Consider the following 72,089-nt stretch of genomic DNA (forward strand, 5'->3'; position numbering starts at 1 on the left):
ACCGACTGACCAACCAACCAACTGATCAACCAACTAACTAACAAACCAAGAGATGAACCAATCATCAAACAGAGGAATCAAGGAATCAACCGAAAGAGCAACCAACCAGGTGATTGGACAACCAATAACCAACCAACCAAGAGACTGGCAAACTTAATGACCAACCAGCCAAAAAACAGGTTGACCGATTGAGCAACCAACAGACCGACAAAAGATGACCCGTATTTGTACCTCTGGTGTAGCGAAACCAGGATCCTGAGCCCAACTCTTGAACAAGACGTCTGTCTGCGGGTTCAGCACCAAACCACAACCAACTCCGCCAAGACTGGATCGACTGAGGGAATCTGGAAGCTTGGACGCTTGTGGTGCCAGCAGGAAGTAGATAGCATCAGAGGGTGTGGGGGTTGGGTTTGGTGGCAAGACTCCAACAACGCCGAAGAGAGTCCTGTGGGTTTGTTCGGATGAAGGTACATCGCTTCTTCTGATTGGTTTAGCCTTCATTTGAGGCAGTTTACGGTCACCCCCTGGTTTCATAACTCGACATTTCCCATTCCTGAATACTTTAACAGGGGGGGGGTCACTGTTCCCAGAAGTAGACTGTCCATCACCGTGGCGTCTAGCCTCACACCTGCCGTCTGAGACCAGGCGTGAAGCGGTGCTCCGCCGGCCCAGTGACATCCGATCCAGGGGTGACCAACAGCTGCACTCCGTTTCAGGCGCGGCGACGCCTTGGGGATCCCCCCGCTGGTTGGGAATGAGCGAATGAACTTTTACCTCGATGTGCTCGACTCCCATCGGAGGAGGAAGCTGCAGACTGAGAACACGATAATCATTTCGGAGGGAAGAAATGTGTTGAATTTAACGGGAAAAAAAAAATAAAATTCCACGATGAGCTACAGCTGCAGCTCCCATCCCCCGACGACACCCTGATTTATCTCGGAGAAGCTTCCCTCAACACCTCCAGGAGGAGGAACTTTCTAGCATTAATGAACATCGTGCGAGATTGGGGTGAACGCCCCTCCCGCAGGGCGTGAGGCGGGCCAGTTGTCGTGGCGATGAGTGATTTCTCACCCGTAGCATAAATAATCGGCTGGCGGCGCTCCGGCGAGGCCAAATTGAAAAACTTGAGTAATTTGGCCTCTGATGAGAAAACGATCTCCAGACAGCCGAGCGGCTGCAGGGAGGTCGTTTCTCACGTGTTTCGTCTTCCTGAAACACCGATGCTGAACAAACTGTACGCCGCGCGAGGCGCTTGGCTGATTTGTGGCGCGAGCAGCATCGGAAAACATTCTTTCCTGGAAATGGGGGTGCATGGCTAAAGCTAACAGTTAGCAACATAGCAGGAAGTGAGGTCGAATAAGAGAATAAACTCACGCCATTCAGTTTCAATACTCGAAAAAATACACTGTATATAGTATATATGTATATATACTATATCTATGCTAATATCTTTTTGATGTGTATATATAAATACACACTATACTAAAATACATAGCATATATTCACTATATACTAATACGCAGTAATCCCTCGTTATTTGCGGTTAATGTGTTCCAGCACCCACAAAAAACAAAATTCCACGATAAAGCGACAATTTATTATTTACGGTAATTTAAACGTTAATGAACCCCCCCTCCCCCCATACTGATATTAAACCACCTTCTATCTGTATTACCTTTTCCAACACGCTGACAGACTGCTTAAAGCACTTTTATGTTAAAGAGAAGTGTTTAATACACAGAAATACGCTGCGTAATGCGAGTCTTGGAACGCAGCACACACACGGATGCTGTCAGCCAATAGAATGCCTGTATGGTATCACATGACTACCTACTAAAAATCTGCGATATAGTGAAGTTATGCATTTTGAAGCGCGAATGAGATTAATGTATACGATATATACACTCTTATATACACAACTTTTATCCAATATACATATATTTATACTATATACTTTTATACATGTATAGCATAAAAATAAGTTTGAGTTAGCTAGCTTATTTTTCTACCTTTCTGCTAGCCAGTTAGCTTGTTTTAGGCTAAGTAGTCTAAAGTAACAAACACTGATCTTAAGTTCTCGCCAACTCTTTTCTTGCTTGTTGTGGGTTCGAGTCCCAGCATCCTGACGGACTGACGGGGACTCTGATTTGGATCAACGTTTAAACACTGAACACTTTTGGATGCGTACCGTCGTTTTACCTCAGAGACGTTAAACACCTTCAGACAAACACAAAAAGGAGTCCAAACGTTTCACATTTAATGCCCTGGGCTTTATTGTCTTATTTTAGTGAGAGTTCTGTCACATTTTTTTAGTCTTTTCAGCCTCCAGGTGGGACAAGTAAACCTCAAGGATAAATCCTGCCATTGGACTGGGCATTCAGATCCGACAAAGACGAGTAGCACTACTAAGTAACGCTGCCTTTGTGCCTAACTCTTCACAGAAGAGAGTACATAAATTTCCCCAAAGGAAGGCACCCAATACTTGTGGTTTTTGGCCTTGCAGCCGTCTGGAGATTCTTTTTTCAAAGAAAAAAAGGAAAATAAAGAAAAGAGGAGGGGACAGCGAGGAATCCTCCCTCGCCAACCCCCCCCTCATTAGCATTTTTTTGTTATTAAAAACTGGAATGATGAAACACGTACAGCGATCACTGCCCATTCACCTCCCTTATCACCTAATGCAAGTAACAAATGAACCAAAGAATGAAGTCTTTCAATGAACCAAAAAGCTCACCGTCGAGTTTTAACCACAAGGAAAGAAAATACAAAAATAACTGAATTTGTCTTTACAATAAAAAAAAAAGTGATAAAACAAATAAAAAAAACTGAGGGGAACTGGGTATGAAAATGACAACCAGCCCCCCCACCTTTAAAAACAAACTGAAATACAAAAGCAGCATTGATATTTATCAAAAAACCATGAACAGAAAACATCACAAAAAAATAGTGCTTTAATCAGAAGCAGCAAAGGCTTCTGGGAAGAGACTTCATCCCCGTTTTGTTACTTGTGTTTTGGGACAATGTTGATGGAAGCTCCCAGGAAGAGAAGAGCGCCCCCCCCTCGCCGCCTCCTTGTGAACCGCAGCCACCCGCCAACACACCACCTCCTCTTCCTCCTCCTGGCCTGTATGTATGTCACCATTGATTTTTTTTCCACACGATCCACAGAGAAGCACAGGGACCCGAAAATAAACGTGGGTGGGTAGGGTGGGGGCCTGCTGTGTGTTCACAATATACAAAAATACCCAGGAGTCCGTAGCTACCTAACATTTACTACAGCACAGGAACCAACGAAGGTACAGTGTACAAAGAAAAAGAACAAACAAACCCAAAACAAACAGAAACCTGTAAACACGGCACAATAAATAGATAAAACCAGCAGGCGCCGCCCCCCCGGCCCCCCATGCACAGGATGTGAGAAACTATACAACTCCCACGGCTAGCACACTCGCCACGCCCCCCAATCAGCTTGGTTTTGATTTTTTTTCCTTTAAACGTTTGACTCCCAAGTGCAAAACATCACAAATGGACATTTCTGTATTCAAGTAGTATTTACAAAGGGGGTGTTTACAAATATGTAGTTATTGTACACATACTAACTTTGTCATATTTCATAATTTACACGTCAATCTTTGTACTTTTAACAAAACAAAAACCAAAACTGAAATAAAAAAAAAAACAAGTTTTTTTTTTTTAAAAAAGTATGAGAGATGAGAATTGCAAAGCGAGCGGCCGTCGCCGTTCATCGGCCGTCGCCGTCAGGAGTCCTGCTGTCCCTTTTTGCATTCCCGATGCTACGATGCACAGCACCTTTAAAGTGTGGACTCCCACCGCCCCCCAGCGCGGCGCGGCGCCGCTACGTCACCTCCATGGCCACTGTGTTGTCTGCTATACTGCTCAGCGCTGGCTTGTCTTCGTCGTGATTATCCCTGTGGACGAGAACAGAGGGTTAGCGCCTCCAGGGAACACCCCGCCGCTGGCGCCGGCGAGTTTTCTGTCGGCGTGGATTCATCAGTTTTCTCCGGTGGACGCTGCCTCAGATGTTTATTCGCTGACAAAGTCTTTATTCTTCATCGGTGTGTTTAATGTGCCGTCTGAGAACAAGGGGGGAGGGGGAGGTGTTTGAGACGCCGCCATGTGATCGTTCACACCTGTGTGTGTGTGTGTGTGTGTGTGGGGAGGCTTCAGACACTAGCGGCAGCCTCCGAGTGAACGTCTGCTGACACCGCATCAGGATGCAGTCGATCAACAAACGTCTGCTGGCGACGCCTCGACCTCAGCTGGGAGGTCAGGGACTCGCCGCTATCGCTAGTTAGCGAGCTAGTGGGACGTCGTTAATCCCACAGATTAAACTGACTGGACTCAGAAGCGGAGATGAAGAGGAGTCGTTCATTAGAACTGTTCAGTTTGAGTCCAATGGGAGACGTCATAAAGCTGTTAGTGATGTTTACGTGTCTGAAACCATTGATTAATGTTTACTTGTTAGCATTAGCTAAAATACAATTAAACAATAATTTGCCCATTTTAAACTTTTTTGTTAAACTACAATCATTTTCTCATGTCTGTCTTGAGCTTTTTTGTCAATCATGTCACGCAAAATATCAAATAAATCTGCAAAATGCAGAACACTTCCTGTCAGTGATGCCACTAACAGGAAGTGACATCATTTAAGAGTTTGGGGAAGAAAAGTTCAAACAATGGTGAGTGTTGGTTTTACTTTCAAGAACATTTTTGCTAGATTTTTCTTTCACTTTAGATTTTCCAACTCGTCACATTTAACTCAGTAAAAAAAAATAAAAAAAGATAAAGACAGACTTTTCTGGATGTAATGTTAAAATAATGCTAATGCTAATGCTAGTGCCTGAGGTTGAACCATCCTTTTACATTCCACATGGAATAATATTAAAATATTCCCAGGTCCCGAGCCGACGGTCCCTATGACCCCGCCTCACCTTGACCCCAGGTCGATGGGCGGAGCTCCAGACACTTTGGGCATCTGCAGGTTGTTGGCGGCGGACAGCTTTAAGGCGGAGGCCGGCACGCTGCCGAGGGTCCGGGGGATGTGGCGTCCTGCCAGGCTGGCGGCGGACGGGACGCTCAGACAGATGTTGTTCCCGATGAGGACCTGAGTGGTGGCGGGGGTGGCGTTGGGGGCGCCGCATCCCAGGATGCCCAGCGCGGTGGCGGCGTGGGCACCCGGGGTGGAGGCGAGGGAGGTGGGGATGGCGTTGGCGGGAGAAGCGGCGGTGGGATTGGAGGAGGGCTGGAGGAACGCGGGGGCGGCGTTGGCGGTGGGGTGTGTCAGCTGGTTCGTCGGGTGGAGGGGGGCGGCACCGGAGAGGTGGAGGCCTTTGAACACACCTGGAGCAGAAGAAAAGCGCTCAGTCTAACGCAATCAGAAGCAACCCGCTGCTCTGGAGCTGCTGGCGGCGCAGCCAGACGTTGATGCAACACGACGGTAACCTTCACGCTACGACGCTTGGCCCCGCCCCTTTGCTACGAGGGGGAAAACCGTTCCTTTTCTTTCTAAATGTGAAGCCGCGGCGATGTGAAACCAATCGCTGGAACGGCTCCAGGCGTGGCGTCGTTGTCTCACCTGCTCCCGTCAGGACGCCGTTCACGCCGCTCGCCAGCACCAACTCCTCTTTGGACTTGAAGGTCAGCAGCTGGTCCGTGGTGACGAGGGCCGAGGCGGCGAACTGGGCGCTGGCCTGGTCCAGCGTCTTGGACGCGAGCGCCTGGGCGGGGGGAAAACCAGAGGGGAAACGTTTGGAAACGAAACCAGCCAAACTGCACGTGTCAGCGTTCCTGCTGCCAAACAAGAAGTTGGCCGGGATGCATTGTGGGAATGAGGAAACCACCTCCCCGCTGGCTGAAACCAGCGCTAGCGTATGCTAAAGGCTGGGTTGTGCGTCCGCCGTCACTCACCTGTGCGTTGTTAGCGGTACCGGCGTTGCTAGCTTGCTGCTGCTGGCTCTGCTCCAGCTGCTGCTTCTGCATGAGGACCAGCTGCTCCTGGTGCTGCTGGTACTGCTCCGCTGTGAACACTGAGGACAGAACAGGACTGTTCAGACGTTCCCTCTCCTAGGTAACAACAACCATTTAGATACTGCCCTAAATTGTGGACTATAAGCTGCTCCTTTTTTCACTGCGGTTAAAACAATTAATAAATTTTTACAAGCTCTGGCAGGAAAAGCAAGAGCGATATAGACAGGTGGATGAGATAACATAACCAGGAACATGCTGCCGTTTGATCGTTTTTAGCAGACTTTTTGTACATCATGCACACACCTTAGGAATGAAAAACAGTAAGTAAGCCACAGATTTTAAGTTAAAGCCAATCAATCTGGCTGTCGCAGTACAAAACAGAGCTGCTGCACGTTAGCTTAGCATTAACGATTCGATGGATTTACTGCCGTAATTACAAACTTGAGAAATCTTTACGTAAATATCACGTTACATCACCTCGACACCTGCACATAAAGCTTTACTTTGTTTAAAATTCAGCTGGTGCGGCTTATATTCAGGTGTGCTCAATAATCTGGAAATTATGATAAACAACAACACAAAACCACAACATGACACCACTTCAGCTACAAGAACGAGACACATGACAGGAAGTGCAATCAATCTCAAGCAGCAAACATTTGAAGGTGCGACGGTACAGGGAAGGTAAACATGGATCGCACACAGCAGCAGCTGTATTTAGAAATCTTTCACTGTAACGCCCCCCCCCCCTCTAATCCAAGACAGGCGCTGCCCCACCGGTGAATTGGAAGTCTGTGTTAAACTCACTATTTCACAGAAGTGTTTCCACCGAGGCGTTTAGCAGTAACACGGAGGAAACGCTTTGTTCAGCGGCAGAATTTTGAATGTCTGAATACCAGAATAAAAAACTGAATACGGAGCAAAAGAAAACTGATGATCCTGAACACCATGTTAAGATCTCAGCAGCCTTGGGTTCAAAATCTCTTTGAATCACATTACTAGTTTTATAATTATTAAATACACTCGACTTCTAAACCTGTGAAACTGGAAAGTTTTCCGATCGGAAAGATCTGAACAAAACTTTGCCGTCTGTAGTCAGATCATCACCATTAAAGCATCAAAACACACTGTTATGATTTCACAGTGAGGCTAACCTTTGACCCTGAGGGATAATAAATATTACTAATGGACTGACACATGACAGGAACTTAATTCCAGCAGTGTTTTGTTTATTCCTCGCTGACCTTTATCAGCCAGAACTCCCACGAGGCTTTGGTGTGACGGACGGAAGCAGAACGGTTTTAGAACATTCAAAATAATACGTCTTAAAAAAATATCCAGACTCGACAGATATTTAAGCTCCGCCTGAACCCGTCTCTGTTATGATGCCGCTCCAGCCTGCCCCCCTCCCTCTCTGAATCCACCATCCACATAACACGCTTCTAATGGAGTCCCAGGATGCTTTGGGGTGGAGGGAATGCGTCACACCAACGCACAAAGTTCGTGTGATTAAGCGGCAGCATGGGAGTCCGGGCCTCATTAAAACGTTGTTGTGCAAGAACAGCTGCAATCTCATCGAGACGCCGCCGCCGTGCTGCCCCCCGGGCCCGACGCCGCGCTGCCCCCAGGCCCTGATGCCGCTTTCCCAGCCGATAAATATTCACGTGCACCTCGATTCATTCTATTCATGGGAAAACAACGTTCCCTCCTGCACAACTGGATTTAGACGCGTCCAACAGGAAGCATCGTTTGTCACTGGCCGAGCTCCAAGCCGACGATTCAGTCGCCGCTCGCAGGAAGTTATTTATTCATCGGGCCGTTTGGTTATGTCAGACAGACACCCCGCCGTAACGGTTACACCGCAACACCCCGAGGAGCGCTGGGCCGCGAGCCCAGCAGGAATTAGTTTACAATACACACATACCAAGACACACAATCAAACAGGTGTTTTCTGACAAAGGAAACACCAGCATCAGGAACAACTTCAGGGTTGTTAGTCTGGTTCAACTAAAGAGGCATAAATCTAGCTTTACAAATATTCCTTCACAGAGTTGATGCTTATTATTTATCAGACGCTGTGACACAAAAAAAACATCTAGAGCTTTAAATCCGCATTCAATTTGCAGGAGAGACGCAGAAACAACCACCCAAACTGTTCAGCGTCACACAGGAAACACACAGCAGCGTCACAAGAAGCCGACTCACCATTTACGGGTGGGGGTGCGGGGCCGGTGCGGTTCTGGGCTCCTCCAGACGGGGTCCGGGTTAGTCCCGATGCGGTGCGGCTAAAATCCCTAAATCCTCTGCGAAACGCGTCTCCTCCGCCCGGGAGGTGATGGGATAGCGTCCGTGGTCTGAAGTGCCTCCAGCGGCATGACTTAATGTTCAAAAGAATCTGGCTGAGGTCCGTGGGGGTGCGTGAAGATGGCGACCGGGACGACGGCGAGGAGGAAGAGGGGTGGTGGTGGGAGGAGCTGGTCAAGTCCGAGGTATTGGTTTCTGAGGTACTGGTGTTGGCGTTGCAGAGTGGAAGCGGCAAGGCGAGCGGTTCGGGCTCCGGGTCGGAGTCCAGGTCCGTGTGCGCCCGGTCCAACAGGAACCTGAAAGCAGAGCCACGCCCACCGCGGTTAGACTCATGGCTGTGCGCGTGTGTGTGTGTGTGTGTGTCTATAAGTCCCTCCTGGTGCCGGAGCAAAGGTCACATCATAACCTTGAGGACAGGATCAAGCGTGTTTTTTTATCAGAACCGCTCTGCTGCGTCGTCATGGTAACGGGACACGAGCCACAGGACGTGTTGCCCCCAGCGGAGGGCTCTGAGCATCGTGGGTAGACTCTCACCTGCCCCCTCTCCCCACGCGGCGCCGGGCCAAGCCTACGCAGCAGCGCGGCGCGTTCAGCGACGTCAGGCAGTAGCGGAAGCGCGGGTCGCCTGGCCCCCCCTCCAGCGGGCTCGCCCACGGCCAGTCACCCCCCTGGTCCGGACGAGACTGATAGGGAGACACAAACAGAGAGGATGTGGAGCGGCCCAACTGATTGGATGACGGTGGGGGGGGGCGGGACTCACAGCGTAGTAGTGACAGCCGGCCTTCCTCCTGAACCCATAGCCCCCGTCGGGGTCGTTCTCCTCCTCCGCCTCCGAGGAGCCTGAATGGATCTGAAGGATGGAACAGGTTAGGAAAGAACGACAACCCCCCCACCACACACCCCCAACCCCGCCAGCGTTACCTGTGAGAAGGGCTCGTCGTCGGAGCTGGGGAAGTCGTACTGGTTGAGGTCCTTGGGGTTGAACGCGGAGGGTCCTGAATGCGGCGCCGCTGACAGGGGGGGGATCTTGGGCTTCTTCTCGTATTTCCGTTTGGTGCGCACCGCCTCCGTCTTCTCCGGCTGCGGGGGGGAATGCTCCGTGTTTATACAGCGGTATCAGAAAAGGCGTTCCGTGATGCGTGGCGGCGGCGGCCGATGGGCAGTAAGAGAGGGAGGGGGGCATTGATATGCAGATAGAGGCGTGTGCCAGATGCTGCTGCTGAGACAGATGGCTGGACTTCCTCCTCCTCCTCCTCCTCCCTCTACAACTCGTGCCACTGCTCACCCCCCCACCCCCTCCCTCTCAGCGGGATGACCCCCCCCCGTCTGAGCAGACTCCACTAGGATTAGTGTTTCCTATTCAGGCCCATTCACACACGGGACAAAGCAAACAGAGGCAGGAGCTCCATAGTGAGGAACTGCTGTGTCAGATCAATGGATTGGGGGGGGGGGGGTGTAACAGCCACGAGGAGCAGGGGGGGAGGGCAAACGACTGTAAACAAAAGGGAAACAGCCGACAAGCCGGTCCCGGGTGAACAGGAGAAGGCAGGGCTACGGGGCCGATGGAGTTTTGATCAGGTTACCCAGAGTTCACAGCGCCGCCTTACTGAAGGGCGTGGCAATGGGAGGGCGTGTCAGCCTCATCATCACAATCAGTGTCATGTAAATACTGACGGACTGAACCTCGCCTGATTGGCTGCTCAGGCCCCACCCGGCGCCGCCTGCTCCCTGGTAACCAATCACACACCAGGACGGAACCGGTGAGCCACTGAACAAAATCTAAACAGACGTCGGCTCCGCCTTTTCAACCACGATGGAGGTCAGAACGGCGTTCTGCACCATCGCCGTGTGAATCGGCTCCGCTGAAGGACGAATGTGAACTCAGTAACGTTTACAGACATTGTGTTCCACCGCCCACACACACACACACACACACACACACACACACACACACACAGCAGCTAGAAACGAAAACTCTTCTCCACTCTCTTGACATTATTGGGAGAATGCCAGCGTGTGTGTGTGTGTGTGTGTGTGTGTGTGTGTGTGTGTGTGTGTGTGTGTGAGAACGAGCAGAGGACTCCTACCTTCTTGTAGTCCTTCATGTCCAGGTGGTCCTGGTGTCGGTACTGGCTGCTGTTGGACAGGGGGATGATGGGGATGGTGTAGACGGGCTTCATCAGGGCCCTCTGGGCGAGGGCCTCGGCCATCACCTCGCTGCCGAAATCCGGCATGGTGTTTCTAGGGGGTGGAGGGGGGGGGTGTTTGAGTTAATCCACTACAGCTGATGGTCATAAACGCCTCCTCCTCGTCCCAGACGCAGCACCTGATCCCTCGACAGCAGCTGGAGACGCTCAGCGGCGGACAGCGCGGTCCGATCCGGTTTGATGTGCGGGGCAGAAACCCGGGGACCCCGCATAACGAGAGGAAATTGAAATGTCGCTACGAATCAGAAGCACTTCGAGGGGAAGGGTCCAACCGCGGCCCCGCTGACGGCTGCTCTCAGAGCGAATTCATTCCGTTCAGATGGGCCACAAAGCCCCCGCCGAGGGCGAAACGCAACGACTCGACGACCGGAGGAGACAAATGGAAAAAATACAACGCAACATAATCAAACCAAATCGTTCAGCGGAGATGGGGGGGGGGGATTGTCGCCCGTGAGCTAATCTGCATGACATCGCTAAATAAACACGATGAACGCTAAATTGATTCGGCGTGCAAAACAGTGTGGCCCCAATTAACACGAGCAGCGAAGCCTGACGGGCGACGCCGTTCCATCAATCTCCCAACCGGCGACGCCAGACCGATCGAACGCGCGTTAACCCCGTAATGCACCTGGGAGGCAACACCCAGATGTTGGCCCTGGCGGCGGTCACGTGACCCCCTCGTTCTTCACCTCTTCTCCACGATCTCCAGCGTGAGGTGCAGCAGCTCCCTCTTGCTCTTCTCCCTCCTCTTGATCATCTCCAGGATGGTGACGGCTCGGCTCAGGTCGCGGCGCAGCTTCAGCATCTTCTCGTACGACGCCTCGTCGTTTTTGCGGTTCTGAAACGGGAAGCCCAAATCGGTGACCTCGGCCGGTTTTCGGGTTCTCTTTTTCCGTTCCGGTGCCGCCTCGGGGTTCCTACCTTCCGGGTCTGCATCTTCTCGGTCCGCCGGCGGAAGGCCACGTAGGGGTCGCTGGTGCTGGAGCCGTCTCTCTTCTCCTGCTTGACGTTGGGGATGAGCGAGCCGCCCTTGCAAGTTTTCCTCTTGCGGCTCCAGTAGTCGAACACCTCCTTGATCAGCTCGTCATCCTCCTTCAGCAGCAGCTTGGCCTCCTGCAGGCTGACCAGCTGGGGGGGGGGGGGGCACAGATTTAACAAGTAGTTTGAAACAAACTGCAGCCAAACATGTGACCACCAAAGCGCGGCAGTTCGACACCTACCTGCTGCCCGCTGCCTTTCTCCAGCCGGTCTATCATTTCTTCAAACTGCAGCGCCGTAATTTCCATTTTTTTCTTCAGCTTGTTCACAAACGTGTCGTCCTCCGAGTCCAGGTCGTAGTCCGGCTGCTCCGTGTCCAAACTGAAAGCTGTGAGGGGGAAGAAGAGGGTCAGACGGCTGCACAAACGCAACAACACGTCAGGTTAAGGACGACGGGTTTGAGAAACGTGTCATTAACAAGTTTCTCGGATCCGTTGCTGTGATTCTGTCATTCTATGAACCAGACAAACAGCGAGCACAGAACCGCTCCTTTTAAGGATTGTGACATCAGGCCGGAGCAGCCGATCGCTGATTCACATGTCGTAAACATGATCAACGGCACGCAGATGAAGAGTGAGATTACGTCACTCTTGTAAAGTCAGGGCAAAAACTAAACAACAACGTTAGCTTAGCTGCAGCTAGTGCTGCTGGACTCAGGTCTTTTATTATGATTAACCGACACTGACTACTAAAGCAGCTAATGCTCCGTACACCACTCTTAATCGAACGACAGTGAAAGGGGACTCTGATGATTAGTTCAGGAGAACGTGCCCCACCCCTCTGACCCTGGGAATCGTACATCGGGTGTGTGACACATTCACGCCGCCGTGCTAGCGACGGCAGGAAGCTGCGGCGGCTCAACGCTCCAAACTCTGGCGCCGTCGGAGCGCTTCACATCTCGTCTCTGTTATCGTCCCGCTGACCTCTAATCGGTTTCGCTCCGACACTTTCAGAACCCCCCCCAGACGCTTCCTTTTATCACATCGGAGCCTCCAGGGGACGGGAGCTGTGTGCAGGAAGTGTGTCAGACACACACACACGTCTCCGTTTACTGCTTCTACGTGACACAAATAAACCCCGCTAACGTTCAGCCGCCCATCACAGCTGGCGAGCCCCCTCCCTACCCCCCCTCATCGCCACGTGACACTCACGCTGTATGTGAATGAGCTGCTTTGGCATCTTGAACTCCCCGGGGTAGAGGGACTCGTAGTGCGTGATGTTGCGCTCCGCCTCGGGGACGGGGATGACCATGTTGTCGCGCTTCTCGCCGTAGACCTGCTGCGCTGAGATGGCCCGCTGGAGGTGGTGCTCCTGGGGGAGACAGGAAACAGCTGATCAGGACAGGAAACAGCTGACCAGGACAGACCAGAACCGATTCCGTGGATACACGTTACAAATATGAACCCACGCTGAAAACAAACGTCGCTTCAAGAGGCGTTTCAATCGTTTCACATTCGTTTCCAGATGTGGGAACAAAACAGGCCTCATTTTACGACACGAGAGCCTCAGAACGATTACCAAGAAAATTATCCTCTTATCACGAGATCAAAACGACAAATCTTTACACCAGGAAGTAGACATCATGAGCACCATATGTTGTAGAAGCGACACGCAAAACATTTGAGAATTCGAACCCTAAAATAAGAACATTTGCATGTTTTCCCGTCTCTGCGTCCGCCCTGAAGCTCGTGAGTGGAATTATGAGCAATCCATCAAAATGAGGGCGAAACACGACGGCAGTTAACAAATATAAAGCAGTGATGTTCCCTAAATGTGTTGGCGGATGGATACAACATCAGTGAGACCGGATCTCATTCTTGTTGGTGGAGTTAAGACGTAGCTCGTGTGTTCTTGTGCCTTTTTTGTTTTTTATCATTGTTTACGTAATATATAATTAAACACAGGTAAAATCTGCGTGTCTATTGGTTGAAAAAAATGTTTTTTCATAATTTAGGGGGTGTGGTTCTATTTAACTGACTGGAATGGATTAAAATGATTTTAGTTAATGTAAATGGGGACATGTTGTCCCGCATTAAACTGGTATTGAGGTTCTATTTTATCTGCAGCGGCACACACCACACCTGCACAGGTATCACTACTATCACTGCTAACAGCTGCAGTGAACTCCTGATAAAAACACGGGTAAATTCCCGCTCACGTGGGAGAACTGGGGGGGAGGTCCACATTGGAATGCGTGGAATCCGTGACCCGGCAACGAGTTCACGAAGCGAGAGAAGAAAAATCTGTCCTACGAGTTTAGAAGAACGTCGCCGCAGACGGAGCCACACAGGAAACACCTGCAGGAGTTCTCCAGCTGAACATCTGCTTTACTGCTCCAGCAGGTCGACTCCTGGACTCCAATGTTTTCACGTTACGTAATCGGGGGCCGACGGATGACGTTAGCGTTAGCCGCCGATGCGACGAACTCAGGGTCAACATCTGGATTAGCGACGGCGCCACCGATTAGAAAAGAACACTGGATCTGTGCTTTAGCTAACGGTTGATGCAACAGACGGCCAATCCGGTCCGTCCACAGGAACTCCAACAGAACTCCTACGCATTCACACTTTTCTTTTTACAGCCTTTGTTTTTTGTGGATTTCCAGAACTGGGTCAGCGTTTAAAGACGAATCCAAGTAGCATCAACAGAAACACGTCCACCGCGTACTAGCTAGCACCCGTCAAACCAACGAACGACTGTCGTGACCCGAGTGAGTTTCACACCAGCTGGACGTCAATGTACACAAACAAACAAACAAGCTCCCGCTCACAAATCACTCGCTCGCCCTCGTCCGACTGAAACTGGTAAGTTTTGGACCAATCACACGTTGTCTCACTTTGAGGCTAGAAGCATGATGCTAACCAGATAAGCTAGCTGCATCCACGTGTCAAGGATTGAGAACATAGAACCATCAAAGAGTGACTCAACGGGTTCAACATGAACTGAAGACACGCCATCAGAGAAATCACCCACTATCAAACCAAATGTCAGACCGTGGGAGGAAATGCATGATGGGACATTTCCTGTGGAGACTCAAACACCAGGAACGACAGCCAACAAACACGACGACGACTAAACGTTCACGTCTCCATCTGATCCCGACTGATCTGGTCACATGACAACATGACCTCAAACGCGACCTTGGGTGAACCCCGCCTCCTGCCTTACGTTGGGGGATAACACCTGTGCATTCAGACGGAGCGTGAACAGCCAATTAGACGGGAGACCCGCCTCCAGTCTGGCAGACGGCCGTCGTGATCCGACTACGGCCCCCAGGGATCAGATGTGTGATCCTTGCCTCCACGGGTCACAGCCGGGGATTTCCTCTGCTGGGGGGGATCAAGAGATTTTCTGAATGGAGCTCAGGAAGGAGGAAGAAGGGTTTCTACAACCATAACCTCAGACCAGAACCAGACCCGGTGGTTCTCTCCGGATGAAACCCTTCTAGACGCCGAGGCTTCGACAGAAGAGCACAAAACGAAAATCAATCTTTTCTCTGCACTGCGTGTTGCTTTCATTAAATGTTCCCAAGAAAAACAGATGCGTGAAACAAAAGTTGCCACAGCAACAAAGCCGTGGGCTCCAGCAGGTGTTTTCAGAGCAGAAACCTTGAGAAGGCCGATCGAGAACGCGACGCGAACGCCGTTTATTTAAAACACGTCTGACAAAAGTCCAATTCAAGCAGTTCTATCCTTCCTTCCTACGCTGCAGACTTTTTTATTCGCGCCGGCGGAACAAAATGTTCCTGCTTGTAGTTGTAGAATAACACAGGACACGTTTATACGTCCACAAGTATTTGAGTTCTGGAATCAATCAGTAAAACCAGTTACTGAGTTCATCCCATGAGTGTCATCACGCTAATGGGATGAGGTGTGATGACGCCTCATCCCATGAGCATCCCAACAACCACCCCCCCCTTGAATGGACCCGACTCCCAGCCGGCGTGCGCTCACACAACAACACGCCATTGTTGGCGGGCAGGAAGTGGGTCAGGGCGCTAAGCCACGCTCGGCCTCGTAGTAAAACTGCCCTCTTTATCTCTGATGTCACTCTTATGTAACACCATGTGTGCATGTGTACAGTAAGTGGGGGTGGGGGTGGGGGTTTACGCTGACTTTGCACCCCCCACGTGTCTGTGTCCGGGTGTGCACATCTATCACAGCTCTCAGTAATAAGTAATGACGCCTATAAATAACCAACACGTGCAGGTTGGACTTTTATACGACCAACAAAAACTGGAATTAAACATGTCAAATCTAGGATATACTTTACTTAATTTAAATTTACCAGTTTGGGATCAAGTATATCTTAAATGTGGATTAGAACATGAAATACTCTCCATCTGCTCAGGAATTAAACTTTTTTTTAAAAAAATCTGCACAAACAAAAATAAATTAACGTTGACATTTTTGAAGCCATTCCAGCAGGAACTTGTTAAACTGAACCACACCTGATTAAAAAAGATTTTAAAAAAGAAGATAAAATCCACCTGCTATGACGTTTCCGGTGAACAATAGCATGAAGTGGTTAAAAACACCCCACCCGCGTGTCCCGGCTGTCCCTCCAGCAGGACGGGGTTTGTCTCCGCACACATGGCGGAGCTGTCAACGCGCGGCGCTCCAGCTGTCAAACCGGAGCTGGGACGGGGAGCTCCGCGGCTCCCCCTGGCGGCCGCTCGGCGCGCCTACAGAGGCCTGTCCTCGCCCGCCTTCCCCTCCTGGACGAGAAAGTCAACAAAATGGTGGAGACGGCGACGAGTCACGTGACTTCTTTTGTGCTTTCGGCCGCCGTTTGACGCCAAACGAACCGGCGGAACTCAGGTTAGGAGCCGAACCCCGACCCGCCGCCGCCTAAGCTGCGGGTTTTCGGTCGAACGGCGCGGTAAAGCCTCGTCTCCGTCGAGATCCGTCGTGTGCGCGGAAAGAAGCGCAGATATGGCGGCCATTTTGCACCCAGCTTGCGCAGGCTGGATAAGCGGCGCCTCTCGGCGCGGAAACACGTCCGCGGACACCCGGCGGCGGCCGCTCACCAATAAAACCACCTACCGATTCCTCCTCTTTCTCCATCCCCGTCGGCATCTGCGGCACCGCCCGGTTGATCGAGGCGTATTCGTGCAGGTCCGGCAGGTCCTCGCAGCGGAAGACGGGCAGGGGCTTGCTAGCATCCAGCGCCCGCGCCCGAAACGACAATTTACTCATGTTTTTATACGAAAAGACGCAGCATAAATCTATTCGGTCCGCTCGGAATCGCAGCAGCTCTGCCTCGAGTTCTCATGGAGGAATCCGGGGCGGTTCTCGGGGAGTCAGCCGGTCGAGTGGAGGCGGGCTTCGGGTCCGTAAGCAGCGCGAGCAGAGCCGGGGCGGGCCCGGGTCTCGGTCGCTCTCTGTCGGTGTGCTCTCGTGCTGCGCTCCGCTGGTCCTCCCCGGTTCAGTGCGCCATGACCAACATGGCGGACATTACAAACTCATGCAGCTCTCGGCTCGCGCCGCGCGGCCCAACCCCTTCGATCGCACCAACAGCCATTCCCACGCAGTTTCGCGCGCGTGCGCGCTCGCGAGACCCTTGGGGGGTACGGGAGAAGGCGGGAGGTGTTTCCGGCGGGAGGGGGGGGGGGGGGGGGGCACGAGATGCGGGACGCTGATGGAGAGGAGCGGGGCACGCGCGAGACTGAATAAACACTTTATGTTAGAATTAATAGAAAAATCTGAAAGAATTGAAACCCGGCCCACGAGACGCTCCGCGGGTTGTGAACACAATGACGTCAGAATCAACAATTAGCACACAAGTACGTTATGTGACGTCACGTTTTAACACGTTTAACTGTCTTTAACTCGTGTTAGAATGAACCCAAAAAGGAGGCTGAGAGGAAATTGTTTTGTGAAGAGCGCCACCGTGTGGCTCACACAACACACAACGACGCCCTTGTTTGATTTCAGTGCAAACACGAACGTAGAAACGTTTGAAGCCAGTAATAACAATGTTATAATTATTATTATTAATAATAATAGCTGATAACGTAATGAAATTTTTTGTTTTCGAAACACAACAGGCCAATCACGTGATAAAAGTCCTGAACCAAAAATGTAACTTTTAGCTAATACTGTAATAATTACGGGTTAAAGTTCGGGACTTCTGACTAACAAAGTAATAATTAGGGTTTAAGGTTAGGGTTACTAATAAATTCTTACATTATTAGCCAAAAGTTATTATGTTATTGGTTCTGGACTTCTAGTACATTACTGGCTTATTACTTTTCAAAAACAGGCACATTTATTACATTATCTGAATGTTTTGTTGCCTTGAACAAATTTTCCTTAACACTGACACAACACGCCAAAATGAAAACGGACGTGCAGTCAGTGCTGAACTAAAGATGTCATGTTGCTGCAGGATGAGCGATGCTAAAAACGAATCATTACCTCCATCGAGGCTGTAAACAAACTGAATAAAGATGTGGAAGATCGGAAACGATTTTAATGAATTAAGAGTGAAAATACTGAAGATTTCATTTAAATTAGTTCAGAATCCTGTCATAAAAATAGATTCTTTAGTTTCTGATTCTAGTTTCTGACGGTGGAGATCATCCTTTAATCCGTGCACCTGCTTATTTATGATAAACATGCTATTGTGTACTAATCACTCCTAATGGGCCTGTGTGATGTTATCACCATAATGAAGAAGAGACGCGTCTCCAACTCACACCAACGCGACGCCATTTATCAACTATCATTATTTTTGTGTAGCTTCATTATTTTAGTTCATAACTACCAGATGTGAAATCAGACAAATCTTCTGCCGCCATCGCTCAAAAGCTTCAAGGAGAGAGAGAAACGTTGGACGGGTCCTCCTGCAGATTACTGATGTGATTTCCGTTTGACCACCTGTTAGACGAGACGCCGACGGCCGGAGCAATCTGGTCGTTTGTTCAAAGCTCAAAACGCTGTCGGCTGCCTCTCAAGTCACAAACTTCAAGCGCGATCGCGTAGAACGAGTTTGGCAGGAATGATCACACCGAACTTCACGGAAACAAAATTACAGTTTGTTCATTTTCAATTTAGGACAAACGCGGCTGAACATCTGGTGCGTGATTGATGCTCATGTCTGATTAGAACGTGTCTCCAGGAGAGCAGCTTGCAAACACAACGGACATATGTTTGACTCTGTGGTCTCACATTAAGACACTGAACACACACACTGAACCTCAAAAGATCTTCTCCTGTTGGCATTTGTTCAGTTAAGAACTAAAAACTATGAAAGTTCCCCCATCTGGAGTTTCAATAGCGATCACTCGTCGCTCCTGTGGAGCAGGTATAATAAAACAGGGGGGGGGTTCAGAGGATAAAACGTTCATCTGATCGTTAACAAATTTTCCACAAGATAAGATGTTTTATTTAAGCGCTAAATGGGATTAATGCACTCAGGCTTAAGGCTTTATGGGTAATCAACAGATACCATCCCTATGGATATCAATGACTGTTATACACAGGTGCAAGTGTGTGAAAGCAAACAGAACTAAACCGTGTAATGAAGGTAAGAATTCAAACAACCTGTACGACAGGATGAGCATCCTGCAGGAATGAGTGATTGATACGGATCAGAGAAGTCGATCCTCATCCGTTTGGGAACAATGAGATCACATCTGGATTCCATGATGGAGACCTGTGGAAAGAGATTTAAAATACGAAAAAATAACCACAAATCAAATATGGATTTACGGTCATGGTTTAATAGATGCAGACATGTTTATTAGATCCCTTCTGGGGTATTAATTACAACATAACATGTGAAGAACATTTTGGAGCATGATCAAAAACACAAATATCAACAATTTCAATCCGGAATTAATCAATTTTAATCCGAATTGATGTGTGGAACGATGCAGATTAAGTTCCGTTGCATCACACCGAGCAGAGCCGAACATGGACGAGGAGGAGAGGAGGTGGAAGAGGACGACAGAAAGACAGCCGGAAACCGATTTAGCATTAAAGAACAAGAAGAACCGATACGGAAACGATTAAAAAAATAGCAGCTTTTAACGTGTTTCTAATTGTCTTCCAGCTTCCAGGTCGAACACAGCTGTTTACACAGGAGCACCGCGGATCGCTGACAGGCTGCTAACGCTAGCTTAGCCCACTGACACTGACCCTGCGCCATTTAGCAGCTAGCTCACAGTTTGCGGACAGACTGCCAACACTTTAACTCCAAGTCGGAACTAAGTTGTCGATAGTCGAAAGGCGGCTTCTTTTCCACCGGAACACCGGTAACAGAGGGGCAACTAGCGGGAGACGGGAGTTACAACTTACCCGCTGCTAGCAGAGCCACAGGGGAGGAAGGGGATGACGGCGGTTCTTCTGGTTGTCATGCTAGCCCGATGCTAACGCTAGTTAGCTCCCTTTAGGACGCCTCAGAGGGAAATTAATTTGGTGTGTTGTTTTTTTTTTCGTTAAAGTGGGTTTAACTCACTGTTAAAGGTCACCGGAAGCAAAACGGGACGCGGATAAACTGATGTCGTGTCGCTGAGTCTGAACTTTAACAGTTATCCGATCTCACTTCGACAAAAAAAAAGACCCAAACTGACCACAGAGCCACTTTAGAGACGGATTGTGATTGGAGGTTAAAAGCCACCAATCACCTGTAGGGAGCTCAGGGGCTGACGTCATCGGTCCCCACCGCCCACCCGGGAATAATAATAATAATAATAATAATAATAATAATAATAATAGATTAATAACAGATTAATAATGAACAATAGTAATTATAATTATTATAATAAAAATGATGTGCATAATAATAAAGTCTATAATGATAAACAAGATAATAATAATGAAAATAAGTTATTATTTAATTATTATTATTATACTGTTATTTATTGTATTATATATTTATGTGTTATTATATAATAAATAAAGGTGATGACTATGATAATTATAATATATTATTAATAATAATACAGTAATAATACTATCCAAAAGCTGTTTAAGTCAATCCACTGGACGTTAAGAAAGTTCTTGAAGACATTTCTTCTCTCATCCAAGAGACTTCAGTTCAGAACTGAAGAAGTCTCTTGGACAGACAGTAATAATACTGATAATTACATGAATAATATAATAATGATGATGACTATGATAATAATAATGATTAGAACAATATAACAGGTCACATTTTATCTTACTGACTCATGATGACTTCATTAAATCTTTACTAATTACATTGATGCAAACTGTTCATTCCACTGTATATAAAGTTAAAAGGAACTAGTCAATAAACATTTTATTCATGTTTATACTTGAAGTAGTTTATACATGAAGTATTTAAAATGAGATTTTCAGTGTTTTACTCATTTAAGTAAGTTAAATTCTTCACAATCAAAATGAAATTTTCCTCTTTAAATGCGACCATTACTTAACTTGATTAGATGGAAACTTTATTATCTATTAAAACACTGAGAATGGAAACAATAAAAGTACTGATGCTAACAATAACAGCACAACTACTGAGCTTTTATTGCAGACTCAACTTACGCAACTGAATAAATAAAAAAGCAAGAAGCTACACACAAAACCAATCTATTCACACACACACACACACACACACGCACGCACGCACACACACACACACACACACACACACACACACACACACACACACACACACACACACACACACACACAGGGAGCTGCTGACAAACTGCTGTTAATTTATTCAAGCCCCTCACAGACTAAGGAGTGAGGAGATGAAACAGCTCATGTTTCCCAACATGGCTGCAGCGTTTGTTCCGTGGCTTCTCTCCAGGACTGCATGGTCAGCCCCCCCCCCCCTGCTGCTGCAGGAACAGCCGACTCCTCTGAAGCTGTGATGTTTCACATCCTTTAAGATCACACACACACACACACACACACACACACACACACACACACACACACACACACACACACACACACACACACACACACACACACACACACACACACACACGAGAGAAAATAGTGCATGGTGGAAGCATATGGAGTCACTTTCTGTGCTACTCCACCACTTCTCACCTCCCACTGGCTGTTAGCGCTGCATGCACGCCTGCCCAGCGCCTCTCGGAGTGGAGGAGGCGTCGCTGTGATTAATATCGCTTTCCCAGCAAGGTCATCAGCAGCCATCTGTAGACGGCGGAGAAACCCTCGTATCCATTTGGATTCGAGCATCCCATTGTTTGGTGCGCCCACACAATTGAGCCCAGTGAACTAGCAAAGTGTCTGGATGCTCTTTTAAAGTTGCACAACACATCAAGTCGCATCCGGCCTGCAGATTTACGTACGATGGCTGCACAGGTGTCTGCGTAAAGCACCAAGAACCAAATCTGCCTCAAATAGTGCCTCTACCACTGCGAGGAGGCTTCAGCATTTCCAGCAGGTTGTCAGTTTCTCCTGTTGTCATGCAGAGGGCAGTGGAGACCCGTGGAAAACCTCTGCTCCCCACTGGGATTACCGAGCACAAACGCTCGCCTCGCTGTAGCTTCGCCCTCCGAGGCCTAACGTATAGAGCTCGGCGCAAACGGGAGATTCTCCTCGCATACATTTCCCTCGCAAAAGTTCGGAATTTGTAATCAGCTTCTGTGGATTCAACTCATCTGAGGGCAGTAACGTCACACATACCCCCTCACCTTGTACGAGAAGCAGTTTTATGTGCAATGCATGCTGGGAAGGAAAGATTTTATGTATTGATATCAAAGGGGAACGTGTCAGACATCGTCCTCCGTCAACCCCCCCCACCCCCTGCTAAACAAGTTGCAGCGACTGCTGACGGCGGATGAAAGATGTGCTTCGCAGCGGGGATGACGCTTGAAAACTAGTTCCCTTCGTGGCTGACAGTCGTCGCCACGACGTTCGCGGATGGAGTCGTCCCGCTGCTAAAGCTTAGCAACAATGCTACGCCGTGGTTGTGCTCACATGTTTGTTTTGTGTCTGATGAATTGAAGGTGATCAAACTTCTTCTTTTTTATTTTATTCTATTGCTATTCTCCCAAATGACACGCGCTGGCTGTTTGGGCTGGCATTGGGAAAACTCCCTGTGGACGTGGATGCTGACAGATCGTTTCCATGGCAGCGAAAAAGGAACACGTGGGTAAAACATCAGTGAGACCGCATCTCGTTCTTTACCACGTGTCGGTGGATGGATACAACATCAGCTTAGCAACACGTACGCTATCGCGGCTCATTTTAAATCCATTCTCTGGAGTGTAACTCAGTTGACTCCGCCCACCAGACCCCGCCCGTCTTAATTCTTCTCTATCGACCTCCATCTAAGCTTCTCCGTCCATCTTCATCTCTCTGCCTCCATCTCTATCTATCCCTCTCTATCGATCTCCATCCATACGAATACACAGGATTAATGAATATGATCGCAGGGGGGTCGCTTCTGGATCCATCCCTCCTGCAATAATATTTGGGTCATCCTGCTTAAAACAGGAATGGGGTAGTAGTTATTATTTATTTGTATCTTGAAAGCGGAAAGCACATGTGTCAAACTCAAGGCCCGGGGGCGAAATGGGGCCCGCCACTTCATTTTATGTGGCCCACGTTAGCATAAAAGGTCAGAGTGTCGAAAAATAAGTAGGTCAAAAATGTGTTTGATGTTATTTTTCTTTATTCTTTTTGGATAGTTTGATCCTTGATTAAACATAATTTATGTTGTTTTTTTTTTTTAATTAAATTGAATTTTAAAAAAAATTAAGGATTTATGTTATAACAGAGAAACAAGCAAACATTTTTTTTGGTGTAACTGTAATGTTTGTAACTTGAATAAGTAATAAATTCAGAGTTATTTAACATTAACAAGTAGTTATTTATTTTACATTTATTTTACATTACAATGAGTTACATTTAGTTACATTTATTAGTTAGATCGGGCCCTTTGATGACAGCCGTTATGCTGATGTGGCCCTCAGTCAAAATGAGTTTGACACCCCTGGAATAAAGGATGGAAAAGTATTTGGTTCAACGGATCTTTATTTATCTGAAAAAGCTTTAAAAGTGGTTTTTTTTTTAACTTTTCAATAGTCTGCAAAAAGAAAAGGCTCAATGGACTGTATTACAGCGCCTGATCTAACTGCTTATTAGCAGCATTCATGGTTTTTTGTCCACCAGAGCCACCGTAGGCCCGTCCTGACGGCGAGGAACCGGCATCGACGCAACAAACACAAATGTATCTGTAATCAGCCGCGGAGCGATGCCATCAATCTTCCCCACCGCTGTCCACCCCCTAATCCTCCCATCATGCCGCTCTCTCCATCACTCATTTCATTCACTTCCGCTGACAGACCTTCCATTTCCTCCAAATAAATAAACGGCGTTCAGGGAGGAGGAGCCGCTCTGTTACCGGCGCCGGCTAGTCATTTATCCAGACACGGATGAGTTAATAACGCAGCAATGAGGTCAAGACACGCCAAAGATGAGCCATATGGATGTTTGAAGATAGTTTACATTGAAGCACCGCCCACCCGGCGATCTATAGCCAATCAGTGAGATCGAAAGGTGTTTCCTGTCTTCTTCAAGCTCTTCATCCTGACCTTTAAATCTCCGTCTTTAGCTTCTCGCAGCAGCTTTGCCGCCTTCAGGACTTCAGATGGGAATCAATTTGGCACAATATCTGGACCATAGCGTGACACTGGCGCTCCTGGGGGGCCGCGGCGAGTCAATGCGCGCCGCCGGCCCGGTGAAATCATACACTCCACACCGTGATGGCTTGTTCTACTCGGTTCAAGCTGAGGTTTTTGTCTGTGTGAGAATGAGACATCACAAAGATAAAGATTTTTTTGTTTTTTCACGAGGGATTTGAGGGATTTGGTAAACAAACAGCAGAGCAAAGTGAGGCTAACGTGTTTTAGTAGCACATTTCTGCCCACAGTCTACTCTTATTCTTTTGAAGTTAGCTGCTAACTTTGTTTGTTAGGCTAAACTTTTTTTTTTTTTAAGTTTAAGACACTTGACTATGACAACCAACCAATCAAAAGTTTTGATCTCTCAAAAAAAGGCGCAAAAATTCATGCATACATTTGCGTGTCTCACCAACTGTATTTATAACTGTTTGCCGATCCCTTTGCTAAAGCTAATGCTAGCAACTTTGAAAATGTGTGAAAAGATTATATTGAATATGTTTTTCCTAACACCTCTGCCCTCTGCAACCGAATCTAATTATGTATTAAAACTGTGTGCCATTCAATAAATTGAATATAACACAAAAAGGGGGGGATTTGCAGGAACTTTTTAAGCCTAATATCAAACAGTTCTTCTGGCGTATTAATTTTTATGCTCCTGAACTTTAAATTACTCAGAAGTAAAATGTCACGCTGAGGCCAGCGCCGCTAGACGAGCCTCGCTTCCTTTCAGCCAATCTGCTCTTGCGAGAGGGAAAAACATCAGGAAGTCAATAAGATGCCAATCGACTGCTAACGGAGCGTCGCGATTGATTCGAGAGTTTCTGACAAGATTGGAAAAAGAATTACCTTTCAGCTTCGGGATACTTCCTGCCTCTGTGTGCTTAAAATCAGTCAAAGCATTCATTATGAAATGATTCGGGTTGGAAATGGACTCCCGGAGCAGCTTAGTATTCTGTCTCATCTATTGTCTGCAGTCCCTTTTTTTGGTACCTCCTACTCATAACTCCCACCGTTCAAACGCGACAATCTCCGCGCCGCATTCCGACTTCCTGCTGGGCTTCCTTGTTACCTCACCCACAAGGCAATCTCTGGTAAACCCAGGATACCTGAGATCCACTCCCCCGCCGGTTCTATGAAGAGGCTTTCGTTGGCAGGGGTCCCTGATGTACGGCGTCGGCTCCTCGTCCACCAATCTAAAGCCTTTCCGGAGTGGGAAGAAATGGAGCGAAGTAAGAAGCAGTGTAAAGTTTGGAGAAGTGATTCTGTGACTGCGGGCTGGAAAATGAATAACTAATTCCCCTCTGTTCCCCCAACGGCGACCGGTCGTCCTTGAGCCGATCACTTCATCCCTAATCGCCCCGGCGGTGCTGCTCAGTGGTCAGTAGTAGGATTATGATTGGACCGGGCAGCTCCCAGGTGTGTGACTGTGTGAATGTGACACCAGGGTGTTCCGTAACAAGGCGGACGGAGGTATAAAAAGGTAAGAAAAATGATGTGAGCCCACATGGCACGTGGGACGGAAATTAGCTGAGGCAGACTGAGTCCCTGAAATGCCCCTCATCGCTCCCGGGAGGCGGCTCCTTGTGTCCCGACATTGGGGAGGTCAGAAAGGACAAGATCCAGCAGGTAAAACAGGGACAGCATGTCTGGACCTCAGGTGATCGGTTCGGGCCTTAGAAGTAGAGTAGAACCTGAAGATATGGCTTGAGACATCAGGTGAGACGGTATCTCGTTCTTTACCACGTGTTGGTGGATGGATACGACATCAGTGAGACCGGATCTCGTCCTTTACGTGTTGGCGGATGGATACGACATCAGTGAGACCGGATCTTGGTCTCATTGATGGAGTAAAGACCACCAACGAGATCTGTCTTGTGACTTTTGCGTTTCTTTTCATTCTTTATCACTATTTACGTAACTAATATATAATTACATATAATATATAATTACACACAGGTAAGGTCTGCATGTCTATTAGTTGGTAAAAATATGTTTGGTGTTTTCATAATTTAGGGAGCTTTGGGCTTTCCGGGAAATGTTGTTTGAATTATGTTTGAATTAATATCGAGATACTACTAGTACTGTATGTACTACCACAACCTGTACTCAGAACAGATGTTAAAAACGGGTCCAAACAGGGACGCCGGTCCATCATGAAGGCCACTGGAGGTGTTTTCCATCACACACAACACATAACGAGTTTTTAATGGTTGGTTCCGGCCTTTGTTTGAAGTCTTTAAAGGTAAATGACATCGTTTTAGACGAAAAGGTGGTGGAAGTGATTCCACGTTTCCCACTGGAGGAATGTCGCTGCCTGACTTTATGGAAATGGGTTCCCAAACGCAATTGGTTCGCAATTAACTGACGATGTGAAATGGAATGGATTTCCTTCTTGTTAGGTCTCTTTTTAGGAGGATGGGAGGATGAAACACCCCAACATGTTTTTATGCAGAGGATTGCCACCCGGGGGGGTTTTCCCTTTACAACCCCAACTGGGAAGAGACCTTGAGGCCGACTTAGAAATCGCTGACGGGATTCCACATCTCGTCCGACACGGACTCATGAGGATTCCCCTGGAGGTGTCGCTGGGGAGATGAAGGTGCGACCCTCCTCCACTGGGACCCGACTCCATCCATAAAAGAATCATCGGAGGTCAGTCGGGAAGCAGGACTCTCTTTACACGGGACGCGACCTCAACACGGTGCATGTCTGTTTAGTTTGTCACCCAGGTGTTGTTTCCCTTTCCCTCGCGAGGCATCGGTCGCCTACGTTACCACGGTTACACTTATTTTCATGCTGGAAACGACTCCGTAGAAGTTCTCCCGATAAAGGGAACGAACCGGTTCACGGAGACGCTTCCTCAAACAATGTTCAGGGCTGCGTCGTCGCCACCTCTTGGAATAATAAGAGGAGTGTTTCAGAGGTCGGCTTTGAGACGCACCCCCCAGCGCCTGACCCCGTGACTTTGGCGGTCGTGATCTGAATGGTCAGCAGGCGGAACAGAGAGTTCTGCATTTTGATGCAGAATCCGTTTAATCAGATTCCCGTTCTCCGTCTTGAGGACGGTTTGTTTTCATGAAGATGAGGTTTTGTTCTCCATCACTTGTTCCTTAAGTTGAAATGCAAAAGAAACATACATTAATGTCCACTTTCATGGTTAGTTGCCTAGCAACAGGACATTCATATATTACCACTTCAAAAACATACATCTTATTCTCAGAAACACAGCTTCAAGAATTCCTTTTGAAGGCCGCCTGTGATCTGCTTTACTGCCCAGATGCTAACGGCGACGACGGACAGGCCGCGTGATTGGAGGAACCAGCAGATCCATCCCATCAACCTTCATGAAGACACAAAATGACATTCAATCTATGTATCTGTAGGTCATTCCATGGAAAGTGTTCATATCTGACCTTGGAATTTTCTAATTTCTTACTACGCAGAACATATCCTGAAAGTTTTTTCACAAATATATCCATATATATGTATATATATATATATTTTTTTTTTTACTGGATTGAATGTGATGGGGTTGAAAAAAAGCCACAGTTAGCATGAAATTACAAGAGAAGAATCATGATTTATATAAATATAATTTCAAAGTGTGCTTAATTTGTTCCCCTAATGTCTAGTGGTTTTGAAAGGAAAATCTACCAAAAATCAAAACTCATTGTTTGAACTTCTTTTTTTCCAATTCTTGAATGATGTCACTTCCTGTTAGTGGTGTCACTGACAGGAAGTGGTTGCATTTTGGCGCAAAATTACAACATTAGGTCATTTTAATATAATGAACACATTTCCTGTTAAGAGGAAAGTATTTCTAGCCATTAAAACAACACATGTGTTCAATTTATTTGATATTTTTCAAGTTTTACATGACATGAATGACAAAAATGCTCAGAGCAGACATGAGAAAATGATTGTAGTTTAACAGAAAAAGTTAAAAATGTGCATTATTTAATTGTATTTTAACTCACGCTAACATGAGTTAAAATACAATGGTTTAAAACACTAAATTATCACTGACAACTTTAATATGTCTCTTGCTCCTCTTTGAATATTGGGGACCAAACTTAACAATTTTCATGGAATGACCCTTTAATATGTTTTTACAGGAAGTTGTAGCATCTTAACAGATGCTGCTAACGTCTTGTTGCTAACGGTTCACAAACTGGATGATTAGATCATCTGAGATTTATTAAACTTAAAAAAACCTCCAGAATTACAATTATATTCACGCACAGAAAGGCTGCTGTTATTTTACACCAATTATTGTCACAATTTTAAAAGGAACAGTGTGACATTTAGGGAAATGCTCTACTTTGCCTTCTCATTTAAAGCGAGATGATTAGATCAATATCTCTTTCATGTCTCTAAATATGAAGCTGCCACCCCTGAGGCTCCAACGCGACATCCAAAGCAGTCTGCATCAGCAGGAGACGAGAAAACGCTCAATCCGACGCTTTCAAAGCGGGTTTTGAATGGGCGGGGGCTCAGGTTTGAGAGGTGGATCACAAACTCAACATTTAACCCTGAATGTGTGACATCATCGACCCTTGAAACCACATTTTTTTTCTGGAGAGATCCCGCCATGGAACTTCGTTGGCCACACTATCTTTTCCCTCCCTTTTTCAGGCCTCAATGCTAAGCTAAGCTAACCAGGCATTGGTTGCAATCTCAGATTTAACCAACAGACATGACAAAGGTTATTGATCTCCTCATTTAACCGTCAAATAAGTATAATTTTGCACCCTGTGAAGCTACTTTAACTGATCATTTGAGACCAATCTGTTTATTTCGGTTGTAGAGTCTCACTGGACAGAGTCCGGGTCTGTCTGGTGTCCCACCACGTCTGTATCCAGACTTAAAACAGAGCCGCTCAACCCCCCAGGAGACGGCAAATGGAAATCTTAAGTGGCAAACAACGGGCTGGGATCCAGGCTACAATCTAAATGAGAATTTCTGAGTAGGAAGAATAATGAAACTGTTTACTTTTATTGCATCCTCGATGAGAAAAGTATTGACCAGCCTCGCGTTCCTGTGGCGCCGGTCCTGCAGCACAATAACAGGAACGCAAGCCAACAGCCGGCCGGTCTGCAGAAGAAAGAAGGAAAGCAATTTAAAGTGTCCGTTCCTTCCTCCCAAATCATTAAGGTGGAGAGGAGGTGTAATTGCTATTTAAGGAAAATAATCTCCGCAGCTTGTGGCACACAAAAGACGTCAACGTTTAACGCGTGTTCTTTACACAACCCCAACAACAAACGATACAGTTTTTGTGTCACGGAACGTCCTTTAAGGTGTGGCGGATAAATCCAACAGAATAAAACGACACAACCAGCATAAAAAAAACTGTTTTAATCTAAACACAATAATAAACATGAATCCAGTCTGTATCAACTTTATTAGCAGCGTTCTCGTACCATCACATCAACTTTTGTTTCTTGTTGGTTCTGCTAGCTTGGGAGTTTCAGTTTAGCGGTAATGCATTCTGTTCTTCTTCAGTTTTAAATCAAAAGAACTCGTGCTAACAGTTGCTAATGTTTCCGTTTCTTATATTATTTTGTGTCCTCACTCGTGCTTACCTTTGTTTTCTACACAAATGTGTAATGGAGCTCCTTCTCATCGGAGTCTGGCGCCCTCTGCTGGTGGACAATCGCGGGTGCAGCTCCTCTCTCACCTCCCTGATGACTCAGATGTGATGCAGCTTACAGACAACAGATCAGAACGCAGGAAAACACAAATCCAAAAATCAAATGTGTTAAAAAAAAGTGAGGGAAAAAACTTCCTGATTTATCATGATCCCCTCCAAACTTTAATATGTTGCCCTCATCCACACCCCATCCCAACAAGTCCATAATCCATCCAGGAGTCCGTGCCCCCCAGGAGAAGCAGCCGAGCATCCTGTAACACACCGGCTTGGGTTTTGCGCCCTCCCTCCATGGGTTATCCTCTTCCAGTGGATCTGCCAGCTTATGTTTCAGGGTCCTGAGCAGCAAATGATCTCCTCCAGTACGGCCACAGATAAAGAGAATAAATCCCTGGTTTTCTGCTGAGGGGGGTGAAAGAAAAGAGAAAAGACACCGTGTCACATCCTGTAACGCTTACATCCTCATCCGGCACATGGTTTGGCGTTAGCCAGCAATCGCTATCAGGTCTCCCGCTCTGCTGTTTAGCCCCGCTGACCCCGATATGAGACCGCCGCCGCTGTGGAGAGATACGGGGACAGCAGTGCACGAGCTAAAAGACGCTAAGAATCCCTCAAAGCCCATCCTGTTGCATCGTGGAGACAACATGGAAGCTGGTGATCCCGTTAGCGCCGCGAGCTAAAACAACACCATTACCAGCAGGTGCGCTCTGAGCGACCTCACCTGTGTCTCCCTAGCCCCGCCTCCTGTTGGATTTAGTCTCCTCATTGGTTCAGACCCACCTTTGGACTTATCCTGTTTATTATCCTGGACAGTACTTCCACGGATCATCCTTTAATAATGAGCGGGAGCGGCCCCTTTAAGAAGGTAGTCATGTGACCGAGGCAAGCATCTCCACAAGCATCAAGAGCGACTCATAGAATAGAAAGAGAACGACACCTGAATGGAACGAAAAGCAATTCATGCGAGGTCAAAAAAAGTCCACTTTCCATTATCGCTGAATTCTGTTTAATTCAATTGTGATTCTGTTATCGGACTGAGTGGATTTTTGTATGCAGGCTGAGTTGGAAATAAAAACGCCGCCGCGCAGTCAGACATTATTTGATGAGTCCAGATACGAAGTCAAAACAATTCACTAAAAAAAAAATAAAAGTGGTTGTGACTCATTCTCCAGCAGATGCAGCTTTAATATCTCCTCTCCGCCGCCTCGCGCCTCCTTCCCAAAGGGACGTCGATATCAGGTCACTGACTCCTGGCGGCCACTGAAAGCAGTAAAAAAAACTCTCCTGCAGGAGAAATAATACATGAGGCTCCTCCAGGATGACATCATCCATATTCACAATTTAGCGAGGCGCTAAGTGCTGCTGCAGATTAGCCCGTTTGTTCTCCGTGGGAACAAATAATTCATGCTCTTCCCATCATTTATCACTTCCTCCTCACTAAAAAGTGGAGGTCGGTCGTTTCCTGATGTTTGTGGACCTGAAATACAAGAGAAAATAGACCTCTGTTTCCAAATATGCGGTAAAGAACGAGATACGGTCCCACCGATGTTGTATCCATCCGCCAACACAGACAAACTTGGATTTGAAGCACATTTGCTGGAATACCCCCCCCCCCCTCACGAGGGACAAAATGAATCCTATCATGTGCAAAAAGAGTGATAATCACGACTGATGAGAAGGAAAAAGTGGGAACAATCGTCCACGCCTGGCCTCCTGTGGTGAAACCACGGTGAACTCCACTAGTATTTATATTTCACATGGTTTAATGCACTTTCAAAACTTTTCTGCCTCCTCATGCATGCTCGTATTTTAATTTCAAATTAAAACTTCTCTCCGGAAATTAAAAACGCTGTTGTTCATGGCTTACATAATGTTGTTGGGGGTGGGGGTTCGTTTTAACCTGATAGAGGCCGATCTCTAGATAAACAAGGACCGACAGCGCCAGGAAAATGCAGCGTTGCTGATTTAATGCATCAGAATGTATAAAAAAATAAATAAATCAAATCTCCCATTTGCTGCAGGAGGTTTTGAATTATATTTTCAAATAGGGACGAAGGAGAACATTCTCTTCTCCTTTTATTAACATTAAATCCGCTCTTTGCTGGCAGGTGATGACTCATGACGATCCAAGTGAGACCTTGAAGCTATTAGCCAGAGACTTGTGAAGAAGAGGAGGCCTGGAGTCCTTGAAGAGGTTCAGCTCGCCTCCTCAAGGTCTGGAGACCTTGAGGAGGTGGGCTGGAGTTCTTCAGTTGGAGCCTGGATCTGAAACTGAAGAATAACCCAACTAGTAGGAACTAAAGGAGGACAGAGAGGTCAGTTGGGTGGAGGTGACGCTCTGCCTGGATGCTCTACAGCATTGGCACTCTTGGCTCTTTGGTTCTTCCAGGGTCCTGGAGGAGCGCCGAGGTTCTGGGACACAGATTGATGGAGGTTCCTCATGGAGATGGTGACCAACCCAACCAGGGATGATAGATGGAACACTCAGCTGGTTCTGGATACCAAAGACCAAGATTGGTGAAGACGGTTGTGTCGTGCAAAAGGACTCTGGATCTCTGGCGAGGCGCCGGCACAGATTGTAAGTCTGCGTTCAGCAATAAAACTCCGATCCGTGAGTTCTGCCGACCCAACAAGCAGAACTAATCTGAAAAGAAAGCTAAATGTCAGCGGGCAGGGGAAGCACAGTCTTGGGTGAAAGACTAGGAAGCCCGGGAGGCAGATCTGGCCCCGCCGTTCCAGAGGGATTGGGGTGCAGGTTTATTATTAGCTTGGATTCTCTGCACAATAAAAAGCCTCTCAGATCATCCTCTCCGGGATCGTCTTCTTATTTTTTATTTTTTTTGAATGGTTCACATCGTGACCCGCGCTGACATTCAGGAACGCTCCGCCGACCGCCCGTGCCATCTCTGAGACGACATCAAAGTCATTATCATAATTCATAATCATTAAATTATTCATGATGGCTTTGGATCTTTGTCGTGCAGACAACATTGTGCAGGCAGCCGCCTCGGGAAATTGATGACCTTTGTGCTTCTGTCGTATTTTAAATAAAATATTACGGTGACTGACGCCGAATCCGACGGATGTGGCTTCAGATTAAAGCGATGGCAGGAGACGACCGGATGAGGAGATTGGACCATAACCTTTATCCGCGTCTTCCTCTCTCCGCATCACTTTGACGGGAACGGCTTTTTTCTTGTATATAACGTTCAAAAATATTTCGTTTCCCACCGATGAGCCGAAATAGGGAATAAAAGCTAGAGTCCGACGCGGTTCTACCTCTTTAGGGAGTCTCGCTCTCCATTTTAATTCTGAATTGCGTTTCTCTCCCCCCCTTTTTTTCTCGTTTCACTTGCAGTAACGACGATTAATCAAGCATGAAATTGACAATCGCGAGGCCGTCGCCAGTCAGAGGGATTCAAAGAGGCATGGACCGGGTTATTGTAAGGAGGGAGGAGTCAAAAATACACCCCTCAGTCAAATTTGTCACTTCTCATCTGAGAAGGGAGGTCCGGTTACACTCCCCCGAGGAAGAGGAGACAGTTTGATTGAACTCCAATGGCTAACCAGTCTGGTCTTCCTCCTCCGGGTGAATCTTGAGTTTTTGTTCCTCCTGCAGAGGAAATGATGCAGGAAGAGAACCTAAAGAATCTACAGAAGGAGTCGTGTCGTTTTCCTCCTTCTCCTTTATTCCCAACATTATTCACCTCGACTCCCATTATAGGCGTTATTGTGTTTAGCGGTGGAGGTAGGAAGTGGCGTTAGGTGAGGGTAGGGATGGCGAACATGGTGGACAAACCTGCAGGGCTCGGAGGAATGAGCGGAATGACAAGCTACGTTAGCGCAGCGCTACATCTTCACCTGAATAAGCTGTAATTGCAACAAATGAAGGAAATGCTAGAAGCAGGGATTACGCTAATGCGATCAGCGGGATAATGCACTTTGGAGTAATGAACTGCCGCGCCATTGGCTCAAATCGGATTTTGTCAGAATCGGCTCGGGAGGAAGAGGTGGGATCACCTTCATCAAAAAAAATAAATAAAAAATTCACGGAAAAGGCCAGCGGGTCGCAAACAATAAAGTAGAAGTGCAGTACCCCTGTCTGCCACAAGAGGGAGACATCTCGAGCTCCGCCTCACATGGACTTCTGCCAATCAGAGGCCTTTTTTAGTCCATTGGTCCAATAAAATAAAAGCTTCTCCTGGATGCTAAGCTAATAAGAACATCTAACACACACACACACACACACACACACACACACACACACACACACACACACACACACACACACACACACACACACACACACACACATCAGATGACACGTCCTGATTCTGTGTGTCGGGTGAGGTGTGAAACCTCCCGAAGGCTCCTCGTCCACTCCTTCCTGCCTCCTTCCTCCTCCGGTAGCGGTGAAGGAAGTCGTTACCCACGATGCTTTGCTGCTCCATCTTGACTTATTATGGTCAGGGCTGAACTTTAATTTTTTCAGCCGAGTTCCTCTTGTCATATTTTTCTTTGTTACGTTTGAGAAGGTCTTAAATAAGAACGTAACGATGGAGGGAGTTCTGCTCCGGTTTGAATGAATAATTCAGTCTTGCCTTCAGCTAGATGTTGTTTGAAGAATGAAGTGTTGAATCTGTTCAAGGAAGTTTAACGATGTAGCTCGGGGAGTTTTCAAAACAAAAGCATTTGGATTTAAGCAGTTCTGGATCACGAAGCAACTATGACTCTATTTCCTGGAAGGAGCTTTGAAACATCTTGAGTCGGACATCCAGTCATAGTTTATTTAAAATGAATCAAACCTACATATTTGTGAAGTACATGCAGGTAAACCTCGTCTTTGTACTGTACTTTATTTATGAATAAATAATATCTACTTAATACAAATCTATTTTAAGCTATTAACAAATTTTATTTTTCAATGTAGTACAGAAAAAAAACATCTCCGTCTCGTCTTCAGCTGCTTCTTCCTCATCGTGGGTCACGGGGGTTGCTACGGGCTAATAATATGATATTATATGTTTTATTCTGATTTATTGTACAGTAACATGATATTATGTGTTTTTAATGGTTTACTAGTGATTTTATAATTCCAGAATACGTAAAGCAGAGGAAAATGACATAAACTTAATTTTTATTTGTCCGTGTATTTTTAAAAAAAAAAGTCGACGTGTAATCGAGAAAGACGTAGCTTCAAACGACGTAATCCGAGGTTTACTATTACTGTAGTTTCTGCAGTGACAGGCAGACGTCTACGTCAGATAATCTCAGATGAAACGCTCAGGTTTAATCTGAGGAGAACCCTCCCGAACAACGTTGTCCATGTCGTGCCAACAGTAGTGAATCATCGGCGTAGAGTACGACATCATCCCAGCGCCTGTGAACCGTCGTTCAGAGGTGGGACGTTTGCTCGTGATGGAGAGTAACTGTCTTGTCAGGGAGGGGGGGAACCTGATTAATGGCCCATCCATCAAGTCCTGCGCCGCCACCCGACCCAACCACGTCTTAATATTTTACGTTATTCCTCTGCCGCGTTGGAGAAAAACCCTCCCGACATAAATCCAGGCGTAATCTGGAGTGGGATTTTCCTCTATTGTTGGGTTGGTGGTCAGTTCGGTGGCAGACGCAGGGATAATAGTCGGTATGAAAAGCAGCCAGACTGAAATGTCAGACTCCATCAGCCACAATCGGACCAGTGAATAATCCGGCTTCGGGTGTAATCAGAAAGAAAGAGCTCAACGGAACCGGCTGTTTAAAACACCCTCTTTGGTTTCTGACAGGAAACAGAAACGACGATCCTCCCCGGGGCCTTCGTAGAGACACTTTCCCCCCCAAAAAAGGGATGAAGATCCACATCATCGCCACACATGCTCTGCTGCATGCTAAGAACGTAGCGGCGTAGTATTTCTGGTGCAGCAGCAGCCATATGCGAGCGGATGAGTTGCCGAGGTTGAATAATTGCACAAATCATGCAGACGTCACAACACAACAAACCAGATTGTGTTGTTGGGAGCAGGCAGATGGTGCTTTTAGCTTTTCTTGAGCGCGTCCAGCCCCTCAGCCGGTCGAGGAAGCACCGCCGGCTGCAGCTTTTATTGTGAAACTTTGTTCCTGAGGTGATCAGCATCCTCTGTTTGGACTGAACTGTCAAAAAGCGCACCGAGGACCCGAGTTGAAGTGTCAGGTCTGCTTTGTGTACATAACTTCCACTTTTTTCTGAGAGCAGGATGTTTCTGCCACAGAGCCTAAAGCCTCCCCTAGCCGTCCCCGGTCTGTGTGAGAGGAACGTTTTCATCCTGAAAACACCAAAACGAACGCTGCGGCGAAGACGTCAGAAGGCTTTCTGAGAAGCGACAGACTCTTCTGCTCGGATGCAACAAGTCCACCTTGTTTTCTTGTTGCGCGGAACTCTAAAGCTGACTTGTACCCTATAATGTTCCTTAGCTCTCGAGGTAGACGTAGCAACATTCACAGGGTTTTCAATCCACTCCTGGGGATCGGAAGTTGGATTTTCCCCACCCAAACCCGAGCTGGAGGATTTACAAAGCATCTGGTAGCACTTAGCGACTAGTCATGATTAGCAGCTAACATGCAGAAGGAGAAAATACCTTGTCTTTTACCTGGAGAGACACCAGAAGCTCCTTTTGGTCCCATTAGCGTCATGTGACCGGGGGAAGGTGCACGAGATGTGAGCGGTGATTAATTCAGCTGTGAGTTTTGTACCAGTTTCCTAATTTAATGTGAGAAAGCTAACCGGTAATGAGATTACTAAGAAGTATTTATAGTGCCAAACTAAACATCAGTGGACTTCTGTCGCCATGGAAACTGTATCACCCACTTGCAATAAGGATCTGTACATCCTTGAGCGTATATCCTGGAGCGGTGTGCGTGATGTAACAATGACCCCCTCCCCCCTGTGGGGCAACAGGGTTTCCCCAGCAGCATCTGAGGGGCGATGGGTCTAGTCTGATGGGCGTGGTTGACCTCGTCGCTCCGCATCAGCACCCAAAACCTCGGACCTGGGAGCCAATCCGAATGTCTGCTGAAGCTCGTTCTCTCAATTGGGGCTTTGGTGTCTGACATGCGACATCAAAGCCTCGTACGTAAGGGAAGACGCCTTTCTTTAATTGCATTCTGGTCGATCTGACAAGAACCGAGGGAGTTTTTTCTTTTTTGGAAAGGCATCACCAGGTGTTGTCCCCTTGAATTAATGCCTGTTGTTACTGCTAATAGCGTGTGGCATGATGTTGAAGCAGAAAGCCGGCGACATTAAAAGGCTCCCATGAGCGCCGCCGATGCTCTTAATAAGCAGTTTCACCTTGCAAATGATCCACGTTTGAGTAAATGTTAAAAACTGGCTGCTAACAAGGTTGAGATATTGTCGCTTATTTACAGCGAAGCCTCGTTTATTCGGCTTTTGTTTTTTGTTTTTTTTTCATTCGGTGAAAAGTAAAAGCAGGCTCATCAACGTAATTACACCCATGTGTTTGTGTTATTTTTAATTTTAATTATCTGTTTACCTTTGGCGAAAGAAATAATACGTTTTCGTAACGATAATGTTGGCTTTATGAAGTTTAAACAGCCGTGTAATACTACATACTAGCACACGCTACCTGGGAACTTTTACTTTAAATAACCTGGATTTAAAAGATGTTAAATATTTTACACACGACAAAAAATTATGGCGTTCCTTCTGCTATGATCGACCAATCATTCTCACCTCTCTCTGATTGGCTCCTCCCACCTGTGTCACCTGTCCCTCACTTCCTGTCCTCACCTGCCTCCTTCTTTTAAGACCATCTGATTTATAGTTACTCGTAAATCGTTCAGCTGTAAAGATTAATCTTAAAGACGACGTGACAGTATTTTTGCGGCGTCACACCTGGACAGGTGTTGCTGTTGTAAGCTCCGCCCACCCAGCTCCCCAATGAAATGTCAGGTAAAAAGAAGCTATTTGAAGCCTCAGTCCCACAGCAGATGATCCCACTCCTCAGGAAGCCGGACAGTATTCCAGTCACACCCCAGTAACACTTAATATATTCCATTAAATGATCTTAAACTCTTTCCTGGCAGGAAAAACGGCTGCCGGATGTGGAGGCTGAGGAAAACGTTCCACTTCAGTGTTTCCGGTAATTCCCTCTTTGAAACACGACAAATGAGATGTGCTGTCTAAATACCTTTACTACAGTTTTGCAGTATTTGTACTTTAATGCTTTGAGTTGATGCTATACTTCACAGCACTTACAGGTTTCGCTTCGCTGCTTCTGTTTGACAGCTCTTGCCGCGTTTATTTGCTGATTAAAAGAGGAAATTTATTTATTTAGTCTCAGTTGAATAAAATCAGAATTTATTTCTACCAGTGCTACCAATAGATATCCAGATTTTACATTACACCTCTGTTGAGGTGTCTATCTATCTATGTACTCCTCTATCCTCTACCTACTTCTCTATCATCTATCTACTCTTCCTCTCCTCTTCTATCTTCTATCTGCTCCTCCTCTCTCATCTATCTCCTCCTCCTCGGTGTTCTATCTCCTCCTCTCTATCCCATTGAAGACTCACCCTTTAAGCCACATTTGCAGTCAGAGGAAGCGGGGGGGTATCTTTTGTGGGGGTGACTCGTAGCCCTGCTGGTTGTGTTGTTTCGTTGCTGCTGTGCTTCTTCCTGGTTGCCTATGGAGTGTAAATGTGACAGGAAGCGGAACACATTTCATTGTGTTTGTATTGTCGGGGACAGAGTGTCATACAGTGTTCCCGTTAAGCCGGTGACTAAGCTACTTTTTGCTATATTTCTGCATTATGTTGTGCTGCTGTCATCACCATGTGTCCATAATCTTCACAGAATGGAGGGAAGGATAAAACGTGCCGCCTCCTCACCTCCACCCCCCCCCCCCTAGTCCTGATGTTAAAAAAAGGGAAACTTAAAAACAGATGCCACGGAAACATTCACATGTTTATTCACAAGCGTGTGCAGAGAGGAGGAGGAGGAGGAGGAGGAGGAGGAGAAGCACCTTTTAACCACCAGTAAGATGAATTCTTTTTCACTCCAGCAGAGCAGAAGTGATGCGTCTGAGTTTGCATAATGAGACGAGGAATAAATTGTTCATCGTGCTTGTGTTTTAGCTTTGGAGAGCCTGCTTTTAAAACAAGACATTTAATTATAATTTGAAGGCGGAGTTTACTAAAAAAAAAACAAGTTTAGAACTTATCTGGTAATGCTGATTAATAGGAGATTGTTAGCACTGTTAGCTAAGTGGCTAAAGGTGAAACATCACCATTTTGGAAGGATATGATTAACTTTGACATCGATTAGCACGCAGATTAGCTTGTAGCTAATGAGTGAATTTACAATTTTTGGATGCATCTTTATATACAATGTATATTTTAGATAGTCTAATAGTAGGATTTGGATTTGTTAGCGCTAGCTTTTGCTAATATCTTTACTTCTTGTGCATTCACTGAGAGAAACCTGCTGCATGAGGGGAAAATGCGTTTCATTTCTGGCGCGCCGCGAGGATTATTCCCGCCAGATAACGAGTGTTTAGAAGCAGCGAATGGAAACGCTTTGATGAAATGAGCGGCGCTTTAATCGCCGCCGCGTTGCATCTATAGAGGTGGGAACTGTCTATTTATATGAAAATGTCACAGATGCTATTATACTTAGCTCTGTCTTTTCAAAAGGTGAAAATTGCGTTGTCAGCGAGCCGAGGCGGCGGCTGCATCATCGGGGAGCCAAGGATGATGCTGCGCTTCTCGGTTTTCGCCGTCGTCACACACCGGTTGTGACTTCTCGGAGGACACACACTGACACACACACACACAAAACGCCAACGGAGGATAGACATCACATCAGCACTGAGGTGGTAAATCGCCCTTCAGAAGCCTTCCTCCAGGGAGTCAGCAGTTCAGCGTTTATCGAACCGCTATCTGATTACTAAAAGGCTGTCCTCCCTTATAAATGAACCCGCAACATGTGTACGGTACCGGTGGCGCCGGGGCCCCCGGGAGCCCGAGTCATTATGGGCGGCTGCCAATCAGTTTAGGCCAGAGGAGCGGCCAGAGAGCAGCTGCCGCCTCCCAGTCGGTTCATTACTGGTGTTGTTGTCGTTGGAGGAGGTGATACCTGAGCAGGAGGAGCAGCGGGAGCACACAGAGAGCAACCGGATTGAAGCGGACCGACGAGCGCTGCCGCCGTTGGGTCGAAATGACGCAAAGTTGGAGGTGGAAACAAAGTGGTGATCGCTTGAAGGTTGGAAAAGCTTCAGGTGGGAGGGGCCAGAGGGAGTGTATTTCTGGAGTACACTTAGCTTCACGGCAGGGGTGATTGGAAACAGCCTATTAGAGGTTACATAACCTCTAATAGGTTACATAACCCAGACCTTCATGCTCAGAGGCAGGTTGTTTGTTCTGGCGCTCTTTGTTCGAGCAAAAGGAAGACTTTTCTTTATGTGGCGACGGTTGGTCAGTTCTGACTGTGAGTTCAAAATAGTTAACCCTAACCCTAACCCTAACTTAAACCCCTCACCCTAACTGTAAGTCACCCCTGGCTCTAACCCCTTAACTCTAACCCTAACCCAATCATAGCCTCGAATCCAACCCCAGCCTAACCCTAATCCACCCCTAACTGTGACCCTAACTGTAACCCCCCAACCCCCTAACCCTACCTCTAACCCTATCTAAATCCTAACCCCTAAACGTAACCCTAACCGCCTATCCCTAACCCTTAGCCTAACCCTAATCCTTAGCCTAACGCTAACCCCAACCCTATCCTAGCCGTAACCTCAAATCTAACCCAACCATAACCCAACCATAACCCTGCTGTATTGATCTGTTGGCCACCTCCTCCTCCCTGGTGGGCGTGGCTTAGGGTCACCTGGGTCCCGTGTTCCAGCACTCCTTCAAGAACCCTTTTAAGAACCCGTAAGGTTTTACTGGTTATCTCTACCCAGTATGCGTTAAATACCACCCACTTCAAGTTAGCCCCACCCATTAAAGTACAACCATATCTACAGATAACTTGTTGTGTCTCATCCAGATGCTAAATGCTACCTGTGCTATCTGGGGCGCTCTCCTGATGTCAGCACTTGATGCTCTGAGCGACCGCCATCGGCCTGATAAACACCGCTCTCCTTCAGTTTCTGAGATGTGATCTGGCGTCCGTGGCGGACCTCCGCCCCCTCCTCCTGACCTCCATCATTCTCGGCGAGCCCCCGCGCGCTATTATCCGTCTGTTGATCCGACCCGTCCGCGAATCATCAGCAGAACGCCGGCCCGTAATTGTTGTTTTGCAGGGAGCCGTAAATATATAAACACAACTAATCATGGGGGCAGGTGCCAGGTCCGTCAACAGAGTGGGGGGGTAGGGGTGGTGAGGAGGCGGATGCGACACCTCCCAAAGGCAGGACCCTCTGGGACGCCTGACAGATACTCTAATTTTCTTTTCAGTCAGGCGCTCCGGGGGCCGCCGAGGGACGCCAGACAAATTGCCTGCGACGTCTTGATTGAACAAATCACGCAGGTTGCGTTCGGAATTGGATCCAGTCGACGGATCCGGTGACCCGCCGGGGCGGCGCCCTGGCGTCTGCCCCCCCCCCCACCCCCACCCCCCCGATGTCTGGCTCGCAAACGTAATTAATGAACAGCTCCTCTAATTAGTTTTCGTCAGACGGCGAGAAGCGACGCGAGGACGGAGCGGTTTAAAAACGGACACGCTTCAGCATCTTAGCTCACAGATAGAGATCGCCCGTGGCGAGCGCGTCACGCCAACGCCAACCCCGTGACAACGCCGAGGAAGAGGAGGGATGGAGATCATCTCGACTTTAATTGAGGCGATGTTACAGTTGATATTGAGAAGCCGCTGGACGTCGGTCCGTCTTTGGTTTTAAATTTCTTACCTCGTTGGCGGTTTATTCACAGCCTGACAGCGGAGGGTTTCATCGGCTGTCGTCGCCGCCCCCTGAGTGACACCAGAGCTGATGCTTCCACAAACAGACGGTTTAAGGCCTTTGCTTACAGAATAGCCAAACTGCTGGGACACACTCGTCCTCACCTCTGAATTATTGACTGATAAATTGATAATTCTGAACACACTCAAACACATATATTGCGTTTTCATGGGGAGAGGTCTTCAATTATTAAGTCACCCGATGGCAGGAACTTCAGAGTGAAGATGAAGTGATGAAAAACTCATATCTGTATCTCATCCATCAGGCCTAGGGGGGAGTTATTCTAAGGGTGGAATCACTGCCACACACTCCTCTCTCTCCATCACACACACACACACACACACACACACACACACACACACACACACCCATCACCACGGAAGCCAAAATTTAATTTGAAAATGGGCCAAAGGATTATTCCTATTATCCCGCTCCCAGATATTCATTTTTAAATGACAGGAATATCCGAGTGGACGTGATTATTCTGTGATCAGACTCATTTCTCCCTCCGTCCAACAGTCGGTCAGGTGGTTGTGTTGAAACGCTGTGATTGGCCACTTTCACTCATGAGGAAGATGAGATAAAACCCTCGAAAGCCTGACGCCTGAAGTTGAGTTAAACCCACCAGGGGGCAGCATTTCACACCCACTAACGCCTGCAGTGCTCAGATAATCCACCAGATGGCAGTAGATGTGCCAATTATCCTCTAAAATACTTGGCTGGCTGAGATAGGCTCCAGCAACCTCCGTGACCCACGAAAGCTGGAAATAGGGGTGCAGAAAATTAATGATAAGCCCCGACTATTTCAGTGTCATCAAATCGGAATAAAAAGTAGAATAAAAAGTAGAGTAAACTGTGATGCTACAATAGAGGTGGTATCCCAGTACGACCAGTCAGACGTGGGACACACACTGGGATCCAATTTGTCACCTCATTAGTTTGAAACACTCATCTTTATTAATTTGTGACACAAGTTTTCGGCGACGCGTTCAGGCGACATGCTAGCGTTTAGCTGAGGCGTGCAGAAGCTACAGCCGTGATGACAAGTCTGACACTCTCCTCGTCTCACCTCTCAGCAGCGCCATCAAACCCGCAATCAATGTTATGAATACCTTCTGAGGTAACACGGCACGCCGCGACAAAACCTGTCCGTCGCGCCTCCCTCTCCCAGCAGCCTTAGCGAGGAACACGGCGGTAAAAATAGACCCGTACAGCCGAGCGACGTATTATCGCCCGACATCAGTCGGAGAGCACGAGACGCCAAAATAGGCTCTGCATGGAGGAAACATCTGGTTTGATGGAGCGACACATCGTGTGTGTGTGTGTGTGTGTGTGTGTGTGTGTGTGTGTGTGTGTGTGTGTGTGTGTGTGTGTGTGGTAATGTTGTGTGTAGCTGCTCCAAAGTCAAAGCATGGATTCAATAATCAAGTCGATTTTTGCCTTAGCAGCCCTGGAGCGGACTGGAGGATGAAGACGGATGCTGCTGCAGAGAACCACTGGGGGGTGGGGGGGTGGGTTGGGTGGAAACCTCCTGGCATGATTGATCCGCCGATTGATCGGTGACAAGATTTTATGCTTGATGCATCTTTGGTCGGCCATCGAATTAGAAAAAAAAGAAAAAACAATGTTAAAAGAGACGTTAACGGAAATTTTTTTACAATATATTGATGCACAAATCTAATAATATTTACGCCTCCCAGCAGCGCGATCAATACGTCTCTGGACAAGAGTTTAGCCTCTCATATGAGCAACGGGGCGAAAATGTCTGCAGCGGTATTAAAAAACCATCAAGCGTAATGTGTGCCTCTGCAACGCCTCTGAACGAGTCATGTGATCGGTAATGTGAACAAACCGATCAGCTGTATTGACAAGGGGAGCTCATAAACGGACAGGAACGGTCCGAGTCACATGTTTTTGTATTTGTTCAGTTTCACTTGGAAGGTGTTAGACCTTGAGTGTACATTTAGCAGTCTGCTAGCTCGCAAGGCTAACAGTAGATGCTGATTTTCTAGCTAAGATGGTGCTACCTCTGTTCCACAAACTCGATTAGCGCTGACCTTATAATTAGCATGTATCCCTAGAAGTATGTAATCTCTCTGCAGAGTGTCGATGGGTTTTGTTCCCGCTACGATCCGTCGCACCTTCCTAAAGATTGAGCTTTAAATCCCTCACATCCGTCACCGTTCATCCCATTCACGACAGATTCAACCGCCACAAACAACAATTTAATCCGGTTTAGCCGTAATCGCAGCCATTGATTGATTGATAATTGTCCTGACTGATGTGAAGCCAGGCGCTAATTGTGAAGCTTCTGAAGTCGTCAGAGGAATTAGCGCTCGTCTTCCGTTGCCTCCATTTCTGAAGAACGTGATCACGACGGGTTGATTGACACGACGATGGATGAGGTAGAAATCTCAGGCAGGAATATTCTCATCAGCGGGGAAAAACGTTCAATCTAGAATTTCAGGTTTCCCGTTTTCATTTTTTTGAAAAGGTTGTTTTGATATCTTAATAAATGTGCGGCAAATTATAAGCGATATCTGGGCTACTTGCATTAGCATCTGCAGGTCTTTCACAAAAAAAAAGTGTATAAGGGGATGGCCTTTAGTTTTAACTTATGTGTTAATTATTTCTGTATAAAAATGAAGATTTTTTTTCTTTTATATTTAAATTTGCCAGGCTGAATTCAAACTAAGGTTTAACTAATGATATATGAGTTATTAATAGCTAGGAGTGTGTTTTTAGTCCGGTTTAGTAGCAATGGGGACCAATCCAAATATGGGCAACCATTCAAGAAAGGCTAGCAGCCTCGACGTACGACCTGATTCCATTAGCGCTTAGCCGATTCCGTCTGTCGCTGGTTAACACAACCAACAACCTTCTTCTATTGGAAACAACTGAAGAATTGACGCACCGTTGTCCTGAAACGACTAACTTAAGTTCCGTCTTTGGGTTCACCCGGCCTGTTGGAGTTCTTTGTGTTCATAAACTGTTCCAGCATCCCTTCAACCCTTCAGCCGTAGCCGAGGACACGACCTTTCCGATTCTTTTGATGCATGTTTCCTGGAGTCAGAGGGTGAGCGCTAACCTTTCACAGTGACAGGACCACGGGGGGGGGGAAATCATGACAGAGACCGAAGACCGGCTCCGGGTTAAAGACACAAAACGACGGCGGAGCAGCCCTCAATCCGTCTACTGATGCTGAAAGAGCAAAGACTGGTCCTGATGTGGAATTTCTTTTCAGGGATGCAACAACTGTGTTTAACCTTCTCCATAAGTGACTAAATGTTTAATAGCTACAGGGACACAGTGTAATCCCGGTGTCCATTGATAGATACGACTAAATTCTAGAAAAGATCCACAACTAGATGATTCACGACAGTAGCCCTACATATTTTCACCACATCTTATGCTAACGCTAATACTAACAGGAAGAGTTTGATTGATTCCGCCTTTCACAACTTCAAGTTTGCTATTATCACTTTGTATTGTCATATTAACTCGATTTATCGATTATATGGACTCTGTGCCAAAAAAAACAACAAGCGCCATAAAAGCAGGAAGAATGCGATGCATCACCAACGTTTACAGATCTGATCGCAGGTGAAACCTTAACTTCCCATTCGTTAAGTTAATGTGGAGCCGCCCTTAAAAACACCGGAATTCATCTCCAGCCTGACGTCAAATGGAAGGAGTTGTCTGGAAATGACAAAACAAAACACCGTAAGATGGAGTATCGGAAATATTTTTGAGATAAATTGATATTCCGGGCGATGAAGGTCACGGACCCTTTGGGATTAAATGCACACCGCGTTGTGGTTGGTGATGGATTTTTGGTTGCGGCTATTTTTCTTTGTGCTGACATGCTGCACATTAACGACACACACAGCTAAAGGAAATGGGAGATTGAACACAACCCAAGATCAGAAAATGTTCTTGGAAGTATTTGTGTCTGAGCGGGAATGCATCCCGAACAGGATGTTGGTCTTTCCGCGTCTGTTTCCAGGGTGACGTAAGGAATCTTGTGAAAAGGGTTGAAGAAAATAGTGAAGAAGAGAAACTTCAGGAAGTCTGGAATCCTGAAGACTCATGACTGGACAGAGGGGGAGGTCTTTAATTGATTTAATCGAGATTGGTAGCTCTACCCCAGGTCTTTCCTAGACTCTAGGCCACAACCGAGAAATGCTATTTAAGATTTGAGAGATCGAGGGTTGGGGAAACAAGGAACTCCGGGATAAACCGGACATCTGGCGCATCAGAGATACCAACGAGGAAGCTCCTGCTTTCAAGTCAAAGTCAGCTTTATTGTCAAGTGTACCATACAGTATATACACGATATACAGCACAGATGAAATTACAGTCCTCTCTGACCCACGGTAAACAGGCAGTACAACAGGCAGTACAACACAGGCAGCACATCAGATAGACGGTTCCATCGTTAACCGTTGGTGATGACCCTTATTATTCTGACCAAACCCTCTAAACGACATCTTCACGGATCGGGGTTTTAACCGACGAGGTTTTCGATCCCATTGGGGAGAAACGTTGGGTCCAGACCGATTAACGTGATTAATGAAGTTGCGCTCAATAAGTCAGAGATAATTCTTGTGAACTGCTTTATCGGTTTCCACGTGAACCCTGGTGAGGATGGAATTAGCATGTAGCTGCTAGCTGACGTTACGTTGGGTTACGTTGCAGCTTTGGGAGGTGGAGGGAGACTCCATGTTTGCTCCATACGAGCAAATCAGTCATGCATTTTCCAATTACAGCTCTGCAGTCGCCGAGGCCATTCAGAATCAGTGGAGCAACACCAAAACAAGAAGATTAAGAATAAACGATACGACACACAATCGCATCTCCAACCCGAGCATGACAGAGCAAACCAACACAACCCCAACGCGGGGGGGGGGCGGTACTTTCCATAACGGCGCGACGCGAGGAAAGAAGGAGCGGGTAAGATTGGTGAAGTTGTTTGTGATTGATTGCATGTGATGTAGAGCAATTAAAAGAAATTAACAATTTGCATTTTAATAACATTATTATCGTCAGTTAAATGAATTCATTAGTCTTGATTAGTTTGGAATCAGGATGACAAGTGCAGCGCAACAGAGCGTGATGATGCTAATGGAAGACTGAGGGATGCAACGGAGCCGGGGCTTGGGGGTGGGGAGGTAAATGGGGATGGGGGGGTATCTAAAAGACTGTAAACATCTAATACTGCTGAGCATCACAAATATGAAATGCGCCCGGCTTTGATGTCTGATTGCATCACGGACATCAAGAGAACCTTTTTTAATATTATTAATATACCTTCCCAACAGCATCACGTGATCTCTCCTCCTTGGGGAGGCAGCAGGAAGTCTGGAGCGATGCAACAACTTCCTGTTGCAACTCCAATCAGTGATGGACAACAAAACAAAGGATTCTGGGAGAGAAAACGCTCATCAAGAAACGGTGGAAGCACAAACCGCTGAACGCCGAATGTTTTAGTAGTTGAACCAACTGTGTTCGTAGGTCTAGGACTACCTGCATTCCTGTTTTTGTGGGGGATGATGATGACTACTTCCTGTTTCCATCCACGTATCTTCACTCCAGCTCCAGCCAAGGGCGAATATTTATTTCTGCGAAGCTCTCGGTGATGTTTGGGTGTTTCCCCCAAGTGCCCCGGCTTATAGGTAATTAATTAAGTCCAAAGGAAGGCTGTGCTAATTCTCTCCTCTGATAATCATCTATTCATTAATGGTTACATTGTGAGATAAGACAACACTGGCCTCTGGTGGAGTAATAACCCAACGATTATTCATCCAAGGTCTGTTCGGACTCCTGGGAGTCACCCAGCAAGAAACGTTTGATCAATTCTATATATAATTAATGTCGATCAGCTTTTTGAGATAAAAAACACATTATTTTAGGAGTGATGTGTCTGTCTAATTGCGTTCCACACTGATGGCGGCGGCGGCGGCTGATGGATCTGCTGGCCCTTGGCCAGACGGTGAAGGCGTGTCGCTGGACGAGAACAGCTGATGTCTTCATCAGCGGTCTCAGAAATTAAGAGCGACAGATGCATCAGTGTGAACGACAGGACGTACGACTTCCTCCACTTTCGTGGGTCACGGGGGTTGCTGGAGACCGTTCCAACGGACTTATGGGAATGAGGAGGTGCTCTGGACGTTCCTGCCCCGTCACATTGCATCCTTTATTTTAATTCTTTTTTAAAAGTTTTGCAGAAATCCATCCAGTAGGTTTTTTTTGTTGAAACACCAAACTAGTTTATCCTTAAAAGCTCTTGAATTCTTTCACACCGTGTATGAAAAAAAAGAAGAAGACTCATTCGTCAAATAAAGACGCGTGTCGTCTGACGACGATTGAGGTTCCGCTTCGACCTTAAGTCTACAGACGGTTTCCGTTCTCTCCAACCCGCCGCTGCTATAAAGGAAACATCTGGAGAATCTAATAAAGCCGTAAAGAAAGGCTAAACTACATCTCCCTTCTGTTTGACGATTACGGATCTACGCATTCATCTTCCTGACATTCCTTTCTGCTATACGTTCGCCGGTGCCTGAACGTCCCTCCACACGACTGGATGAAACACCCTGCAGGTCATGTGGCGCTGAAGCATCTGTAGATACCTTCCGACGCGACTCTCCGAGATGGCAAACGCGTCTTTTGAGTCCTTTTATTGCCCATGGATGTGCGTGTGTGGGCGCTTTCTCTTGCGTGTGCTTTTGACCGTGTGGGCGGATGGAGATTTGATGTGTATCGGTAGTGACTGTCTGTGCAGAGAGGTCTTCTTCTTGAAAGGCTCGCCTGCACCGGCAGAAGCACCGGACTGGGAATACCTTTCTTCCAAGATCAATAAACAGCTTAACAGAGTATTTCGTGGCTCGCTCCTGGGGGACCCCTCGTCTGCCGTGTGCATTTGAGAAACCGCCGCTGAAAGGAACCGGGTCTCCTTCAAAATCCCCCAAACTTCCTCTTAAGCAGGAGAATTGATGTACGGCAGCAGCATCTCCATTCATTCTGGGGTCATTATCGCCATTCTGCTGCTGGGGAAGGGTGAGGCAGTCGCTCCGAAGTAAATGGATTTCACAGACTCGGGGAAATTGAATGGATATAGTCGGTGGAATGCTTGCAAAATATTGGGCCAAATTCGCCGAAAGTTTCCTGCGGGTCTGTTGTGTGCGGATTTGTTGTTGCAAGGAGAAAGTTTTACGGCAGTCGATGAATATATTTTACCTGTAATGGAGTTTCGCACAAAGATATTTTGTGTTATGGTTATGGGACATCTGCTAAACCGGCAACGTGAGTCTGGAGCACAGAATCGAGTTTTCCGTTATAATTTGGGGCGGCAAATTAGACCCAAGAGCTGACAGGTGCTCTTAATGTACCGCTAATGGCGGAGGAGCGATTGCAATTTCCTGGCAGTGCCTGATGACTGGGTTCATCTCCCAGCTGAGGGTCCTCGGGTAAATGAATTCAGATAAACAAGCTGGAGGAAGAGGATGGAGCCCATCTGATCCGGTCCTCTTCCTCACCAATAATCAGGTTACCTCAAAGCGACCCCCCCCCCAAAAAACTCCAGAGTCTGCTTTGTTTACCTGGCTATCCAATAGGCTAGCTGTCACATTTTAGCAGTTGAGGTATTTAGCAAAAGCCAGAATAGATTGCGACATATCCATAATTGCCATTTATGCCTTCAATTGCCTTGTGGATTGAACCGTTTTTAATAATACGCCGTCTTCCATGAGAGTTCCCAGGAAAGACTCCGTGAGTGTTTAATATTCACGATGAATGGATGGCATCTTAATTGTGTTCGTCTCGATCGGGCCTCCCTCAGGAAGACGAAGAACACGAGAAGACGATGACAAAACCGAAAGACGGGAAAATTCGAAGAGTCCTGGAAGTACAAAGGGATTTCGGTATTCCCGATTCATTGGGTGGAGCCAATGAGGCAATGGTTTGAGAAAGAAGAGGGACCTCTCGACCCTAGGGACTGTTTGCAAATCGCATCAAAACCATTCATCTATATGTGGAGCAAATCGGGGAGATAACAAGCTCTGATTTGACTTTCTGTTCCAGCTGGCCGGGACCCCGGAAGCGGGCCCCCTTGCTGAGGGGGGGACTTCGTCGGAGGTTGGGGATGACTTAGAAGGAGCGCTTTGGCGAAACCTTTGCCTTTACATGCAGGGAAGGGCGCCGCGGCTGTGCTCCAAAAGTGCAATTTATAATCCGCCTGACAACTTCCTCCCAGCTGGCGCAGAAAGGCATCACTCACGTCGGCCTCGCTTTGCATATTGCGAGTCAGGAGCGTTTAATGGTGAGATGTAACTCCCCTCGCTTCCCATTGATCATGTGACAGCCCGCGACTTCCCATGAGCTGAGCGCACTGAGGCCGGAGACAAGCGGAAAACATTACAAATGAGCTTTAGCAAATTTGCAAGGCAGTGTCACCTCCTTGATGTATAGATAAGTGGATGCCGGCTCCTCTCTCTCCTTTCGTTAGCCGGCTTCACTCTCTCCGGTTTACTTCCATCCATCCATCCCCATCCCTCCGCCGCCCTTCGTCGTCTTCCTCCCTCTAAGCTATTTGGATTAAACAAAAACCGATGCCTGGGAGGAGTCATCTCGATGAACACGTCGTCGCTCTGATGAGGCCGAGGGCGAACTTGTCGTAAATCACGCCGTCGAGAGCCAGGCGGCGGGGGGGAAATTGCTCGATGATAAATATTGAGAGGGTGGAATGAGGGATAGTCTTGCCACGGCGGAGAAGCTCCCACATTCTCCTCTTGGTGCTGAAATGTGGCTTTGCGATTGGGCCCGAGCATCGAGGTATTTCAGCGGCGGCGGCGGCGGGTGCTTTTTGACGCCGCGTCCATCCCGAGAGATACATCTTTTTGCAAGCTGCAGAGCTTCTCCTTTTCGCCACGACTCCTCCAGACTTGAGAGACACGTAATTGGGAGCAAACATGCAAACAAAGCTAATGATTTTCCTCCCACTTTACATTTCTCTCCCCGAGGCAGTTGTCTGCCAAGTCGGGCTCCTACATCTTTCACTAAGTACAGCTCAGCGTCTGCTGACCCCTCCCTCCTCGGCGGTGGGAGGCGGCGGGAGAAAGGGGGGGGTTTAAACGTCTGCTTCTCTCTGACAGAAATAGGAGTCAGCGTTTCCTCTGCTGATCGTGTCACCCTGTGTGGGCCCTTTCTGCCGTGGATGAGTTTGGTGTTGTAAACGCCGGAGGGTATTTTCTCTTTTTATTTTTTTTTTTATACCTCAGATGAAAATACGTCTCCAGTTGGGGAGAAGATACAAAATCCAGGCAGTACTAACTGCCGGGTGGGGGAGTTTGGAAAATGAGACCCCGAGAAATATGACATAACCACAGAGTTTCCTGAAATCTCAAAGACGTCATTATTTCGTGGGTTGCCGAGCAAACTCAACCTGATCCGATCAACTACACTAGGTCTGGTGGTGTTATGGAGGTTCCTTTAGATGGAAGTCTACCCCGGAACATGAATTAAAGAAATTTTCCCCTTGTCTCAAAGATACGTTATGCTGTAAGCCATCTTGGTGACTTCATTGCATGTACATAAAATCCTCTACCGAGTTCAAGGAAAGGTAAAAGTCTTAAACTCAAGGAGTATCTCGTCCAGTTGTGTCGCTATTCTGTCATACGTCTGATTGTACCCCCATAAAGTCACCTCAAAGAGTCAACAGCAACGTAAGACAATCCAGATCTTTGGGTCGTACCACAATGCTCATCAACACCTGCTCAAGTCTGTTTTTTAACAATCCTGCAAACAGTCAGGCCTCCTCGTTCGGGGTATTAAACCCAAAAGACAACTTTTAATAAAGTCTCCTCTCACAGTCGACCGGCTAACCTCATTACAGTTATATAAGTGTTTTTAGCTTTTTTGTAATGAGCTGCAAATCAGTTGCAACTGGGACAAGGAAGTCACAGCCATGTATTAACCGTTCTCTCTTCTCCTTCAAGTCGCATCTCATTACCGACATCTCAGAGACTAACTCTTCCCTCCCAGGACTGATTCGCCCTGAATCATTTTGGTGATGCGTTCCCGTGTTTTAGTTTGCGATCTGCATTCGTCGACAGGGCGGGAGGTTGATTCCCCAACAAAGAAAGCGACGATACCTTTTCCCTGCAAAAGCATCAGAAGAGGAGAAGTTGGATCGAACGGCTGGTGTTCGACGGATGCGAGACATTTAGACGGTGGGAGTATTTGCATAGCTGCACAGTTTGCCCTCACCAGAGTAGAAAAGAGCTATAAATAATCACATCCATGTCTGTATTCATACAGTTGTCATGTATTGTGTCATGACAACCAGCAACACACAGCATGTATGTTCTAATTTACTGCGCTGGTGTCGAACGGCGAGACAGCCTGACATTCAGCTCTCAGGACGGATCGCTAATGCGACACGAGGCTGGCGAGGAAACGACCCGGCGTTCATTCACACGTCTTCTTCTTGACATCGGTGTTACTGTTAAGGTCTCGGCTTGTCTATTAAGCAAACACACACACACACACACACACACATGCTGTGGGGATCGGCGTCGACCTCTCACCATCACAATGGTTTCTACGTCCTACGCCATTATTAGGTCATGTTTGCCCTACGGAAGCCCAGAGACACCAAAATTGACCTAAATAGATCTCTCCCATCGATGCTAAACGTGTTAGCGTGCATATGCTCAAAGAGCAAACTGTACAATCTCATGATTCGATGATAATGAGAATCCCCTACTGGAGAATCTGAGGTACTACACCCTCAGGAAAAGTCTTGGATTCAAAGTGCGGTCATTTTAAGTGTAATAAAATGAATTTAAAGCAATATTTACCAGGAGTTTGAATGACAGCAGGATTATATTATTTTTAATTAATATTCTGGATAAAGTCCACTCAGACAGTGCCTTTATTTAATTGCTTGTTATGTTTCAAACAGAAGCGAGTAAAACCCATCTGCAGTTCTTTCAGGATATTGAACAAAGGCAGACTTAAGTATTATTCCTGCACAAGAGTGGATGTTGGAATTTTTTGGGTGAATTTTCTCAAAAGCAATTTTACTACTCACCAAATGTCAATCACGTCGGACGGAAGGATCGCGAGCAAATTCATCCGCCACTATTTTTTTTTTGTTTCTGCTTTGAAAAATTCAATCCTGTCGTCTGCAAAGACTTTTGATCGATCGGGAAAAATGTTTCCGAAGAGACTTCCGGTTCCTCCTAATGTAGAATAAAAGGTTTAAGTGTCCGTTCACCTCCTGGAACAGCTTCCTGTCCAGGTCGGTCCATCACAGCGCGAGAACATCAACGGCTTTCATGCATGCACCTCATCAATAATCAAACGCATGTACGCGTGTGATCTTTCATTCTTTGGCATCCCATCCCGGCTGTAAAGCTGCTCAAGTGGGTGCGAAACAATCTCCTTGTAAATATTAACCATATTTTACAGGATGCAAAGCAATTACACTGAGACCAGAACGACCAGCTGGACAAATGAGGGCATCACAAGGATGCCTCTAATAACAACCGCGCTAACGACCTGTTTTCTACGCGAGGAGCATACTTCCTGGACGGAAACGCCTCTTCCTGAGATATCTGGACTATCCCAGCGACTTGCTTTCGCATCTCCGGCGCTTACGTCAACCGCCGTGGCAATCACACGAGGCGAGACGTACAGGATTTGACCTGACAAAGGAGTCTTATTACCCTCCCATAATTGGAAACGCTTGGCGAGGAGGGGGCGCAACACCGTGATTCCATTTTACAATATTTACAACTCAATAAACATTTCGTTTCATCCTCTGTCCTTCATGCCTGTGAATTCCAGATAACACAGAGGTTAAAGCGAACACTAAATATAAATTGGCTCGGAGCGGAGCATATGGGAGCGAGGACTGGAGGATCCCGTTGAGACCGCCGTTGCGTTGCCTCCGTATTACCGCCAAATGATATTGGTTGTGAGGCTTGAATTACGGCTGAAATCAGGCGTGGGATACAATCAGGCTGCTGAGGGTCGGGGAGCTCCTGAGGATTGCCGGAGCTAAATGCATGCTATCCTACCAGCAGCGCCGATGCTAACATGTTGCACCGCCAGGTGTCGGGGGGAGAACGGCTGACTGGAACTGATGCATACTGAGTCTTTAGCTTCCATTTAGCGGCTAGGTGCGCTAATGCAAATTTACATGACTGCCAGATGCTGCTCAAGGATGTAGAGCATCGTTTTAGCATCTCACTACTGGATTCTATCTCAGTAACCTCTGCACAGTTTATTGTTTCTGCTAAGCTAATGAACATAGCATAGCACTTAGCCGTCAGGAAGTTGTTGCAATGATTCACCTGTTGGCCAGAAACTCACCTTATAATGATGCTAATGTTGCTACGTGCATCTTAAATGTGTAGAGAGTCATGCTTTTGCACATTTGCTGTAACTTTGAATTAAAGTGCATCAAGTTTAGTTTGTTTTTTGCTAAACTATTAACAACTCTCACAAGAAAGTACAATTCTTCAAGCAAAGAGATGAATTTATGTTTAAATATTACAAAAGGATAAAAGTACTTCTTATCAGGCAAATGCTTAGCTATCGTCAAAATTGAAAGCAAACAAGGTAGTGTTGTTGACGTTAATTAACTTAATTAAATGTGTATATCTATAATGTTATTAGATCACTTCTATGTTTATGTTCCCACTATGGATTTATTTCTCAAACCGTATTGATATCCAACTGGAACATGACCGGAATGACATGCATGTAGTTATGCAAAATTTCACATATCGCTGTAAAAAACGCAGCACGCCATCTTTCATTCTGTTGATGTCGTTCAAAATCGTTTAAATGAAACACACTCTGAACCTGAGACTGTATGTTATCTCTTCACACAGGCAGCAGCAATAATCAATCAATACAACAGAATGTAATTAACCACAGAGCCTCGTCAGGTTCAAATCTATTTTCTTTGTAATCCACTTAATTTGTCATTTATGGCTCCGTATAGGATTTACTATGAGTTTTATTAACCTTTCGCTGATCGGCAATTTTGTGTGTGTCGATTCTGTTTGTTTTGTTGTTGACTTCGACGTGTTTGGAATGCAACCTTTTCACATTTATCCCCAACACAAAAAACTTTGTTTTATTTGTTTGCTTGGATATGTCGGTTTCTCCCGCATGGAGTGATGAGGTGACGAAGCGAAGAGCTCTCGCACCTAAAATGAATAATAATATTAAAAAAAACACGACCATCTGCTGTGCAAGTCATTCCAAACTAGACGCACAAACACACTTCCTCGGTTCTGATCCGGGGTTGACGGTGACCCCCCCGGGTTGGAGTCAACCTGCCTCTCGGATCGACGGCGTCTCGGTCGCAATGAGGAGTTGAGCACTACATTAGCATCTGTTGGGCCATATGATGGGAGATAAATCCGCAACAGGCGCCATGCATCTTCATTAAAGCCACCACTTACCGTCTCTCACCCAAATTGCCAACCTGTCTGCAGCCAGATGCTCGGCTTTTTTCTGGGTTTCCGTAAGAACACGGACTCGTGGAGGTGAGACAGGCATCCTATCAGGGAGCGTTTCCCGCCAGACATCCATCTTGGTTAATCCATTATAAGTGTAGATGGTAATTTACACTCAGCTTAATGGCAGAGTAGACTCGCTAAGCTACAGCTGGGATGCTTTAGAAAGCAGTTTGGGTGATATTCTGTCAAACTAAATCGGTAAAACATGACGGGAGATGAAAATACAGTTCCCTGTCTGGCCACTAGGGGGCAGTGAAAACAAGATGCAAATACAAAACTGATTGAAATGGTAAATTTGGTGTTTATTTGGTGAATGCGTGTCCTGTGATGAGGCTATCGCCAACATTTTGAGCTCGAGTGAGGGAATAAGCCTCCATACCAGCAGGGGGCAGTAGGCATCATTCATGATGGTCACGTTGAAGACTTACGACAATCTTTTGCTGTAATAAAGTTCGGTTTGGATGTTTTATTCAGTTGATTGTCGAGTTCTTGACATTAAACACCAGAGTGTCTTCAAGACGTCAGTCAACAGTTGCGAAGGATTTCCTGCTGACAGAACGCAACTGTTTTTCCTTGAAAAACACTTTTATATCCAACAGAATACAAAAGTAGGTCCCAAATATTATTTTGCATTTCCCTTCCGCAGCTCGTTACGATGAGGACGGGTTCTGTGATGATTTATTAAGATGGGGAAATAAGGGGGTGACGTTTCACGGCACTGTGAATCGAGACGTCAGCGGATAGAACAAGGTTAGGTGTGTCAGGATTACAACCCCGCGTGTCTAATGGGGAGCAACCCCACCCCCCAGGACTTCATTAGACAGATTAAAGAGGCTGGGATCACCTGATGAGGCTGGTGGGGAGGCCGACTGATCAAGGAGCATCCCTGCTGCCAAACAGCTGACAACCATCGCTCTGCAAAGCGCCGCCGTCCCTCTGATCACTCGCCATCTTACAATTGACATTTCGCCCATGCATTGAACAGATTAATGCACCTTGACATTCATTTCATGCGAGCGGGGAAGGTGACTCCTATTTGTTCTGAGAGATTAGTTTCAACCTTAAAGTGGGTGACACAGAAAGAGACGGCCATCGATTCTGGACGTCTATGTCTTCATGAGACGATAAAGACTCAATTTCGTTTGAAATTGTGGGGCCAAATGTTTGTCGGACCGATTGTATTGTCACTTTGGTGACATAAATAAAAAGGAAGAGGGTAACATTAAATAATATACAAGTTGTCCTCAAGATACGAACATTTTATTTTACACTGACGTATAAATCGACAACAACAACTCTAAACCTGAACCTGTATTTTATTATATTATCTCTTGTTTTAATGTCTTGCAATTGGTTCTGGTCAGTTTTAGGGAATACAGTAATCCCTCATTAGTCACGTTTAATGCGTAATACAATAATTTAAACGTTTATGAACCCTCCCCATACTGATATTAAACCACCTTATATCTGTGTTACCTTTTCCCACACTCGGTTTAAAGCACTTTTAAGCAAGAGACTACTGTAGTAGTTTTAGTATTGAGAGTAGTTTGCCGTTTAAATGACCTCAAATGGAGATTATAGATTGAAATTTAATAAATAACAATTTACGAACAATTTAATTTATGAACCAGTTGCGTTCGTATGTTGAGGACTATCTGTTACCTCTATATGTCTATTGCAGCTCCCACCATTGGATACTTGTTGATGGGATTAACCATCAGATTTCACCTTTGGTTGCTAAATGAACTGGTCTCGGCTCTTCTTCTTCTGTTGTTTGTGTTTTTGGCTCCTTCAAATCTTCAGTTTTAGAGACCCCCCCCCCACCGTCAGGTGGAATGACAGTGGGAGATTTCCTGTCAGTAAACAAACCTGACCTTACAGGAGTCCCGCCGGCAAATTGAGCTTAATGCATTTCAGATAAAGTTGCAGGCATAGTTAGCGATGGGGGGTGGGTGGTATGGAGGGGATGGTGGTGGTGGGGGGCATTAAAATGCAGACGAGGCAGCGAGGCAATCTCCTGGAAACGTGTTGTCATCAGGAAAAATGGCTCAGGTGGCAAATTCCGCTCTCCATCAACACGTCTGCCGAAAAGACGGCAGCAGTAATTCCACACGTCTCACCATCATTACCCGACTCCGCCCCCCCACAATGAGTGGGGTGTTTACTCTGTCATCCATGTTTGTTTGTTTGCTTTTAAGGAAGAAAAAAAAACCCCCAGTTAAAATAAAGTTAGGTATAGATTTGGAAGTAGGGACAGATCCAGGATTTGGGCAATGTTGGAGACTATCTGATTGCTTCAAATCTGTTAGCCTGTGTGATCATAAAGCTAAGCTAAGTCACGTTAGCACCTTCGGACAGGTTTGGATTCAGTTTCTCCCTGATTTGTTCTCTAGTGTTGGGAATTTCCATTTAATGTCTATCTTCTTATCTTCTTAATGCGACACGGGGACAAAGAGGAGGAATGTACTCGTTAACATTTTGACCGACGACACCTCCGCTCAGACTCACAATCGGTCGAGTCCCGACGGGAGGAGATGGGGCTAATTTGGTTTCTTTTACTTCCTTTGTTTTCCAGCTGAAGTCTGGGGGCAAGTTCTGCGGTGCAATCGAACGCAATCAATCCTAGCAAGTGTTCCAGAACTCAAAGGCAAAAAGGTCGAAGGCAGGAGGAGAAATCATCTCCTCTGCATTTCAAACGACGACTGGAAGCTGCTCTGACTCCGACGTGAACGTCTGTGCGGACGGGACGATTTAAAAAGACGCTGCACATCCCCTTCCGTAAGCCTGCAAATGATGCGGCGCCTCTACGGCGGACGTTAGCCGAGGAGGATACGATCTTGTCCTCTTCTCGCCTCTCCCTTCTCTGCGCTTTTAATAAACTCGATGACACTTCAACTCGGGCCTCTTCCCCCTTATCTTGAGCTCCATACTGTCCTCGCTCGCCGAAGCCCAAGGTTTACAGCTTCATGAAGCCAGAAGGCCGTATAAACACAACTATCTGTGCAAATATTAGCGTGTTTAGAGCCCCTCTTGTCTCGGCGCCGCGGGGCGTTAGCTGATATCGCGTTCTGCATTAAAAGGCAGGAGATGCGATGCTCGCGAATGCTAGCCGGTGCACGTCTTTGTAATTTGCACATGCAGACAGCATCGTGAGGGAGTGACGGACGGCCAAATGTTCCTATCGTATCGTGTGACGCGTCTCTGCTTCGGTGGATCTGAACCAGGGTGAACGATAAAATGAAGACAGATGGAAGAAGAGGACAAAACAGAAACGGAGTGAAGGCAAAAAACGGAAAATCCATGAATGTCAGGCGAAGTCGCAGGAGGGCGTCCCGTCTCGTACCGCCGTGATCTGGAGTCACGCTCTGGCGGTCGTGAAAATATTGATTTCAAAAAGTCTGGAAGCACAAATTTTCCGGGTCCTGACATGTTCTCCCGCCGGAACCATCCCAGTGTCTTTTATTTCCTGCCGACAGACTGAGAACTCTCTCTCCTCTCTCTCCTTTTGTAGCAGAGGAGGAAAACTTCCTGCTTTTGTTTTTCTCCAAATTCAATTAAAATCCCGCCGCCTCGCTTAGCTGCGCCGGACGTGATCGACGACATCACCCGTCAGGGGTCGCCTCAGCCTTGTGCGCCGCGTGATTGATATGTAGATCAACCGACGAGCTCTCTGTGTGTGTGACTGTGCGACATCATTTTTTTGTCTCATCAGATGGTGATTGATGGCGCCGGGCGATCAAGGTCAGGACGGGTGATATCTGACCTCCGTCAAAGAGAGATTAATGCACCTTGGATAAACCAGTTATGGACACCGACGCCCTGTTTCGGAGGCGGCAGAGGTTAACGCGCGTCTTTGCAAAGCTCTGCCCTCGATCGTCGGTCGTCAAACGGCGGGGTTAGCTTAGCGGGACGGGGCTAGAGAAGTCTCACGTGACAGAATTTCACAATCAAGGTCGCCCCCAGTTCTTGCCAGGCCTTCGTACACCCCGATCCCCCGTGTGATTCACGCCGTCACCGCCGCCTCCTTAGCATGAAGACTATTGCCCTTTTCCAGCGGGGTGTGACACGCATCCCGGCTCCACAGACTCACAAACCAGGGTGGGACACACAAAGGTCACCGGCTGACAGGACCAAGACATATTGCGCCCCGAGGAGATCCTCGGAGGAGTGAGCAACTTACTGATTCTGCCACCTCGCTTGGCGCGATTGGTGGTGGTGGTGGGGGGGACTCTCCATCAGCATTCAAGGACAACAGTCACGCTTGAAAAGTCATTTAAATAAGGTTGGTTTCTTTTTTTTTTTTACTCCCCCTTTCAGGCACCACTAATGAAAACGGCTGCAGGCAAAAGCGTATTATGAGTTTATTACCACGTGGCGATGGAGCGGCACACGGCTGGACGTCGTGGTCGTCGTCGGAGGGATCGATCGATCGCGCGACGAGAGACATTCAGAACAAAATCGATAGGTGTGTGTGGAAATGAACCAGCCGGCTTGATTTCTGTTAAATTACAAGGAGGAAACCTTTTTTCCAGCAGTGGAACGAGCGCCAGAATCTTTTCCATTAAGGTCAAGGAGCGCTTCCACTTGGTGGCACAACAACAACAACAACAGTCGTTTGTAATTAAAGGAACTGAGCGAAATGTTTTACTTTAAGCTGCTAAATAATTCTGATTAAATGACTGTTTTTAAACCCGTTTTAGACACTTGTTTTGGTTTTAGGTCTCTAAAACCTCCAACGGAACAATCCGTGATGTAAAAATGAACCACTTCAGTCAACTAACTCCTCTTTCATGAAGAGTAGACAAACATTATGCTAACGCTAATGCCACTCCCAATGCGGATGATATGGCTGCTGCTACTAAATGAGGTTTTTGTGAAATTCTTTTGCACCAAATGTCAAAAAAATCAATGGAAATACAGTTTGGTTGGGTTTTTCTTTGCGTTTTTGGAGTCCTTGCACTGTGACACAGAGCTAAATATGATGCTAACATTTCAATGCTTGCAATGATTGATCGGGTTATTGGTGTTTATTAATCAATTTGATCAAAAATCTTGTTGGATTTTCCGTCAGAATTAATTTGTGTTAGTTGTTTGTTCTTATTTCCTTATCCTTGCGACTAGTAAACAAAATAGTTGTGTTCAAAGTCACAGCCCAGGTATAATTGTGTCAGGAGGGAGTCGGTCTATAAAAAGCTTGTCTCTCTTGGGTGGGTGGGGGGGACTAATGTCATTGTCCAAAGTCACAAAGAGGGTAAAGTGTACATTATGCACACACATATTAACACCAGAGAATGAAACCGTTCAACTCAGATGCAAAATAAACTAGATGGAGGGGTGTGGGGTTCACTATCTTGCACCAGTACTCTTTGGTTGGAAATATGGAATTACCTCCAGTCTGTTTATTTTTCCGACTCTCTTCATCAAATATTCAACCAGCGCCGGTTCGTTGTTCACCTCGCTGAGTTGTGACTGCGTGTCTGGAAGCCGATCTCTAATGTGAAAACAGTGGAGCGCTGGCCGTGGAAACGCCTCATGTTTACGTCCAGATGATTAATAAGGAGCGTCGGAAAAACACAGATAGGAAAACACGCCTCGGCGCTCACGGATGCATATTCAACGGGATCTTCATGCATTCCTGCTCAGCTAATAATTCACTGATTCATGAGCACAGATGTTAGCCGACTGCCGAGACAGAAACCCCCCCCTCCCTCGCCTACCACTTCATGACGAGGCTGGGGAGGAGGTCGGGGGGGAGGAAAGGTGAGGCGTCCAGACAGACAAACCTCTAAGTGAGCCATTACGATGCATTCGCTGCCCTGCTCCAGATGTGGCATTTAGAGTTTTTAATGAAGTGCAGGTGGGAAAGACGAGCCGCGGATTAAAATCGGTGTCGGACCATTCCGATAATTTTAAACCAGGAGTTGCTTAATCTCCGTGGGAACAACTGGAAAAAGTTGCTACGCTATAAGCTTGCAAATATCTCTTCTAGCTCCGCCTTCGTTCTCCGACACTTCCTGACGTACGTAACCGACGACTAACTGCTTTTCCGTTTCTCCCAGCCCTAAATGCGCTGCTACTAGCTACTAGCAGTTAGCAGCTAGCGGATCAGTCCAGGAACTTCTTTCCTTCCTGGGATGAAATCACTCAAAGCTTAAATTAAGTTCCATTCCTGCACGGACGCTGGGTGGTCCATTTCCCTCACAGGAATAAGGTCCACATCCCCCCGCCAACACCACCATCTTTAAAGGTGAATTGGAGTCTCTTCGCTGCAGAGCCTTTATTTTGTTTTGTCTCCATCACATGCATTTAATCCCCTCCAAACTTAGAAACAAATCCCTGAGAGTTTCTCTGGCGAGGTAAACACGAGGTTTACCAGAGACGGTGGGGAACATCGATCTCGACTGAGACACATCACAGCGAGGAAGACAGCAGGCGTCTTTCAGAGGCGTCTCCGAGCAAACGCCGAGCCTCTCTCCTCATTAGGAGCTCGGCTATCTGGGATATTTACCGGCTCCATGTCGCTGATTGTGTTTTCATTCCGCCGCCGTCCTCCCGTCACAACTGTTTTCTCCGGCGCCGCGTGATCCGAGCCCCGCCGCTACGCTGATTTCCTGACTAGCGTCAGTGTCACATCTCCACAGTCTCGTCCCTCTCCAGAAAGAGGCAAGGTTCTCCAACGTCCCCCCTAGTGGGTCCCCCGTTTGGTGGTGGTCGTCCTCTTGGGGTGATTTCTTTGTCTGTAAAAACAGGAAGTGACAAACGATGGGGGCCATACGGAAACAGGGATGGGTCAAACCTCAACAGGAAGTGGAGCAGATGCTAAAACCCATGTTTCCCGCTGCTGCGAGAAAACAGGAAGTGCTACGTTCCTGTCGCGCGAGCTGATGGAGCTGTCAGTCTCTCAAATGTCCGGAATGCAAATGAGCCGCTGACAAATTGCTTTTTCGCCGGGAGGTTCATTTGGAGGTAAGCGCCCCCCCGGTTCAGTCCGGAACACAAAGGGTGAAGTGATTTATAAACGGCGAAGACGTAAAGTCTTTGTCGGGACTCTGGCGCTGACAGGCGCTTCATCAGCGTCCAGATTGGGTTTCACGGTCAGCTAGGAGGCACTGATGCAGCAAGAGGAGAGTGGCGTTCTCTATCTTCATCACGATGGTTGGCACGCCGTTGGCACGAGGCTTCAGAGCGGAGACGAATCCGGAGGACGTCCTCGTCCTCGTCGGGAAAGAGGGCGACGATGGCTTTTTAAATCGTGTTTTGGAATGATTGACAATGTTCATGGCGTTTGATTACTGATCCTTTTTCATTAACGATAAAGACACGATCAAGGAAATGATTCATTTCACGTCGGGTACAAACTGTTTTCTGTGAATTCAAATAACAAAAAAGAAAATGTCAGTTTTCAAATGTTTGTTGGTGTAATCCCCATCCTGGCCACTAGAGGCAGCGGCGCCCCAGTTCTAAAAAGTTCTAAAAAGTTTTCCTCTCTGCCTGTTATTAACCAATCAGAGACCTCGGCTTTTATTTTTACAGAATGATTTGACGTAATTGAATCTTTCCATCCACGTTTCCAACCTCAGGAACCACCAGGAAGGAAGTCTCTTCCTGCCCGCCGTTTTCCCCGCCGTCATGTGATTGACTGGGATCAGAAGCGAGACTGAAAGCGGTTTGAGATCGGCGTGATGAAAGATAATGACAGCAGACTTGGGGCTGATATCCAAACCAAGTGTTCATTTGTCAGTCATCGCCTCCGCCTCCCGATGCGAGGTGAGGCGGCGAAAGAGCCGCCGCCGCCGCCGCACGAGGAGGAGGACGGCGGAGTGCTTGTTAACGAAGGAGCGCGGATCGTCACGAACAAAGGGAAAATAATGATCATGGTTAATGGGCTCGGGGGGAGGGGGGCGAATGCGTTTCATTGGCCTCTTCAAGGCGGCTGAAGAGTGATGCGTCTCCCAGTAGACGGTTGCTAACGTGCCGTCAGGGACTCCTGCGACGCTCCTGCGAAGAATGCTTAAGTTTAATGATGTTTGTTGTCAGTGATGACACTTCTACGGCGGCGGAATTAAACCAGCGCTCATCTGCAGACGCCCGGACGCTTACGCCGCGCTCGGCATTTTGTTATTCCCGGCGGCGCGCGGGAATATATTTCACGCCGTAATATTCCTGTCAAAAAATTGATTCTTTGGAGCAAAATTATGGATGATTACCAACGTTTTCTCTCCGTCGCTCTCTTAACTGTCTGGAAGCAGGCGGCGTGAGGATAAATGAGTTCTCATTTCATTCAAAGTGCCTTGGATTTTCAAATAATGACCTTTTTAATATGCCCCCCCCCCCATCTCCCTGGTTCCAGGGAGCCGCATGACGGTCCGGCGGGTTTGTGAAAGGTACAATTGACAGGTGGGCACAATCGCTTCCAACGGGACGGGCATTTTTATTTGAGAAGCATGGATTGAATGAGAATTCCATACTTTATAATTTACATCACAATGTAGTTTAATGAAGAGGTTAATGGGCACTAATGAGCCGGTGTTTACACGCCGTAATCAAACATAAAATGTTCTTTTTAATCATAATTAAGTGGATTGGAGTCCGTTTTGCCTCGATGGAGCGTGTCCAGAAAAAGTTACCGTTGGAAAACAAGGTATGACGTGACGCTTTTGCCATCTATCCATCTGGGAAAACGGTTCCGACCCAATCAGAAAACGAAAGCTCCACAATCAGTGATCTTTTATGGACACAGCCAGGGGTAATAATATCCGCCCAGAGACCTCTGACGATACGGTTCTGTGAACCGAGGGCGCCGTTGCCAAAAAAGAAGGAGTCAAAGTCATTTTTCATGTACCTCATGTTCGCTGTAGTGGCTTTAATGTCCAGAGGGATGTGGTTGGCTGGAGGTCAGACACGTGTTAGATGTGGATGTGACTCGCTAGGAATGGGGAGGAGACCCACAAAGTGTGAGCTCGACTCTTTGACCCCTACCCCTCTGGGTTTTAAACCAACGGTGAAAAAGAGGGCAGGAAACAGTGACTTATTTCAGCGGTAGGAACGTGGAAAGTCTTTTTGGGTTCCAGATCAGGAGCGTCTGAACATCAAACTGCTTCCACTCCTTCAGTCTTCATCAATGAATATACAACGAAGGGGGCGGGGTCATCAACTTTGCCCGTCGAAAGGCTAGACTTTTTCCTGACCTGTATGCGACAGACCAGGCTAGGTTCGTAGTCTTCAGTTCTTGTGAGGGACGCCGCAAGACCTGAAGACGTCTCTTGGATGAGAGGTGAAACGTCTTCAAGAAACCTTCTTAAAGTCTATTGGTTTGATCCAAACAGCTTTGGAGAACCATGATCATCAACCGAAGGCGTTGACGGTAATGTGTCCATCCAACGCCACTTCCGTGATGTGTTTACCGACTCTGCGGTAAACAGAACGCCGCGGCGTTAACCACCAATCCGAGGATTAATGAGCTGTCTGTTTCGGGGGGCGGCGGCGATGAACGCTGTCACGCAGCCTTCAGCCCGGTTGACGATGGGCTACATCCTAATCACGTATGGCCCTTACGACTCCATCGCCATGGCGACGGCGTCCACGGGGCATCGGTGGTTAGTGAGAGGAAGGAAATGACAAGGGGAGGGAAAACAAAGGGTCAGCTCAATTAACCTCATGGATGTGCTTACATGCTGGAGTTCCTGTGGACACACTGCCGGCTTTAATTGGTCGTGCATGGGGGTGTGTATAATATCTCGACGCCTGACGCTTAAAGGGCCACCGTGGAAGAGATATGTAAATATAGAATTACACAGCAATTAATTGATTGTAGTAATTTTTAATTACAGAGGGAACTGGTCGCCTGAGTCTCTGGTGACAGGATGATTTCTGCCGCTTGGAAAGTAAACGGCCGTGTTCTTACAAAACGTATTGACAGGGTGATTGTCAGTCAGTTAGTCTGCAACGGGTATTCAGGACACAAAGTTATAATTTTACTGAAATTTGAGCAAAATGAATGCTTTGTCTCCTGTTTTTTTGGCTTCAAAAGAAGGATTTCTTGCATGTGAGAGGAACTCATTTCCTGACAAACGACAGACGCTTTTGGCAAAAACGAAAGCGGTATTTCTCTTTCCCTGTTTGTTATTCTGCACTGATTAAAAAAAAAAAAAGAAAAAGAAAAAGAAAGAAATGCCGCTGATAATTACGCAGACGTCCATTTCCTGCTCGGAGTCCATTAAAACCACTTCAGCAGCGTTCGTAATGACGGAGAAATCAGCATTTCGGGGAGACTGTCAGCAATTCCACTTACGAGTCGAGCATCAGTCGAGAACTCCTCCAAAGACATTTTTATGTGGCCGTCGACTAAAAACTTTCCCTTTCGTGTTGAGCACAAAACTGTTAGCGACCGAGGCTAACCTCCTGCTGGGCGTAGCATCAAAGTCTGAGCCAAGAAAATGTCGAATTTAACATAAAGACTCAAATTTGGTTTAATAATTTCTTCAAATACCAGATCGTCAACTGTGATCATTATGCATGGAATATATAGATGTTCACGACACAGAAAAAGCTTGTTTAGCGATGATTAATTAATACACAAGCATAAAAAAGCCGCTGCAGAACGAAGCGCCGCAACACAAACACCTCCAGCGACTGTTTGCTTTAGTCTAATCTCCAAAAGACTGATAATGGCGGCCGGTGCGCTTAGCGGTGGAGAGATTAGTCTACTTTGATATTCATCTGCACTGTTCCATCACCTGAAGCCAAGCTAGGCGAGCGCTGGCTTGAATGCTAACGCACCGCGGCCGCGTCGAGACGCCCGCTTCCTGGAATCCAAGTTCAAGTGAGCTCTCGAGATAACGACCGAAACAGAAACGCACGGTCCGGCGACATAATGCGGCGAGCAGATGCATGCACATGTTTGACTTGTGATACCGCGTGGAAACGCCTCAGATCTCTCGCTAGTGCCTCGGCTACGTGTCGATAGCGACGGAAGGACATGTAAAATGCATGACGTCTTTCATCAAAACGCGAACTTACACCTGAGTTAGGGGTTGTCAGTCAACGCTCACGCCCAGGGGGACGTGTTGTCGCTGGATTCCATCACACAAAGGAAACTGCGTGCACTGTTTTCGACGGTTTGGGTCGCGTCGAAGTCAGCCTGCAGGGAGACCGTCACCGGAATGTTTCCCTACAAAAAAAAAACACCCAGAAAAGCTCGGAAAGAAGTCGTGACGACGGCGACGGCAGTTTTTTTCCTCAACTGATAATCACCGTATTGTGTTCCGTGTTCCTGCATCTCATACATAGTCATAAATGTTAAGCGTTTGCTTCTGTTCTTCTTCCGTGTCAGCTGTCAAAGTTCAAAGTCTCGGGGATGTGTCTGAGTCTCTTTGAAGAAATTTAAATTTTACATGCCCTCTTGATTTAAATGCAATCAGACAGAATACGGCAGCGTTTGCACAACAAAGGGAGCTCCGTTACGTGCTGGTAAATAACGGTAAATACGTCCAGAAATCACCAGGATGAATAATTCATGGTTTTTTTCTCCACCTTGCGGTCGGCCGGCGGTGAAACCCAAAGCTCTGTTTGTTATTCCTGGGATCATTTATTCTCCTCGCCGTCACGTTGTCAGGAGTCATTTCCAGCCGTGGAGCGCCGTGACGGGAACTCTGGGTTAATTTCTTCGTGAAATGAAATCAAAACGGCTTCAGAAAAACCCTTCAGTGTCGTCAGATTTCCACGCCACGCGCCGCCTTGCATCCAAACGCATCATAAAGCGAAGGGGAAAAAAAAGATGAAAAATCAGACACACGGGCTGGGTTTTTAGGAGGCTAAATGCTCTGCAGCAGATGGGGGGGCACAGCTGGCGACTCCCCGTGCCACACAAGTAGTTCCAGTGGAGACCGTTAATGTATGCAGGAACACAAAAGGAACCGCGCTTCTACCGGGAAAAACTGGAGCCGGAGGAGTTATCACGCTTCCAGGGGTCACATGTCCGTCTGTGGGGAGGTTTCTCTTGCCCCCCCCGAGCCACAGATTGGATCACTGCCCTGCTCCGTTGGTAATGTTGGTCACGGACCAACGTGAACCCATGTGAACCCGCGTGATGCGTGAACACACTCCTAGACAGCCTGGTTCTAGACCGTCCAGGCTAGATTACATAAACCCGACATATGCTGGCTTAACTTCACTAAAAACACAATTGTGGGCGTTGAAAACATAGAACTTTGAGGTTGATGTGGTGGAACGTCGTCGGGTTCAGGTAGAACAGCTGGACAGATGGCGGTTTGATCAGCGTTTGATCGGAAGAAGCAGCGGCGAGGTCTTTGTTCCGCAAACATGAAGGATTAAACACACACACGTGCTCGGTGTCCATATGCTGCGGTGATAGAAAACATAAATACACACATGCAGGTCACTTCCTGTTTGGAGATCTGTCCACACCTCCAACCATTGGGTGTCGACGCTAATGGGCTAATCGACAGGAAGTGCTGATTCTGGTTTCCGGTTCCAATAAGATGATGTAGTGTGCATTCCAGGCCAGCAGGTGGCGCTGTAGCGCAGTCTTTGTCGACAAAAATGCAAATAAAAGGACGATCGGTGCGATATAAAAATATTTCCACCACTTTCCCCTGAAGCTTGGCTTCCAGGGCGATGTTTCAGAAACCGTAGAAAGGAAACGACGGCGCTCAGAGGAGTTGAAAGCTAAAACAAACACGACTGTTTCCCCTGGAACACAAACCCTTTCTGCGTCGACTCTCTGGATCTGCGGTAATCGGGCCTCAGATCAGATCGGCGTGAGGTTTCCCAGTCACTCCGCTCTCTAGACGCCTACTAAAATATTCAGGAGCGCCGTCATCCTGGATTCAGCTGTGGTTTGTCGGTTTGAAATAAAACGTCTGGTGAAGATGATGAAGAGGAGGCTTTCAGGTGTTAACCATGAAATGATGATCCAACAGGAGTTTGGGGGCAGCAATGTTTTGTTGACTTTTAGGACGTACTGGTGCAGCAAGTCCGGGACTGTTAAGTAAATAAATGGACTGTTATTCGTCATTTATATTTATTAAAATGCACAGAGGAATAAAACGTCTTGTGATTCCAATCCTCCTAATTCAGAAAAATGACTCGGTGAAACGTGGCTGCTGGAGGACGACGTTAATTGTGATAAAAATAATGCAGTAATCTTTATTTTGTAATTAGTGGGGAAATCGTTGAATTCGCACCAAAGTCTAATGGGTTCCTTCTTGGCTCGGTCTCCTTCCTGCCACCAGGTTCTGGTGGAAATCAGTCCAGCAGTTTTTGCTTGATTTTTTTTTTGTTGCAAATGAACCAACAAAGCGCGACCTCATTGGCAGAATAAATGTTCAATTTCTATATCAGGATATTAAACCTCAAACGGATGCCGACGCTGCCAAGGCTGTTTATTTTAACGCCTCTCATGTCATCCAGGTGGCTTTTAGACACATTATTGGTGTCACCTTGGCAGGTGCAGCTGCTGACATGGCTCCGCCCACTCCAGCCTACTCTGGGGATTCATTAGCTCAACTGGAAACACCTGAGTGGGCGTGGTCAAAGGCCGTGGCACCTTATAAAAAGGGGAAGAAAGCAGCAGAGCAGTTTGGCTTCACCTCCTTGAAGTGTTTACCTGAACGCTGCCGTCCTGACTGCTTTTACTTTTCTTTATTTTTTCCTCTTTAAACAAATCTATTGATGGTGATGTGGCGTTTTCCAAAAATCCACACGACCTCATTTAATTTCTCAACATTGTAATGGAGCAAAATACATCAAGCAGAATTGTGGAGTGAAAGAAATGAAACGCATGACACCTTTTAACGCTTCCCTTTGATACTGGGAGGCAGGGAGGAGGGAAAAAAAGCCTTAAAGCTTTAAATAATTTATATATGTAGAAAAATCACATCAAGACTAAAGTGATGGAAGTGGGTGGAGGAAGTGCAGAGAAGTTTAAAATGGCTTTAATAGACAATGGGGGAAAATTTGAGAAACTTTCAAGTTTGAATCAATTCAATTAAAAGAAAACTTTATTTGTCCCCAAGGGGCAATTGAAGTCGCATAAAGCAGCGGCGCAAAGGAAAATGCGTTGTCACTGCTGTCCGACAAAGATGACAAAAGAAGTCTCCTGAAGTGATGAATATATTTAAATGCAGTGAAATGTTCTTTACAAACATCATTTTTTTGGTTTTATTTCCCCAGAAACTCAGGATAATGAATTAGGCGTTCCTCAAGGCTGTGTTCTAATCCCTTTTGCTTTCATGATGGAGTTTCCAGTTTAAAAAAATCAATTTTATGCTGATGACAAACTGTTGTACCACAGTTCTACCTACACGACCCACCCAACACACGCTAACACCGTGGGTTCTTATTGTACATCTCATTTTCAATAATGTACGAATGGAAAAAAAAGTAAAAACACTTAGAAATGACAGTTCAAAGCATCAGGAGGAAAACTCCTGGCCTCGAAATGATTGAAATTCTAATTCCTCCAATTAAAATGTCCTATTTTTATCTTGGGAGTTTTGCCAAACTCGGGAAGACGCTGAAACAGTCCGTCCTGCTTTAATGAATCACAGCAGCTAAAACAAGAATTATTGAGTTATTTTACTCAACAAGACTCTAAACGACCTTTTTTCTCTGTATATTCAGATTTTCTCTCATATTTTCGTGGAGGTCATCGGGGTTATTTTAATCCACCCTTGTGTGTTGGATGAAAACAAACTGGGTGGTTCAATGGGGATTAATCTAGATATTTAAGGCCTAAAACTTTATTTCTCATCTCGCTTTTACATTTGATTTGCAGGAATGTAACAGCTTTTTTTTATTTATTTATTTATTAAATCACCAAACATTGTTTTTTATCCTCTGTGTTATTGAATTTTATTGATCCTTTTAGATTTTTAATCTCTTGCTTGTCATTTTTAGCCGCGGCATTAAGTTTCCTTTGTGTCGCCGAGGTGCTAAATTGACTTGAGTCGATCAAACCAAACAAAGTTAACTTTCCCTCCGCGGATCAGATCGTACAGTCGGTGTGATCGCACTACAAAACACTTCTACGGCTCGGATTTAACGCTTTCTTTCTGCATGGTGCGGAATAAACCGTGTTAATAAATCTAAGCATGTGTCCCGAGTGAGGAGCTAGCATCGCATTAAACTAATTAATGAAGGGAATGTTTTTAAGCTTAATTGCCCATCCCTGATGTCTGCACTGTAGGTTTGAAAAATCATTACATTTATGAGATTAGGCCATGCTAATTTCATTGCGGGGACTGGGTTTTAACTCATAAATAAGCTTAGCTCAGCAGACTGACGAAAGAGGCAGATTAAGGGTGCCGTGAAGTAAAAATGAAAAAAAAAAAAAAGAGTAGAAGTGATTTATAGTTGTGGTCTGAACAAGGCTGGGCTGGAGGTAAAGTTGTTTATTACTCTCCATCCTCTCTGGATGGAATTCTTCTGTCGCTCACACGGGGATCGGTGCTGATAGGGGTGTGTTGGGGATGCGCGGCGAGGACATTTGCATTTTAACCAGTAATTTAATCTCGCATTGAGTCCTAAAATCTAAGGGGAAACGGCTTTGATAGAGTGGAAGTGGTCTCTCATCCTGACACTCAGCAGCATCCTGCACGCCGAGTCAACTTCTTCTGACAGCCTCCATTTTTCATAATTCTGCCGTTTGATTACGACCGGGTTGTGATTGATGAAGCCCACCGGCTGACTTAAACGCACCGCACCGGGTCTGGCAGTGGTGGTGGCGATGGCGGCGGGGCGGGTTGATCGGAGGAAACGGAAGGGAGAATCCCGACGCCTCAGTGGAATGACAATTAAACGTGTCCTGATTTTATTTCATTAAACGCCGGATTGATTTTTTTCCTCATCGTTTCGGGATCTCATCGATAAATAATGCATGTGAGAGACGGGTCGCCACGTCAACCACCGGTTAGCCTGTGCAGGAAATTGATTTTGATCCAACGCCAAGAACAATTGACCTTTTCCTTCCCCTTCCCCCTGCAGGAATGTGACCCTTATAATATGTATTTAACTTCACATGCAGTTCGATTATTTCCAGCTTTTGTTTTTTAAGTTCTTCGCAGACTCTGAAAGAATTTCTTTCAGTATTTGAAGAGTGTTTTTTTTCTTATTTTTCTATTGTACCATTTAGGAGAACGTGGGAGTGGAGAAGTACTCCGACCATGTGGTGCATGGCTGGAAGGAAAATATGTCTGAAAGCTTGTTCAACATTTCTCTCCTTGCTGGGAACACTAGACAGAAAAAAGGTTCAGAAATAGGAATAAATTACCTTCACAGTCGGGTGTTTACCTTTACTAAGAGTCAAAGTGTGTCGCCAAAATAAAGGTCAAATTAAAGACGGGAAGGCGGGAAATAGAACCCCCTGAAACCTTTGAGTGATTCCACGAAATTCCTTCCGAAGTCAACCCTACGAACCTCGTAATGGGCGTTGACAGAGTCTTCGTTTCAATCGCGAACAGAAAATGTTGAGCTAAACGAGACTACGAAACAGACTGAAGGTTGTGGCGCTGTGAGCGCTATTCCTCATCTGGTTTCTGTTTCAATGTGCATGAAAATGATTAAAGAGGGAGGGTTTGAGGAACAGATTTGCCTTTTAGCTGTTTGTAAGTGAAGGTAATCCGAGAAAAGTTGAGCTGGTTGTTTTTAGAAACCTCCGCAAATGTCTGACTCTTCCAGATCTCCAGGCTTTTCTTGCGTTTCAGACTCTTTTAGGGTCACGGCATTCTTATTTTTTTACATGGTGTTTGCACTCTGACC

The 72,089-nt window shown here is 46.7% G+C and overlaps 1 protein-coding gene across 2 annotated transcripts; it reads right to left on the bottom strand.

The window, feature by feature from the left end:
• Positions 1-2,235: 2,235 nt before the first annotated feature.
• On the bottom strand, positions 2,236-20,119 carry epc1a (enhancer of polycomb homolog 1 (Drosophila) a). 2 transcript variants are annotated; one of them, XM_068343800.1, is made up of 15 exons: positions 19,838-20,119; positions 19,082-19,193; positions 12,686-12,845; positions 11,717-11,862; positions 11,418-11,624; positions 11,186-11,334; positions 10,377-10,530; positions 9,211-9,369; positions 9,050-9,139; positions 8,824-8,972; positions 8,191-8,585; positions 5,926-6,044; positions 5,594-5,735; positions 4,950-5,358; positions 2,236-3,926 (listed from the first exon to the last, which is right to left on the bottom strand). In XM_068343800.1, the coding sequence occupies exons 3-15, from the start codon at positions 12,783-12,785 to the stop codon at positions 3,854-3,856; spliced, it is 2,292 nt and encodes a 763-aa protein (XP_068199901.1). In that variant the 5' UTR covers positions 12,786-12,845; positions 19,082-19,193; positions 19,838-20,119; the 3' UTR covers positions 2,236-3,853. The 2 variants fall into 2 exon arrangements, with proteins under 2 accessions (XP_068199901.1, XP_068199899.1); XM_068343798.1 differs by lacking the exons at positions 19,082-19,193; positions 19,838-20,119 and adding an exon at positions 16,580-17,059.
• Between the last annotated feature and the right edge of the window lie 51,970 nt (positions 20,120-72,089).

The sequence above is a fragment of the Antennarius striatus genome, chromosome 20 (genome assembly GCF_040054535.1).
Source record: "Antennarius striatus isolate MH-2024 chromosome 20, ASM4005453v1, whole genome shotgun sequence".
NCBI classification, from domain to species: Eukaryota; Metazoa; Chordata; class Actinopteri; order Lophiiformes; family Antennariidae; genus Antennarius; species Antennarius striatus.

Excerpts from the sequence above, each read along its gene's own strand:
- epc1a (XM_068343798.1), bottom strand. The coding sequence starts at position 16,732 with ATGAGTAAATTGTCGTTTCGGGCGCGGGCGCTGGATGCTAGCAAGCCC. Across the intron at positions 11,625-11,716 it reads AGAAAGGCAGCGGGCAGCAG|CTGGTCAGCCTGCAGGAGGC; the intron begins GTAGGTGTCGAA and ends CCCCCCCCCCAG. Across the intron at positions 8,973-9,049 it reads CCGGCTGTCACTACTACGCT|TCTCGTCCGGACCAGGGGGG; the intron begins GTGAGTCCCGCC and ends TCTCCCTATCAG.